This window comes from Camelus ferus, chromosome 19, assembly GCF_009834535.1.
Source record: "Camelus ferus isolate YT-003-E chromosome 19, BCGSAC_Cfer_1.0, whole genome shotgun sequence".
NCBI classification, from domain to species: domain Eukaryota; kingdom Metazoa; phylum Chordata; class Mammalia; order Artiodactyla; family Camelidae; genus Camelus; species Camelus ferus.
In genome coordinates, this window is record NC_045714.1 from 1,100,261 (window position 1) to 1,163,886 (window position 63,626).

A 63,626-nucleotide genomic window follows, 5' to 3' on the forward strand; every position below is an offset into this window, starting at 1 on the left:
GAGGGAGAAATAAAATCCTCCCCATTCTGCCCATCCTCTACCCCAGGGGTCAGTGCTTGTTTTTAAACATTTACATATAGCCTATGGGGGCTTGAGACTTACAAGGGCAGACTGGGGAAAGTGCAACAGAGACCATCTGGCCCACAAAGGCAGAGTATACACTGCCTCATCCTTTACAGAAAACATTTGTTGACATCTGGTCTACCAGGCCATGCACTGAAGATGCATCATCTTAGTTACTTCTTGACTCAACTCTAGGAGCCTCATCCTACTATTATGTCCATTTCACAGTGCTAACTAAAAATCGGCACTTGCCATCTGCCTCTACAAGGATTGGATCACATTAGCACTTGCCATCTAACTCTGCTTGGATTAAATCACGAGCCACTACAGTCGCTGACCTCCAACACACCCTGCAAGGAGTTCAGGATGGAGGTCAGGAATGAGGCACTCTGTGCTCTGAGAAAACTGGCTGAACAGGCCTTCAGATAGTTAGATATTTTCAGAAGATTTTATGAGCCCAAATTCTTGCATTTCCTCCTATCTAGAAAAACACTCAATTCATCAATAGTGACAACTGCTACTTGTGACTGGCAGCAAGTGTGTGCTTGATTGCACATACAACACCCCCTTCACTGAAATCACATATAATACTGAGTTCTCCCATGCCTCCTCGGAACAGTTTCTCAGAGCTTTCTGAGATGCTGTCTCCCGGGCTATAGTCCTCATTTTGCCCCAAATAAAACTTAACCCACAACTCTCACGTTGTGTGATTTTATTTCAGTCGACAATAGATAAGGAGTGAGACTCAGATGCATGACATGAATTGGCACACTGCGAGAAAGGTGAAAATTTGGATAATTCCAAAGCTCTCCACCCTTTCTTCCCAGGTGTCCCTTCAAGTCACATCCAAAATATTGGTGGCCAAAGTTTTGAAACACTGACATTCACTCTTGAAACAGCCTATAACCCCTACCAGGAGTGGGCCACAAGGCCAGTCCCTTGGCTCCCGCCTTCCCTACCTCCAGATACCTGCCAGGCTGGTATTAGAGCTGAAGCCTGCTTGGTCTCAAACTTTGTATCATGCTTTTCTCCAGCACGTATCAAAGGGCCTTTCATGGGGGGAGGGCATAGCTCAGTGGTAGAGTGCATGCTTAGCATGCATGAGGTCCTAGGTTCAATCCCCAGTACCTCTGTTAAACAAACAAACAAACCTAATTACGTCCTCCCAAAAAATAAAAATAATTTTTTAAAACAAAGCAAAAGGTTTTTCACATGATAAACATGTATTCATGTACTAATCCAAAATCTGAGGCCCCGAATAATTATTTCTGTTGGTTTTATTATTGACCCTTTATGGGAAGGGCACAGCGACAACCACTGGGGTTGGCATGTCAAGGAAGAGCTGATGAAGGCAGGGAAGATGATGGGGACAGGGACAGCTGGAGTGTTCTGCACGACAAACATGTCCAAAGGTCAGTTCACGAGAAGCCATACATCTCTCCATTCTTATTAGGGGAAAATGCCATGAAAACAGAATTGCAAGGGGAGGTGAATTGACATGCCCATGGCAGATCTGAACTAGCTGCTTCATCTTCTCAACATTCACCATCTACGGGCAAAGTCAGATTGCTGGGAACACTTGCCTCAGGGCTCTCTGCCCCAGGGCTTGCTTTCTGGCTGTGGGAGACACTCGGCCACTTGGGCAACCTGGGACCAGTAGGGAGTGAATGCTCCTGGAAGCAGCCCTCCTCCAACACAGCTGGCCAGTTGATGTACAGATACCCCAGCTTCCCCTCGGTTGGGAAGAGGCCATTCTCTTCGCTGGTCTGAGATGTGTTTTGCACAGACTCCCAGAGTCCCCAGGGGAATGAAGCCCCAGTTGTCCAGCATGTCATCAGCCCAGAATGCACCCTTTACTGCCTTTCTTCCCTTCCTTGTTCCATATCCTTTTTTCTCCCAGCAGTGTTTCCTAAGATCACCTCCCAAATAAACAATCCGCACTTGTATCTTGTCTTAGGGCCTGCTTCCAGAGGAATCCAAACCCAGACAAGAACAAAGAACTCCACAAGCCATCTCACCTGAACTCCTCCACAGCCCTGGAGCTGAGATCACCCCATTCTTCAGAGGTGGAGACTGAAGAACTCAGAGAGGATAAGCAATCAGAACCCCAGCCTGTCAGGGATTAGCAAAGTCCAGAGCGCTCAAAAAAGGCCAAGCATCTTGACCACAGCTTGAAACTGTCCCACACCCAGCTGAGGCCCAACCTTACAGCTTATTCTGCTCTCACCTCCCAAGTAGCCATTCTCTGGGAATCCTCCATCAGTGAAGACAGCTAGAATTGGACCGGAGGCTGCTTCTAGAGTCGGCCTGTCATAAAAGATGAAGAATCAACAGCTCTTAGCTTGCAGCAAGTCCATAAAAATGATCTCAAGGGGGAGGGTACAGCTCAGTGGTAGAGCGTGTGTTTAGCATGCACAAGGTCCTGGGTTCAATTCCCAGTACCTCCGTTTTAAAAAGAGAGAGAGATAGATCTCCATAGCTACATAGGTCAGGGAGTAGCATGGATGAAATTTGCATTTACTAAATAATAATAACCAATACTTACTTAGTGCCTACTACATGCTAGGCGCTGTTACAAATGCTTTAGAATATAACTTTAAAAAATTCTCACTCTTTGTGACAGATGCTAGTCCTTTCTTTACTTTACAGTCAAGGAAACTGAGGTAAGGGGTTAAGAAATTTGCCCAAGGTTACACCCCTAGCAGATGATAGAGCTGGAAACAGAACCCAAGCAATCTGGCTCCCAAGACTTGCTTTTAATCCTTGTTAAAAGATAACATTATAAAGAGTTTATTTGAGCAAAAATGGATTCAAATCAGGCAGCAACAAACCAGAAGGAGTTAGGAACACTACATCACAGGGTGATGGGAAAATTACATAGAGAAGGTGCTGAAGCAAAGAAAGGATACAGCTTAAAGCCAAGTTAGCTGTGATTGGTTATCCTTAGGTTTCCATTTCTTAACCTGCAGGCATCTACATCCTTCAGTTTTGGTTTGCTTACACAGGCCACCAAAACATTAGAGGCGCTTCGGCATAACAGATCCCTCCTTTAATTGATCTAACACTCTCTTTTCCATACTCTGCCTGTAGCAGAAAGCGAGCTTCTCCCAGTGGACTATCAAAATGAGACACTGCAGGAGACAGAACCCCTTTCAGGCCTGGAGGTCCATCTTTCATTTTTGGCTGGATGAGTCGGGTAATGGGAGGCTTAACCCTAGGCTCCCTGGAAACAGCAGATGGTTCAAAGCACTCGATGGTATGGTCTTGTTGGGTGTGGTTTTTATTTAAATGACTTTTATTGATTATAATTTATATACAGTAAAATTCATCTATTTTAAGCATCCACTTCAATGAGTTTTGTTAAACGTACACTTTGTGTACACACTGCCACAATCATGACACGGAACATTTTGCTCACTCCTGCCTCTCTGCTGTCAATCCTCCCCTCCAAACACCAGCCCCAACAACCACTAATCTGTTTTCTGCCCCTTTAGTTCTGTCTTTTCTAGAACACCATATAAGTGAACTCACACAGCATGGAGATTTCTGAGTCAGGCTCCTTCTACATAGTATAATGCGTTCATCCACATTGTCCCTTTTTATTGATGAGTAATACTCTATTTTGCAAATCTGTCACCTTTTGTTTATCCATTTACCTGCTGATAGACATTTGGGCTGTTTGCAGTTTGGGGCTACTATGGATAGAGCTGCTTTGAACATTTCTGGTTTTTGCAAAGATTTTCATTCACTTACTTTCATTACCAAGTAATGCATGAAAACACTCTTCCCCTTATCAAAATAATACACAAGTAGGGTCAAAAGCAAGACTCCCTTGCACTTTGCACTGGCAATGTTTCTCACACTTTTAACGTCCACACGAATTCCCCCTGGGAATCTTGTTCAAATGCCTGCTATGATTTAGTAGGTCTGGGGTGAAGCCTGAGATTCTGCATGTCTGACAAGCTCTCAGGAGATGCTGATAGGGAGTGGTCCACAGACCACACTTTGAGTAGTAAAGTCCCAGGCCAGGAGTTCCCAAAGCATCTGCTTTACATTCATGCAGGAGGATGTAAAACATGCAGATTCCTAGGCCCTGCCCCACACCCACAGACTCCAAGCCTGAGGGATGGAGCCTGCAAAGCTTTGTGCTGAAATCGTCCTCGCCAATGTCTGAGGACCACTGCTTTGGGACTACAATCTTTGGAGAGCCTGACTGGGTCTGTCTTGACCTAGGAAAGTCCCTGGACCATGCAAAATGCCTTAATAAAGACTTACTTCCCCTCCCTCTCCTAGGAGTTGGGTTTCTGTGCCCTGGACACACCCCTGGATGCTCTCCTGCATGTGGCGGTTCCACTCAGCTTCTCTGCCCTATGATGTTAGAGGGCCACCACGTGATGCAGCTTTTGCTGCCAGGATAAGGGCTGTGGTGGTAAGAATGAGCACTTAAGGCATTCAGGAATATGCTTCTGCTTAAATTTGTCCAAATAATGGCATGTGGAAGTAATGATAGGTAAAATGTCTGCAAGCCGCAGCTCAGTGCCAGGTGGAAGGACAGAAACCCACATGCACCAGCCTCAGGGAACATCTGCAAGGGGACCCAGCATCGCCTCTCATGGGACTCTGACAGGCGTGGAGCCCACAGCACTCGCTGAAGTCTGCTGTGGGTTCTGGACTAACTCTTTTCAGATTTCCTCCATGGCCTCATGCTCTTCACCCAACACGTGGCCAGCTGGGATCTTCCTCATCAGCACTTCTGCCTCCCGGCTGCCCTAGGGACTGGAGCGATGATTCTGAGTCACCTGCCCATGAGCACTGGATTTCCGTTCTGTTGCCTAGCCTACCTCCATTCCCAAGACAAACACTGCCACAGTGGGCTATTCCAGGAGAGTCTCAAACCCCGTTTGGCTCCATGCAGCAGGAGAGGTAGGGCTAAGGAATCAGACAGCAACCACAGCTCTTATGTGGCCCAGAGAACAGCATGGCCGCAGCAGCAATGGGCAGGTCCAGGCAAGCCCAGGGGAGCTAGCTCAGTCTGAGGGCCACACCTGAAGAGAGCCACAAGTGAATCTACACACAGGAGCAGTTAGCAGCCAGAATGATGAGCGGACTTGAAAGCAGTCCCCAGAAAAGACTTTGGGAAAACTGTGGACATTTCACCAAGAGAGGACATGAATAAGGAGAGGGTCTGAGTGCTGCCTCCAGACACCTGAAAGACCTGTGTAAGAAACAGGTGAGGTTACTGAACTGCCTCAGGGGCACGACCAGAAGCAGTAGGCAGACAATTCAAGGCAGAAATTTTTTATTTTTTATAAAGAATTTAATCACAGTGCAAGATGTCCAAGAATGGACTCAGACTTGGATTCCTGGTTAGGCAGTGAACTCTCCATCGGGGCAGGGAGGTGTTCAGGTAAGGGCCAGAAAACCTCTGGGTGAGTAAGGGCTTAACAATTAGAAGATTTGGATTCAGAGACCTTCAAAGACCATCTAGCACCGAGCTTCACTGAGGCATGGATGAGGCAGGTCGGGGGGGGGGGGGGGGGGGGGGCGGATTTATCTTCCATTGTAATAACAAAAAGCCACCAGATGGCGACAGAGCCACATCTTCCCAGCCAGGGAGCAATTAGCCTACAGAAACCTAATTGAAAACAAATAAACTGATTCAAATTGACATTCATGGTCAAAGACTATGGATCAAGTCCCCAGTAGACCTTTAGTCCCTAGCATGACCCAGAGGGCCCCAGGTTAAGTAAGTTATAATTTTCTTAGATTTTTTTTTCACTTTCCACTAAAGTACAACATACATACAGCAAAATGCACAAACCGTAAGCATACAGCTTAACGAATTCTTACAAACAGGGCACAGCTATGTAACCAGCATCCAGCTCAAGAAACCAAATATGGCCGGAACCCCAGAAGTTTTGTCTCTAGTCACTCCCCCGGCCCCCTAGTCCTGAATTCTAACACCATAGCCCAGTTTTGCTTGCTTTTTGGCTTTACATACGTGAAATCATTCACCAGGATTCATTTGTGTCTTTCTTGGAGGGCTACAGTGTTGTGAGAGCTACTGACGGTGCTGTGGATGGCTGTGGTTCCTCCTTGTTGCTGTGTAGTACACTGTGGTGTAAATAAACCACAGCTGATTTGTCCATTGTCCTGTTGATGGCATCTGAGTGGTTTCGTTTGGGGGCTAACGCACATCACGCCACTATGAATTTCTAGCACTTTCCCTATGGAAAGCGTATGTACACAGTTCTGTTGGGTGTGGAGTAGTTAGGTCATGGGGGAAACACTAGCAGCTTTCATCCTTAGTAGACATTATCACTCACTTTTCCAAAGTGACTTTATTAATTTGCACTCCTACTGTCAATGTATGAGAACTCAGGTGGCTCCTTAGCACCCCAGAATTCTCCCTCTGTCCAGAAGAGACTCGGTGGAGGAAATGTGAGATCTTGATGAACATCTCTGCACATGTCTTGACCCTCAGAGGGGGCGGAGGTGAGTGTCTGGGTGGGTGAGCACAAGCCAGGAGGAGGAAGATTCCATCCCGCCAGCATGTCTTCATGAGCTCCTCGGCACACCGCTATCCGCTAAGTGGAAAGCCTCACTTCCCAGGCTCAGAACAATTACGAGCACTGAGCACTTACTGTGGGCCTGGCATTTTCCTTGGTGCTTGGGGTATAACAGTGAAGAGACAGAATATATGCCACGGGATGAAAGTTTAATAAAGAAAAAGAAAACAGGGTAAGAAAGTATAGAGTGCAGGGAAGGATGCTGTTTTGAAGTGGGTGATTACAATAAGCTGTCACCTCACACCTGTCAGAATGGCTATGATCAAAAAGTGAGGATATGGGGGGAGGCGGCGTGTGGGAAGGAACCCTGGTGCACTGTTGGTGAGAGTGTAAACTGGTGCAGCCACTACGGAAAACAATACTAAGGTTCTTCAAAAAATTAAAAATTAAAGTTACTGTAGATCTAGCATTTCCACTTCTGGGTTTATAGCATATCCAAAAGAAATGAAAGCATTATCTCAGAGAGATATCTCTGGTCCCATGTTCATGCAGCATTATTCATAGTAGCCAAGACATGGAAACAAGTAAAGTGTCCATCAACAGAAGAATAGGTAAGGAAAATGTGGGGTGTGATTGTGTGTATGGAATATTATTCAAGCATAAAAAAGAAGGAAATATGACTTATGCTACAACACAAATGGACCTTGAAGGCATTATACTAAATGAAATAAATCAGACAGAGAAAGACAAATACTGTATGTTCTTACATATATGGACTCTAAAAAAGTAAAGGTCATAAAAATAGAGTAGAATGGTGGTTGCCAGGGGCTGGGGTGGGTGGTGGAGGAACTGGGAGAAGTAGGCCCAAGGGTACAAGCTCCCAACTATAAGATGAATAAATTCTGGGGATCTGATGTATATACGGTGACTATAATTAATTATTACCAATACTGTATTAACAACTTGAAAGTTTTTAAGAGAGTGGATCCTAAATGTTATCACCACACACACAAAAATAGTAATTATGTGAGGGAATGGAGGTGTTAACTAATCTTATTGTGGCAATCATTTCACAATATATATGTGTATCAAACCATCACACTGTAGACTTTAAACTTACATGTGTTATATGTCAATACTATTCCAATAAATCTGGGAAAAAATAAAATAAATAAAATTAAAAGTGGTTAGAGGGGTGATAAGGTGACTTGAAACAGAAACCAGAAGTGAGGGAACAAACCATTGGAAAGGAAAGCTCCAGATACAGGGAGACATTCAGTGCAAAGGCCCTGTGGTAGGTGGGTGCTTGGCACATTCAAGGCACAGTAAGAAGCAGATGGGAGGAGGAAGGGTAAGGAACACTGGGAGAGGGTTAGAAGGGACATGATTAGGTAGGACCCACACGGACTGATGCTCAAAGACAACCCAACCCTTACACAAATGTATATTCATATACAGGGTTGGGCTTGGGAGTTTGGGGTGGTGGTTGTTTATAAACATGGCACCATGCATATATTAAAACTGGTCTTTCTTATTTAACAACATACCATACACATCTTTACAAGTACTTAACGTGGATCTGGAGTAGGCAAACTTTTTCTGTGAAGAACCAGCTAGTAAATATTTTAGGCTTTGTGGGCAGTCTCTGTGGCAGCTATTTGATACTGCTATCATGGCTTAAGTTCAGACAATAGGTAAGTAAGTGGGTGTGGCTGTGCTCCAATAGCATTTTATTTACAAAACTTGTGGCAGGCCCTGTTTGACCTGGAGCCATAGTCTGCTGCATACATTTCACTCCAGACACCTGAGTTGCCTTGTTTTCCCAAAATCCATTCAAAATGACAGCCTCTGGAATGATCAATTTTTCAGACATAAGAAAGCAAAACCCATCAGAATCTAGCTGACAACACTTCAAATCACTTGGTGCTTGGGAAATACTTTTGGTTTCCAGCTAACATATATAAAAATAGCCATTGGATTGAAAACCACAACTGTGTGCTGCTCTAGACTGTGTTTTACAACCTGGGTAATTATGGATTTGAAGTTATTAACTCTCTTCTGGATCATACTGAGGCTACTCTGCCTCTCTTGCTGACAGAGGGAGCAAGAGCTGTATGCTGCAGTTACCCGCACAACTTTCAAATGAGCAGTGATCTTTATCTGCCACTGTGTCTAAAGACACTTCAGACACTGCCACAGCATCTAAAGAAATGAGCTCCCATGCTGTCCATCCATCATTTCTCCTTTGAGTTGTTCTTCCGAAATATCAAGAGGTGCGTGAGATCATCGGCAAGATCCACAGAATGCTGATGGCCCAACACTCCCTTCACCAATGATATTTAAGACTGTTTCCTCTTTTACTATTCAAAATTTTTAAAGAGTAACCATTTTAAGAGTAACTGAGAGAGGTGAGAGAGAGTGAAGGGCGGTGTCAGCTGCATTTTTCCTCTTTGGGCAAATTATCAGCAAGGAGAGAGGAGGCAACATCCCACTCCAGATATGCATCTTTAATAAGTACCACCTACTTACCTTCCCACAAGGGACGTTCAGTCCCACCAGTGCTACGTGAGCAGCATTTCCAGGTTCACCTCTTACCAACAGTGAATTTTAACAAACTTTATTTAACAAACAAATTGGATGAGTGGGGGAAAAAAGTTATCCCATTGTTAATTCTCCTTACCTAATTACTATATTGCACACACAAAAAAATTTAAATATCTACCTATATATTTTATTTACCTAACTTTAAGCACAGACAGTATAGCCTCTACCACTAAATGTCAGTTATCAACACTCCCCCCCGTCATGACAACCTACAGACCCCAAACTTTGCCAAATATCCCCTGGAGAGCAAAATCACTCCCCTTCCAACCAGAAGCTGTAAAACATCAAGGCTTCCCTGCTCCTGACGAGCTGGAATATGCGTAATACCTAAACAGCCAGTATTATCTCAGTGTTATCCCCTTCCTCCCTGCTTGTGTGACATCATGCTCACTGGCTCTCTTTCCCACCTCCCCAGTCACCCTTTCCCAGTCTCTTTCCTGTCTTTAAGTTTTAGAAGACTCCAGGGTCTTCTGCTCTCCACTTACATTGACTCCTCTGGAGTTTTCAGCTCTAAATGGCATCTCTAGTGGTAAACTCCCATGACGTGCGTTTCTGCCACATAGATAAGGAGCCTTCCCAACCAAAGGGGTAAGGGATCGGGTTGGGACAAGGGACCCTCCGTAAGAGGGAGAAAATGAGCGTACCTCTGTGGGAGGGCTGCCAGGTCTTGCTCAACTTTCTTGGACCAGAAGACTTGGCCCGGTTCCCCTTGTCAGCACCTACAGCGAGCGTAGGGCTGCCAGGTACACCTCAATCTACAGGTGACTCCAGGTGCCAGTGCTCCAAGAAAGACCTCTGTAAGGAGAGGTGGACATTCAGGGAGGCCGTGAAAGTGAGACCACGAGGGACAGAAGGCTGTGAGACAACGAGAGACAGAAGCCGGGAAGGCAGTGCGCTCCCGGCCGGGTCTCCACGACCTGGGAGCGCAAACCTCGGATTCTCTGGAAATGGGAGACTAACCAAGTTCGAGAGCGCCTTCCCCACCAGGCTGAGCGTGAGCCGAGCGATCCATGGATAAAATTCGCAGCCAAATTTTCAAGGGGCCAATCAGACCACGGAGGCCTATTATGACAACCTGGAGAACCAATGAACACAGGGATTCTCCTAGCCGGCCTCCCGAGCGGCAGTCCCTGACAGAACCCGCAGAGGAACAGTTTCTTTTTTAAGGTACAAATTAGAAAACTAGTCCTCGGCTGGACGACGGGAAACGACGTTTACAAATCTGGGTGGAGAAAATTCGGTAAGCGGGTAGAACCGCACTCGCCTGAAACTCGGCGGGCAGCGGACCTGCAAGTCGCCGTCTAGCCTCGCGCTCCAGCGCGGGAGGGTGCGTGCTGCGCGCTGACGTCATGCGCCGGGCCCCGCCCCTGGCCGCCCGCCCTTATAGCGTAGCCCAGGCGCGCGCGCACCATTGTGTGGCTGGACTCGGCCGCCGCTGCGGTGTGAGGCGCGTGTCCCGGCTCTAGCCGTCCCCGCACCCGCACCGCGGCTTCTGCCTTGCGGTCCGCCGTTCGACAGCCAGCCCTCGGGCCCCTCGCCCGCCACGGACATGCCGCGCGTCTACATAGGACGCCTGAGCTACAACGTCCGGGAGAAGGACATCCAGCGCTTTTTCAGTGGCTACGGCCGCCTTCTCGAAATAGACCTTAAAAATGGGTGAGTCGGGCCTAGGCGCCCGCGTCCGCCCGCAGCGCCCTGGACCTGCGGCGGCAGGGCCCGTCGGAGGGAGGAGACGGCCAAGGCCGCAGCGCCGCGTGGCAGGGCCGCCAAAATGGCGGCGGCCCGGGGCCGCGGGAGCGCGCGGGGGACTGGGCCGCGGGAGCGTGCGCGCCCCCGGCCTAACGACGCCCGCCGGCCTCCCGCCCTCGCACCGCCCCCAGGTACGGCTTCGTGGAGTTCGAGGACTCCCGCGACGCCGACGACGCCGTTTACGAGCTGAACGGCAAGGAACTCTGCGGCGAGCGCGTGATCGTGGAGCACGCCCGTGGCCCGCGCCGCGATCGCGACGGCTACAGCTACGGAAGCCGCAGTGAGTCCCACCCCCGCGCGCTCCGCGTCCTTGGGACCCCGGGGGGTGGGTGCAGGCTTAGGGTGGGCGGGGTGGGGCCTCCCCGCCGGGCAGGCGCGGTGGCCGGGCTCGTTTGACTCGGGTGTCCCCGGGGCCTGCTGCCTTCACGCCTGCCCGGGGAAGACATGGGACACCGGAGCGCGGGGATTGGGTTGTGGGTTTTGCCTAGCCAGGGTTTGGGTGTTTGGGGGCGGGGGGTTGCTAAGTTGGGAGGGGGTGGCTTGTGCTGGGCCCCTGTCAGCACTGGCGTGGGCTCTGCCTACGAAGGAAGTGAGGGATGGCTGTATTTGTTGTATCCTCCTTGCTTACCTGTCAGTGCATTAACTAGAAGTGTGAATAGCTTAGCGTAGAAGTTTGGGACAGGGTGGGGGTGGGGTGGGGGCGGGGGAAGGGGTGGGGTCTTAAGCATGGGTATTAGAGTTATTAAAATTGGCAGGGGCCAAAGAAAATACTGTTTTGAAGTAACGTGGTATTACACCACAAAGTAGATTTAAATGAGCTTTATGCTGTATTTGAACTAGTTGGGGCATGTTATTGGGAGGAGGTGGGGGGATTTTTGGTTATGTTAAATGTTTGATGTTGAAATTGTTGCATGTTGAATTCCAACTTTTTAACAAGTCCTTGATGTTTCAATTTGAAAGTGACCAATGGGGCTGAGGCTGTGTCCACTGAGGCTAAGATGACTGCCTTTCCTGATTGGCCTTGGCTTTTCCATACATTGTGTGACCCTTGCCCTATGACCCTTTGGCTGACCTTACCGGAAGCCATGACGACAGCAGCCTTTTGCCATTAGACGCAGGGTGATGGTGAGGATTCCAAGGGTTAGACAAAACTGGTTAATCTGAACTAGGTGACTGTTACCTTGCGTGTTTTGTGGCCAAACCACCACCAAAAACCTCACACTGTGATGTAAGTACTTAGTGTAACTAGTAAACATTTTTGTAAAATGTAGAAATGCATGTAATCAGTTAAGTTTTATATTTTACAATGTTCTGTAAAATAAAACTTAGCGAGGTAAATTGAATAAAGGAGCAGTCACTCTCTAACAGATTGTAGGAGAAGTTTAGTTGGATTTAGTCTATTTGACTTGCCCTTAATTTAATTTATGGCAAATCACAACTGTATCGAAGGTTTAGCAGTATAATAGCAAAGTCCTACTCCAGTAAATGAAAGTTGATATGTTTGTACTAACTTTCAAAAACATGCATCCCTATCATTACAAAGCATCTAATTGTTCTCTTCATATGATAAAGGTGGTGGAGGTGGATACAGCAGTCGGAGAACCTCTGGCAGAGACAAATATGGACCACCTGTACGCACAGAGTTCAGACTTATTGTAGAAAATCTTTCTAGTCGTTGCAGTTGGCAAGATTTAAAGGTACATATTATAATTTGAGATTAAAATGGCATGACTAATTTTAAAAAATAGACTATTTAATTGCTCTTTTATCTCTGAGAATCAAATATAGCACATAGATTTTTTTTCTTTACATACCTGGGTCTGACCAGTCTTGATGTTTTTAGGATTTCATGAGACAAGCTGGTGAGGTAACCTATGCGGATGCTCACAAAGAACGCACAAACGAAGGCGTCATTGAGTTTCGCTCCTACTCTGACATGAAGCGTGCTTTGGATAAGCTGGATGGTACAGAAATCAATGGGAGAAATATTAGACTCATTGAAGATAAACCACGAACAAGCCATAGGCGGTCTTATTCTGGAAGCAGATCAAGGTAACTTGTTTAAGGATACGGAGAGGGGAGGAAAGAGTATTTGCCATGAACAGGAAGATTCAAACAGCAGTATTTCAATTGTTGCTTAATTGAAATTGGGTCAGTTCTTAGTTTCCTTTTCGTTGTGCATCACTGGGTTCTTTTTCAGATGTTTTGATAGTGGATTTAATTTGTAGTGAGCAATTAAACATTCATGTCAAGATGTCTTGACATGAAGGTTTATCATGTTTTTTGTTGTAGGTCACGATCTAGAAGAAGGTCACGGAGTAGGAGTCGCAGGAGCAGCCGCAGTAGATCTCGAAGTATCTCAAAAAGTCGCTCACGGTAAATGTCACTGTTTTTCTGAATAACATACTTTATAGAATACTCTTATGTTCTGGCAAGGTATTTAAAAAAATCTGGCTTTTCTTGTCTAGATCCAGGTCTCGGAGCAAAGGTCGATCACGTTCTCGTTCAAAAGGCAGGAAATCTAGATCAAAAAGCAAATCTAAGCCCAAGTCTGATCGGGGCTCCCGTTCGCGCTCTCGAAGCAGGTCGAAGGATGAGTATGAGAAATCTCGAAGCAGGTCTCGTTCTCGATCTCGTTCCCCTAAAGAAAATGGAAAAGGTGATATAAAGTCAAAATCTAGATCAAGGAGCCAATCTCGTTCCAATTCACCCCTACCTGCTGCACCCTCAAAAGCCCGTTCTGTGTCCCCTCCACCAAAAAGAGCTTCAAGATCCCGTTCTAGATCTCATTCAAAGTCAAGGTCACGATCCAGATCGAGTTCCAGAGATTAACCCAGAACTCTACGTTCTTTGCACACTATTACGGAGAACACTTTCCTACTTGCTTAGGCAGTTACTCTTCCATGTTTGTACTTGGCCTCTTCTGCAAGAGGAATCTCCTGAAAACAGGGGCACACAAAAATTTGATTCGTGGCCAAATTTAATGAAAAAGATGAGGTTCTAAAGAAATAACATGAAGTCAAAGATCCTCTCCCTTCTTTGTAGAATTAAGATAACTTTGATTTTGTAGCTTTTGAGCTAAAATAACTTTTGTAAAGATTAAAGCTGATTTAGATTTTTTTTTTTTAAGTATTTCAGCAGGATCTGCTGCAGGGGTTTTGTTGTTACATTTGTTTGCTTTTAAATTAACCGTTTCAAGCTTTGAATACTTAAGGCTTTAGAGGGAGAACCCAATTTTCAATTATGTTGGCTTTTTATAAAGCTTGAGTTATGTAAGATTTCAATAAAAATTTGCTACCAAGATGATTGCCTTACTGAAAAGATCATTCTTAAATTCCTTTAAATACTGATAATCTATTAGTGGAAACTGTAAATTCTACTTAGTATAAAACAAGGCAAGTCTTAGACCAGCAATAAATTATTCAATTTGGATAACATTATTTTGTGCTGTTAATCACATCTGCCAAAGTTATATTGGCCCCTTTAACAGGTTAAGTCAAAAATAAAAGATTTTGTAGTCAATCTGTTATACAGTTTTGCCTAAATAGAGTTTAAATAATGAAACCTTATTCAAACTTGAATTTGATTGAACTCTTTAAGGAATAGTTCCTAATACTTGGATCTCATCTAGCCCGGTAATCCCACTTTCTGGAAGTGGTCCCTGTAGTTAGTGTTTTGTTAGAGTGTAGTTCCATGGTCTCATGTTTGTTACATAAAAATTGTAGTAGCTTTTCTTTGATCAGAAATTTAGTATATTCGAAATGGAAAAGTAAATGCTTCATTTTCTGTTGGAAGATCCTAAATATTTAACAGGCACTTAACAGATCACTTGGTAAATCAGTTGCTGATTAAAGTAAAATTCCACCTAACCATCAGTCCTCTTTGTAGTTAGTGGGGTTGTATGATAATTGGTTAGATCATCCTTGTAAGCTTTACAATGTGTGGTTGGCTTGGAAAAAATTTTAAGTGGGTATACCCTAAATTTTTTGTACTTAATCAGGAAGTATAATGAATACTGTGGAAACCAAGTTATAATACTGCAAATTTGTAGGAGTTACTGGGTTGCCAATCAGTCCATACATCTGCAAGCCTAATTAGTTGAAATTGCAGTTTGAGAAATTAACAACTTTATATATCTTTGTTCAGATTTTTAAAATAAGGTAATTTCATGTAAAAGCATTCATTAACTTTAGTGTGAGATGAAGATGTAGGTTATTTGGCTCAGCTTTAACATCTTCCTAGGAGCTGTCACTTTATATAAGGTGTCAAGGGCTAGGTTGTGCCAGGGCATGGTGGCATATTGCCACTGTGTCTCAGATGTGACTAGAAAGCATAATCTCGAATTGGTTTGTAGGTTCACATAATCCAGAAGGCAAACGTAATAAAGTGAGACCGCTTTTTAAAAAAAAAAAAAGTCATGAAGATCTAGGTGTCAAAATGACAGTGTAACAGAATATTTGCTAATGAGTAAGAAGACTTGTTTTTAAGAAATTTTGGGGCTTCCTGTTAGGAAATTTCAGAGCCTAATCATAGGACCATAGTGCACCGAAAGGTTGATGCATCTTCCATGACTTTATTTTCTTCTATACTTAGTCTGATTTGGGGTTTGGTTTTTTTTTTTTTTTTTTAAGGGTATTCATGAGAAGTAAGAGGGGCTTTTTTCTCAATATAAACTTAAGATTTTGAGAGAAGGACTGGTGTTTGCAATTACAGTTCATTATTTTGCCTATTTGAAAGAACAAAAGTTATGACTTTTACACAAAGAGGCAAGCCTCCACTTGCTGCCTTTCAAAATGTGTTTAAAGACAACTAACTTAAGAATTGGTTTTGACCGAAGTTCTCGTTTGCAGGGAAAGAAGAAAAGCTTTTAAAACCGTAGCCTTTTAAAATGGAGGGGTTGGGGTATTACAGTGTGAAACTGGGCTTTCTAGAAGCACGCAGCATCCTTCAGCTGGGCTTTCATGTGTTAGGATCACCTCACTTGGTAATAGGCAGGTTTGTCCGCATTGTCAGCTGACCCCTAGGTGGGTAATAATATAGGTAAATTCCTGTGCCCATAAAATTTTAATAGCAAAAACCAACTTATTAAAAATCGTTTCTATTCCACACCTGTGGACCTACATTGGACATGCTAAACCACTATATTTCTAACACTGGCCCATCTGAGAACAGAGTTGACTGATAAAATTGTTCAGTTCCTTGCTAACTTAGAGTGAGTCTCTGCAACTTGCCACATGTTCATCTGTGGCTAGATGGAGTACAAAACTGATGGCAAATCGGAAGTGAATGATGCTTTGATTCCTCCCTCCCCCCCTTTTTTTTTACATGGTAGTGTTGACATGCCATGATGCCTTTATGGCCAGTTTGAGTCCTTCCTGCTCCTGTGACTTAACATCCCCCTCTGTGTTGCAATCTTTTCTCTTGATAACTTCTTTCTCCCACCTTGTTAACATATTTTATGCTTTATTGCCTCAATAAAATGTTAACTGAGGGAAAGGCTTGTTTTGAATTTATTGTGTATTCCCACTTAGTGCCAAATATTTGGCAAATGGTTTTTTTCAATTGGAATTGCCATTGGCAAGTCATTCTTGAATATGAGAAAAGGTCTTGTTTTCAGCTCCTCAGAATCATGGGTTTAAGATAACATAGTAGATGTTTACCTTTCAGAAAGCATTGTTTTCTGAGTTCATCCAGTTTTTGTGGTTGTACCCAATTTGTCTTGTGGAATTGAAATGTTTTATTCTCTTAAGTTCTGATATGATTGTAGTTACAAGAGTAATACATACTTGGAATAATTCTCTCTCCTTTAGAGTCCATTTTACTGAGGTAGCTGCTATTAACCCAGTCTGCCCAGACTTCTCTACTCATAGAGCTTGTGCCCTTCAATAAGCTACTCACACCATGAGTAGTGTTCTGCAACTTGTTTTTATTTAAAATACGCTGGTACAGAGATCTACTTTAAATTGTGGACAGGTATAGAATGGTTAAGTGCCAACTTACTTTTATTAAAGAAGTAACCTTTCGGTTGGTGTAATACCGTGAATGAAAATGTTCACTCAAAATGAAAATACGTATTTTTATATAATTTAGCACCTAGTTCACGCTAAATTTTGAGCTGAGACAGCAAACATCTTGAAAAAGAACGCACCGTATATGCTTCTATTCACTAAAAAGGTGAGTAGATACAATTATGTAATTGGTCTTCTAGAACTATTTAGGTGGTTTAAATTTGTCTTAGAGCGGCTCCACAGATTGGCTCTTGGGATAGTACTTAATAAAAGTGATTAACTTTTTACACTTTTTGAACAGAAAGGGATCATGATTCAAAAATCAGAAGGTAAATACAAAAGGGCAATACCATACAACAAATTCTACCTTTGACCCCTTGAAGGAAGCCAGGATTACTAGTTTCTTACACATCCTCGAGGTAGAAATAGAGAAAAATCTGTTTCCCAGGTAGTTTGATCACAGCTTATTTGCATTTTACAAAGTCAAGTGATAAGCCTAAGAAACTTACTAGTAATTAAATTTATTTTCTAACTTCTATATGTTTGCACCCATTTTTGAGATAACTAAGGAAGTTACGGTTTTAACATGGTTCAGTTCGTAACAGCCCTAAAGTGTTAAAACAACGCCTACTTCAGATACTCAATTCTTTAAAGTATGAATGAGCAGGCTGCTTTTATAGTTATTTCGATAAAATTTCAAACTTAGGAGAAGCTTGCAGTATAGTACAAAAAAGTTTATACCTTTTGCCATTCACCAATAATATTGTTTGATATATAATTTTTCCCCTGAGTCCTCTGAAAAGTTAGAGACATCTTGCTGTTTTATCCCTAAAAACTTGTGTATTTCCAAGAACATTCTCATAACTATATATGTCTACTTATCAAAAACATGAAATTGGCATTGATTTAATCTTGTCTCAGCCATTGTCCATATTATATTTCATTGGTTGTCCCATAATGTCCTTTATACTTTTTTCCATTGGCCCAGATTATTTGCTGCATTTTTCTTGTCATGACTTCACAGTCTCCTTTAAACTGGAACAGGTCCTCAGCCTTCCTTGACCTTGTCATTTTTGAAGAGTAAAGGATGGTTATTTTGTAGAAATTCTCTCAATTTGGGTTTAGACTGTCCTCAGTGCATCATATCTGGTGGCACACCAACAACCTAAATCGCTTACAAAGTCATTTTTTCCCCTTTATAATCAGTGATTTGTGGAGGATAACTGGAGCCTATTAAATGCCCAGTTTCTATGAAACTGTCGCCCACTATTAACATTTATTGTTGATTTTCTAAGTTCTATTCAGCATTCTACTGTAAGGAAATGCTTTTGGAGAGGGGGTAGGCTTTTAAAAGTCAGATCAAAAGGAGAGATGTTTGGTTTTTTGGAGGGGAGAGAATTGTTAGAGTTTAAGAAAGATGCTGAAGGGAGAGCTTTGATGGCATCAGTTTGTACATTATGGAAAGTGGTTCCCCTCGCCAAGGGCCAAAAAGGGAGCTGGAGGCAACTTTTACATAGAAGAGAGGAATATGCAATAGAAAGTAAGCTGTGTTCCTAACTATAAAACAGTCTTCTGCTTATTTTACTAGTTTTTTGATACTGTGGGGAGTAAATACTATTATCAAAGCATTTAGCACAGCCGCTCATGAAATAGTAGCTGTCTTTATTATAAAACATTCTATAAATAGAATAGTCAAACCCTAATGTTCTAGCCAGTGGAGAAAAAGGCAAAGCAGAGTTGCTGAACACGGTGCCCAAGTATCGTCACTACTTTACAGTCATTCATGAACAGCCTTGAGTGTACTATTAAAATATATTGCGGTTACTTTTATGCAAAAATTTCAGCCACCAGCTAGAGAACAGTATGATGAACCCTCCTGTGTGCTCATCCAGCTTTACCACTGCGTATGCCTGTCCACTTGATAGATACTTCTGAAGGAGGTCCTAAATATTCCTCTGAAGATAGTTCAATATATATACGTCTAAAAGACACCTTAAGTTCCATTTACCTGTAGGGTCCTCTTTTTTTTTTTTTTTTTTTCTCCTTACAATATAGTTGTTGAAGGTCACCATTGAGTAGAGTTTCCCAGTCCTGATTTTGCTGATTGCATTCTCATGCCTTCAGTTTAGCATATTATCCTGTCCCTTGCATTCCTTGTGAATTAATAAACCTGGAGCAATGGTTCTGGAAGTGTGGCTCCTGCATCAGTAGCATCAGCATCATCTGGGAACTTGTTAGAAATGCAGTTTCCCAAGCCCCACACCAGGTCACTGAATCAAGCAAGGAGGGGCCCAGCCATAGCTGTTGTAACAGGCCTTCCAGGTGAGTCTTGGGCATGCTAAAATTTGAGACCCATTCTGGAGTCTTGTACCAGATTCTGATTCGGCTTTTGTTGTTCATATTGGCAGCCACTGATGATCTTTGTCAAAATTTGTTAAACCATGAACCCATGATTTAAAAAGTTTTTCAATCCATTGCAGTTCTTATTAATGTAGCCTTGTTCTTTCTTTGGTCGGTGGGAGTCAACTCAGGTTGCCTCCTAAGTTCTTTTGAAACAACCCTAGTAATCTTACCAGGTGTCTTTTGTTTTGTTTGCTTTCTTTTATAAGATTTCCAGGCTCATATTCCTATTCTCAAGCCTGGAAGCAGGCATTTCTCTGGGCCTTTGGGGTGCTCATTGCTGCTAGTTGGGTCTCCCTCAGGCCACACAGATCATGTTGCTTTTTGTGAGTGTCTCTTACAGGGTGGAGGTCACTAGCAGACCCAGCACTCCAGGTTTGCTCTAACCTACACAGAGCACAGCAGTAGTATGTGGCCTCCCTGCTGTAACAGACGCACAGCTGAATTCGGGGCCGCTTCTGGCAAAGGCAGAGGAAACTTGAATAGCCCTGCAGAATCCCTTTTTTAAAGGGTTTAGAGTAGATAATGTGTCATCTTGCTCTGGGTAACAGGAGTTGAGGAAGAAAGAAATTAAAAGCCGAAATTTCAATGTGATTCTAGAGTATACAGTAGTAGTGTAATTAGAATGAGCAAGTAAGATCTTAAATTACCACTTTCAGTCACCTCTGCTGTAGATGACATTGCCCTGCAGACCCAACAGGAACTCAAGCCTTGATAGCTGTGGCTGTGATTGTAATATAATTGATGCTCATAGGTGCTTTTCAGATGATCTGAAAGAGTGTCAACCTGAGTCACCGTGGTCCAAACTTATGTTCAATAGACACTTACTAAAGGCCTTACCCGGATGTGGGGTAGATTTGATTACTGTCAGAAATCATACTCACACTATATCCCCGTTCTCCATGAGCAGAGTACTTCCCATCCCTTGATTTGACTGTGGCTAATGGAGTTTAGCAAGCATGACGTATTTGGTAGGCTAGATACTGCCCTCATCTCCCCCAAAGGTGCTTTACCGTCTAACCCTTATAACCTGTGAATGTTACTTTACATGGTAAAAGGAACTTTGCAGGTATGATAAATTAAGGTCTGGAAATGGGGAGATTATTCTGGATTATCCAGGCAGGACCAGTGAGATCAGAAGGGTCCTTGTAAAAATAGGGAGCTGAAAGGTCAAAAATCAGAAAAAGTCAATGTGAAGACAAGCAAAAGAGATTGGAAGATGCTACAGTACTTTGAAGATGAAAGAGGCCACAAGGCAAGAAAACTAAATTCTTCCCTAGAGTCTCTGGAGAGAGCTTACCCCTGCCCACACCTTGGTCCTGACCCAGTGAAACCCATTTTGTACTTACGATCTCCAGAACTGTCAGATAATAAATTTATGTTATTTGAAACCACCAAATTTGTGGTGACTTGTTACTGCAGCTACAGGAAACATGACTAAAGGTTTTATAAGCACTTGCATAATTGGACTTGGTCTTTTCATCTCTGTCATTGCCATAAGAACAACATACCTGTCTGCCTGCTGGACCTAGGAGATGATAGACAGGTGGGGGTGAGCTGCCTGTTAGCCCCAGCCACATACAGCTTGAAGCAGCCAACCTAAATCCAGCAACCTGCAGATGTATGAAAAACAGTTGTGAGCTGCTCAATTTGGGGGTAAGCAGTAATCACTAACTGATACAGGGTGGTCAAAACTGTTATTAGGCATTTTATAGATTGTGAAACCAGTGGAATTAATCCATGTCACCCAGGTCACACATAACAGTAATTTGAAATCTGGTATGTCTTGCATTTTGCCTAAACAAGTGTGATAAATTCAAACCCAGTGTGTCTCTGTTCTGAGTCCCAGGAAGCTAACCTCTCTTGACTCCATCCACATACTCCTTTGCCCTCTTGTTTGCTGATCAGGTTCAGCCATTTGGGAGCAGCAGTAGGACAGGGAGGGAGGGAGGATATTGAGGCTGCAGTTCCCACAGCTCCCTCCCTGTAGAGTTCGGGCTGGTGGTGGCTGTCAGCTAAAGGGCACAGTGTCTGCTCTGCAGTGCACCCTTTTGTTCCAGGTCCTTAACCACTGCCTTGTCCTAGCCTCATGGTCTTATGCTAACAATTGTGATTTTCTGACATCCCACCTACCTACACATTTATAAACAGACCTGTTATTAAATTCTTTTCAAAATTACTCGGAGTGTGCCATCTTTTTCCTCCCATGACCCAGACAGATAAGTAAGTTAAGCAGTAAGTAAATATTTAGTATTTTAATAAAGTATAAAATATTATACTTACTGGATGATGTATATTAAGCACATTTACAAATGTTCACTGTTTTTTCACTTGCTGTCAAAAGCCAGGAAGAGGTTCCTGAATTAAATACACCAGGGAAATTTTTTCTTGCCTCTCAATACATTAGTCTTTCTAAGGCAGATACTACCAACTCTGCCACCCCCATACCTGACTGACACTGTCCAAATGTCTGGCTTGTACCAGAAACCACAGGAGACAGATAGGAGGGGCGAAGACATGGTACAGTCAGGAACCACGCTCCTGAGTAGGTGACTCACAAATGGGAGGATGATGACAGTTGCAGAGGTTCTCTCCAAGGAGCAAGGGGTCCAAGCCCACTGGGCTGCCCAGCCTAGGGGTCCTACACCAGGAAGATGAGGCCCCAGAATGTCTGGTTTTGAAGGCCAGTGGGTCTTCATGCCTTTTGAAGGCACGTGGGAGAGCCAGAGGATGGTAGGAAAAAGAGACTCTGCTCAGAGGGCACATGCAAAGTCTCACACGCTCTGAGTCCTGGTACAGAGGCAGTAACTTCAAAGGAGCCTGAGTCAGACCCACTTGCTGACCTTGGGGAGCCTCCCAGTGAGGCAAGAGGCAAGTGGGACTTCCCCCTGGGGACACAGACATGAGTGGCAGCCATGTCAGGGAGCTCATTCTACCATGAGGTCACGGGTGCTGGCAAGTGTCATTTTGGAGTCCTCCCTGTGGCGTATGAGCACTGGGTGCTAACTCACTAACCATGCCCCAGCTCCACAGCCAACTGGGCCAGGGGTCAGCCTCACCTACCAGTGCACCCACGGTAATCAGCCCCACCACAACAGAAGGGCCATGTAGCCCACACAGGGGGCACTCCTACAGCATATAGGTGCCCAGAGGGGAATGTGCTACTGGGCCCCATGGGACATCTACATACAGCCACATCTTCAAGATGAGGAAATGTAAGCAACCTACCTAATCCATAGAAATAAAAGCAGAGAATAAGGCAAAATTAGGAGACAAAGGAATATGTTTCAAACAAAGGAAGAAGACAAAACTCTAAAAGAAATAAGCAAGGTGGAAATAAGCAATCTACCCAATAAAGAGTTCAAGGAAATGATCATAAAGATGCTCAACCAACTCAGAAGAAGAATGGATGAACACGGTGAGAAGTTTCACAGAGTTAGGAAATACAAAGAAGAACCAAACAGCTGAAGAATGCAATACTGAAATAGAAACGCACTAGAAGGAATCAACAGTAGATTAGATGATACAGAGGAACAGATCAGTGAATTGGAAGAGTAGTGGAAATCACCCAAGCTGAACAGAAAAGGAATTTTAAAAAATGAGGATAGTTCAAGAGACCTCTGGGTCAACACTAGGTGTGCTAACATTCACGGTTTAGGGGAAGGAGAAGAGAAAGGGGCAGAGAATCTTCTTGAAGAGATAATAGCTGAAAACTACACTAACCTGGGGAAAAACACAGAACTCCAGGTCCAGAAAGCACAGACAATCCCAAACCAGATTAACCCAAAGAGGTTCACGCCAAGACACACTGTAATTAAAATAGCAAAAATTTGGATACAAAGAGAGAGTCTCAAAAGCAGCAAGGGAAATACAATGGAACACCCATAAGGCCCTCAGCTGATTTTACAGCAGAAACTCTGCAGGTCAGAAGGGAGTGGCGTGATATGTTTAAAGTGATGAAAAGAAAAAAAAGCTTCTGCCCAGCAAGGCTATCATTCAAATTTGAAGGAGAGATAAAAAAGAGTTTTATGGACAAGCAAAAGACAAAATTAAACCTGCCTTAAAGAAATGCATACGAGGGGGGAGGGTACAGCTTAAGCAGTAGAAAGCATGCTTAGCATGCACAAGGTTCTACGTTCAATCCCCAGTACCTCCTCTAAAAATAAATAAATAAACCTAATTACCTCCCTGCGCCAAAAAAAAAAAAAAAAAAAAAGCATAAGAGACTTCTCTAAGTGGAAAAGACCACAGCAAGAAATATAAAAATTACAAAAGGAAAGATCTCATTGGTAAAGGCAAACATACAATAAAGGCAGATTGACGAAAATAATACAGTAAGAGAAGGGGACTTTAACAACCCATTAACATCAATGGACAGATCATCCAGACAGGGATCACTGGCCTTAAATTACGCTTTATACTAGGTGGACCTTACAGGTACATATAGGGAGCATTCCATCCAAAAGTAGCAGAATACCCATTCTTTTCAAGTGCACATATCAAGTATCTTTTCTGAGCACAATGCTAGGAGAGTAGAAATCAACAAGAAAAAAACTGCAAAAAACACACGTGTGGAGACTAAACATGGTACTACTAAGCAACCGACTGGTCACTAAGAAATCAAAAAGGAAATCAAAAAATACCTGGAGACAAATTAAAATGGAAACCTAATGATCCAAAGTCTATGGGACACACACAGCAAAAGCAGTTCTAAGAGGGAAGTAATGTCAATCTAACAATCTAATATGAACAGACCAATTACCAGTAAATTACCAGAAATGACATTGAATCAGTAATTAAAACAAAACAAAACTCCCAACAAACCAAAGCCTAGGACCGAATGGCTTCACAGGTGAACTCTACCAAACATTTATAAAGAGTCAACACCTCTCCTACTCAAACTTTCCAAAAAAAATTGAAGAGTAATAAATCTAACCAATGAGGTGAAAAACCTATACTAAAAAACTGTAGGTCACTGATGAAAGAAACTGAAGATAACACAAATGGAAAGATACACCATGTACACAAATTGGAAGAATTAGCATTGTTAAAATGACCATATTACCCTCAGTGAAGGTGATTATGAATGCGGGCACTTTGTAAGAGGCTCAGTTATTTGACCAACTTTATTGTTTATGTGGTAGGCAGAAAAATGGTCCCCTAAAGATGTCCACATCTTAATTCTCAGAACTTAGAAATATGTTATATGACAAGGGGGAATTAAGGCTACTGATCAGCTGACCTAAAATAGGGAGACTCCTGGATTATTTGGGTGGGCCCAATATATTCAAAAAGGTCCTTAAAAGATGGAAAATGAAGGCAAGAGAGTCATGGTCACAGTGACGTGACATGAGAAAAACTTGACGGGACATTGCTGGCTTTGACGATGCAGGGAGGAGCCTCAAGTCAAAGAACGTGGATGGCCTCTAGAAACTGGAAAAAAGACAAGGAAATGAATTCTCCCCTAGAGCCTCCAGAAAGGAATGCAGCTCTGCTGACATCTTGGGACCCAGTGAGACCCATTTTGGTCTTCTGACATCCAGAACTACAAGATAATAAATTTGTGTTGTTTTGCACCACTAACTTTGTGGTAATTTGTTCATGAGAGACTAATAAGCTTAATCCACTGGTTCTTCTCATTGAGTTCCTCAGTACTATCATAAGACATGAATTCTATCGGCGTATCGAGAACAAGATTCAGATATTTAGCAAAGTTAGGAAAATGGAGCTAGCTGATGTTCTGGCCCTCACTGAGACAAATTTTCCTACTGGTTGCAAATATAAGCTTCAATTCCCAAAGTCAAACATAAATTTCATCAGTCTGACGCTTTGGAAAACATACACCCCTACCCAGGAGGAAAGCAGGACCTGAAGCTAATCATATCTGGAAACTTATGTCTCCCCTGCTTTTTTCACCATGGGCCACCCAGGTAGATAGTATCCAGTCAGAGGGGTCCAGTCTTCATGCAGGGAATTCAGTTCCAACTCCCAGTACCAAGTGGACCCCAGATCCCATCATTGTGTCATTGTGTGTGATGACACACAAGTCTCTAGCAGCTGGTTCCTATCTCTATCCAGTAACCACCTCCAGGACAAGAGAGACCTGAGGCCACCCCCTGGTTGCTCTATTTCTGTCTTTGTTTCTGGCTCCTGCTACTTTCCCCTTCTTGCAAGTTCAGCCGTGAATTTACTCTCCTTCCTTCTTGGCTTGCCTGCTTCCTTCCTCCCTTTCTTGTAATATTTTATCCAGGATTTGGGGGTGTTTAGGCTAGAAAGGGCTCCCTATTAGCAAAATGTGCCATATCGCTGGAACTAGAAGTGTTTTCCCACTTACAAAAAGGGCACACCCTGATGATTTTCCTAAAATACATAGACTGTCCCAATGGTGAATGAGAATCTCCTCTAGGAACAGAAAGGTGTGAGCTGCTGTGAACAACAGTTTTCTCCATGCTTCTATTCATCAACATTTCAAAAAACTTGGGGTCCACCCTTGGATAGGGGGTTAACTTGGAGAAGACACTGGGGGCTATTAACTTGTAGAGAAGGGGGCTGTCACTTGAGGGAAGAATTGGACTTAATCACTTGCTTCTGAGGGCAGCCTGGACCAGCAGAGCAAACTCTGGCTATATTAGAGGCAGAGCCTTCCCCAAATCACATCCACTTGGTAGAAGCTCCCCATCCCTGAAGGTGTTCAAGCAAGAAGGCCAACAAAGGGATCAAGGCCACCAAAATACTGTTCATGAGCAGAAAAATAACGTCTCAGGAACTCAGATCCACATTAGTTGTTCATTCCTGCATCCCACTAGCTTAGGTTACACTAGTCTGTCTTAACCCCTGTCTAAAAGATGCATTCGTTATTGAAAAGCTGCGTTTGTGTAGTTTCACCACTTTCTTTTAATCTTCTGAGTACCTAAAATAAACCTTTTGGAATCTAGAGCAAGCATAGTCTGGACAGAGATGAGAGAAAAATGAGTGGATGGTGTGTGTGTATTGGTGTGTATAAAGAGACTTCCATTGTTATGGCAACCAGCATCCTCAACTGATGCAATCCTGTTCCCAATAATACGGGTTGTGATTAAAAACTGACACTGCAGCAAGGAAGAACACATGTAATGCGTTGGTGTGGCAACCAGAATAAAGTCTGCATAAATTTAAACCTGATGATCACAACAATTCGGGGAGTTCGCCTACAATTAATTAGGAACCCCTTTTTCATCTGGACTGGAAGTCAGGAGGCTGGAGGTCAGGCCTGTGGCCATGACCTTAGGCCAGATGGACCTCAATATCCTGTTCTGTAAAAGAAGGGATTAGATTAAATCATTGGTGTGGGTGTGGGGCACAACTCTGGGCTGTTCCAAGAACTGCCCTGTTTTCATCACCATGCAGTACATGATTAATCAGTCAACAAACATTTATTGAGCGCCCAGCTGTGCTAGGTGCTAGGGATACAAAAACTAATGTGTTTACTTCCTTCTTGGAGCTTGCAGTCTCAACCTCTCCAATTACACAAATCTATATGAAGTTACAGCTGCCTTGTGTGTAAGAAAGTTGTTTTGTGCTACGAGAACAGGGAGATTTGACTAGTTTGATGAACCAAGGAAATCGAAGCACAGAGAAGCAATGACTTGCTCAAGGCCACACCACCCCAGGAACCGTTATTGAAAAAAAAGAGAAAAAAAAAATTCTATGCCATGAAGTAGGCGATAGTCTTTACAAACGGAAAAATGGAGAATCAGGAGGATACAGGTCACACCACCAGCCAATGGCAAAAGGGTCACCCAAACGCAGGTGCGTCTGCCCACCAGGGACAGGATCGAAACCCACGCCCCGCGGGGCTTCCTTTCCTCTGGTCGCGCGGCCCTTCACCCGCCCTGAGGTCGTTTTCTAACGCTTCTTGGCTCCCCTTCTCAGGTAGGGAGCAGGCGCTGTGGGAAGGCACTGGACAGTGCAGCTACCCGGCAGGGGTGCGTGCGGGAGGGCAGCCTCATCTTTTGTCACTGACCACTCAGCTCGGGGGCCCACGAGGCTCTCTCTTCCGGCTCCGTGGTCCCCGCGCCCCGCTGCGCGCTGCTGGCTGTGATGCTGGGGGTGGAGGACAGGGAGAATCTCGAACCGCCTCGCCTGCGCAGCAATCCGTCCGGGGGCTAGAGGACATTAGGCTCACGAGGGCCGGGCCTGGCAAGAGGGCCTTCGGCCTGCGCCCCAAAATCTGCTCCGCGCGCTGTCCGAGCCCCGCGTCCTGCGAGGAGGCGAGCCCCCTACCCCACCCCCCACCCACCCTGTGCGCGCAGGCGCGCGCGGCGCGGCGCTCGGACCGCAGCTTGGCGCTGGGCGGCCGCACGCGGGCCTTGCAGGTAGGGACCTCGGGGTGCGGGCGCCGCGCCGCCCGGCTCGGCCCGGCACGGCGAGTGCTCGAGTCTGCGGCCCCGAGACTTCATTCCTCACCAGCGCCTCCGGCGAAGGGCACTGGCCGGGGAGGAGGTTCGGGAGAACCAGATTGCAAGGGGTCTGGGCGGGTGCGGGGCTCGAGGGCGAGACGAGGCGTCCGCCGTGCTGCTGCTGGCGGCTATCAGCAGGGTGGGAGAGAGGCGGCTTGGCTTTTAGAGAAATGCAATCAATTAAGAGTTTTTCATGAATAGAAGAGAAGGTACAGAGGGCGGGGTTTGGGTTCTCTTAGGAAATGGGTCATTTGGCAAACTTTCTCCATACCGTTAATTTCCGATTTTTTATAACGGAAAATTGAATTATTGTTATTATTTTGGCATAAAGGGAAAGAATAAAAAGAATTCCGCCATTTTGGCGCTTTAAAAAGTAACCGTTCTGCGGGGCGAACCGATCAGTGACCGCCCCGCCTGCCGCTGTCTACACTAGACCCGGGAGGACTCGAAAGGCAGGCGGCGGTCCTGACCCTGGAACCATTCCTCCCGCGTTCCCGCCGCAGCTGCGGCGGGGGGCGGGGCCGACGCCCCAAGTTTGCGACGCTCACTTGGGGGCGTGGAGCGTGTATTGGGGGTGTTGGGAGTTATCTGTCTGGGGTGGTAGCTCCCCACCCCGACACCTAGAGCGAGGGCATTTATTGAGCCTCTGTTGTATGCGAGGCCTTGACGGGCAAGGGGTGGGGGGAAGCCTTGGCAGACAGACCAAGAGAAAATAAACACGGACCCATTGGCTCAGTAAATATTTATTGAGCATCTGCTATGTGCCAGACACGAATCTGGGCTGGGGATTCAACGGTTGTTTTAGGTCGGGTTCCCTGGAAACAGACTCTGAGGAGGTTTGAGTATAGGTTTATCAGGGTGCCTTTGGGAATATCACCTGTAGGGGAGTGAAGACAGCAGCGTTGTTGGGCAGAGAAAGAAGTTAAACTGCTGATGTAGTCTCAGCAGAGGCCTCCGCCTATCCCAAGAGAAGTAGGGACGTTCTGGAAATGAGATGGCCCTGCAGAGAAGTCCCAAATTGAGGCAAGAGGGCGGGGCCTTTATACCCCATATAAACTAGTCAGCGGATAGCTGCTTCCAGGAGAGGGCACTTGGGCGAGGCAGCTCTCCTGGCTGAGGGCAATTCAGAGAGGAGCTGATAGCTGAGGGCTGCCAGTGACAACCTGCACAGTAGTCGGGACCTCCCACTTTATCTCCTCTTCTTCCAGCCTGTGAGTGACACAGAAGGAGGAAACAGTATTCTAGCCCCTAAGGCAAGAATGGCTAATCCATTTATGGATTTCTTCTGTTATTGACCACTCTTTACTCCCAGCTCTCTTTCCTTCATTCATTTACTGACTATTTGTGGATGCCATCTCTGGATCAGGTTCTTTGGTGCTTTGTTCTGTCTCCAGGGAAGACAGACAAGTTAATGCATAGTTAGATTGTGGTGGAGTGGAGAACAGTAGAGGGAGTGATTAACTTTGTTTTGGGGGTGGATTCTGGGAAGGCTACAGAGAAAAGGTATCACTCAAGCTGGGTTTTGAAGGATGATCAGGAATTTTCCAGATGTGTGGGATGTGGAAAAGTACAAAGCAGAAGGAACAGCATGCGCAGAGGCCGCAGAAGTGGCATTCTGAAGATGTGACCAGGCTGCAGTGGGGGAGTGGATGGATTCCTGGTATCAGACTCAGGCCTGGGAGCTATGTCAGACTGGTTGTGCTGCTATGTGGACCCAGTGGGACAAAGCTTATGAAAATTCTGTGTGAGCTACAAATTTGGGGGGTGGTAGTGGTAGAGGTGAATTTAAATCACAGAGAAGGTAGTTCCTAGTCTCAGAAAAGTTAATGGTCAAGCTGAGGGGAAACAGAAACAGTAGGTGCTGCTAACCAGGAGCTTACAGCCACATGTGATGGGTCCAAACAACACAGGTGCCCTGGGTTCTCTCCTCTCCTGCACTGTCAAGGACTTGTCTTCTAGAATTTTCTTTTTCCCTTGCTCTGTCAATTTCTTCTTTTACAGGCTCATTTTCATCAGCTACAAACATGCTGTGGCATCTTCTATTTAAAAAACAAAACAACAAACACCCCTTCCTTCCTTGAAACCTCACTGCTGTGCAAATACCAACCCCCACATCCATGTTCTCCTTCACATCAAGACTTCTTCAAAGAGTTGTTAGTCCCACTGTTTCCACTTCCTTTTCTTCCATCCCCCTACAAGGACCAATTCTTAGTGTCAGTTTCCTCACTAGAATGCAGACTCTATAAAGAGATTTTTGTCTGTTTAGTTTACTACAAATCTGCATTGCCTAGCATAATACCTGGCACATAGTAGGTGCTCAGTAAATTGAACTAATCTATGATTTCTCTCTAGAACCCACTCTGATCAGATTCTTGTGTCCACAGCCCCTTTTGAAATGGCTTCTGTCAACATTTCTGATGACTTCCGTATTGTTAAAATAGTCAGCTCTTAGCTCTCATCTAACTTGATCTCTCAGTGGCATTTAACACCATTGAGCAGTCCCACTTTCTAGAAACTTTCTTCCCAAGAGTCTTCCAGAAGCCCAGATGCTTCAGGATGCCCTTTCATCTCACTATAGGCTCCTTCTCAGTTTCTTCTGTTAGATCTTTTTCCTCTTCCCAACCAATAAATCTTGATGAGCTCCAAGGTTCCCACTTTTTCCTTTATACTCAGTTCTATGGTTTTCACTGCTATCTGTACCCAGTGGTTTTAAAATTTATATCTCCAGCCTCAACCTTATCCCTTATTTCTAGAATATAGGCTTCATGAGAGCACTTTCTCTTGTTTGAGACCATTCCCAGGGCACAAAAGGATGCTGACACCTAGTTGGCTCTCCAATGTCTGCTGAACAAAGGGCAGAAACCTGAACAGAAGGGCATTTCTCTCAGCCACCCTCCCTTGACAAACCCGAAGTATAGGATAGGTTTTGAGACAGAATGGAATTCTTTCAGGAGTAACCACATTCACTCCTAATGACTGACAATGTTTTGAATAAAAAGATTAACTCCATTTAAAAGAACTTAAAGGGGTACAACTATGTCAGCTGTGCAAAGCAAAATAATTGGAATTGAATTTCAAGGAATGCTATTTTGTAATTTTTTCAAAGGGGGACAATAAATCTTGGTTTGAATGTTGCCTTCATTAATTAGGTTATATATCTAAGACTTTGCCTACCTGATTACACATTCTGTATTTAGAGGGTGTGCTCTGTATTTTAGGGAAGAAAAGCTAGAAGATAAATGAATGCACAGGAACAGCAGGAAGGAGGAATGGAGGGTGGGAAAGACAGCAACCATTGTAAGCTCATTTTGCCAGCAAGCAGCTTGTATGTTACTGGGGCTACCAAGCTCCTCAAAATTTCTGTTAAAAGGGAGCGAATTGGTATTTGTTGAAGGTCTGTTGGTATCAAGACTTTACTATTTTTTCTGCTTAATTTTCATCTGAGCCCTTTGAGATAGATACCATTACCACCTTCATTTTACACGTGAGGAAACTGAGGCTCAGGAAGGGTAAGCTGTTCACTCAGAATGACAGGTATTAAGAATGGGAGCTGAGATTCAAACAGACTTAAGTCTGTCTTAAGCCTCCATCTATGTTCTTTCCTTTAACCTGTATGCCAGAAGCCATTGTCAAGCACTGCTAACAACTGAAAGCAACCAAGTATCATTCATGCACTGCTTTTTATTAACCAGTTCCAATGACTGAAATCCAACACAGCACCTACTGTATGCCAGAGACTATGCTAAGTGCTAGGGATGTAGCAGTGGACAGGACGGATAAAGCCTTTGCCCTTGAGGAACTTACATTTACATGGGGAAGACTGATCAAACAGAAATAAGTAAATGAAGATCATTACTGATTATAGTGATGGACGTAAAGGAAATCTACACAGTAATGAGATAAGTGGTAGTGAGATGGGATGAGGGGTGCGCTACTTTAAACTGAGTGGTCAGGAGAGACCTCTTCTGGGAGTGGTGACTGCTGAGCTGAAGCCTGGTGAATGGGGAAGGAGGCAGCCAAATAGAGAGCTTGGGAAGAGCATTCCAGTTGGAAGGAACAGCGAGGGCAAAGGCTCTGAAGTGGGAACGTTTGTCAAGCAATAGAAGGAAACCAGAGTCTGTCGAGGGTAGAGAACAAGGTGAAGAGTGGTGGAGGATGAGGTCAGAGAGGAAGACAGAGGTCGAATTCTATGAGGTAAAGCACTTTGATTTTTTTCTAAGGGCAATTGAGAGCCACTGGGGAATTTTAGATAGGGGAATTACATGATTTGGTTTACATTTTTAAAGCTTTCTCTTACTGGAGAATAGACTGTAGCAGGGGCAGGAGAGGAAGCAGAGAGACGGATTAGGAGGCAATTTCAGAGTCCAAGGAGAGCTTTCTGTCGTTGGGACCAGCACGGTGGCAGTGAAATGTAAAATCATACACTGCCTGGGTTCTCATACAAAGATGCTCTTCATATGCATACATTTGTTCAACAGATGTCTGAGTGCCCACTCTGTGCTTGGGATGGAGGAAGTGGTGGGTAGGTAGTATAAAAGCTCACCTCCTAGGAAAATGAACCTGTATGAGTGATGGAGAATCTGGTACTTGAGGGCTCTGAATCCCCAGAGAAAGAATGGAATGATTCTAGTGGGGATGGAGTTGCAGATTGAGAAAGACGGAAGTTTGGACTTGGCCTGGGCTGTATCGTGAGACAGCTGTCCAGACAGAATCTTGGCCTGAGACACACTCCTAGAGTCAGTCATAGTTTACAAAGCACCGTCACACACGTTCGTTCGTATTACAGAGTCCGGGGGAGGTGCAGGGCCTGGCCAGAGCCTGGTTGACCAGGTGAGAGCCAGGAGCCACACTTGATGCTGGGCTCCTAATACACCCGACGTCCCTCAGGGCTGAGGATTTTCACTGTGGGTGGGTAGTTCCTCCTCAAAGAGGCCCCTCCCCTCCCTGATCGCCCTGGGGGCTATGTTCCAATTGTAGGCCTACCAGGATGGAGGGGCATGCTGAAATGGAGATGCTGAGGACACTGAAGGGGCCCTCCACAGGGGAGGTCAGCGTGCACCTCGTGGCCAGAGACAGCCCAGGTTCCGGTTCTCACCTGCCGGCTACTGCCTTCATCATTCCAGGTGGGCCATGCAAGAGGTCTTGGGAGGAGAGCATCCCCATACCTGCCCAAACTGATGTGGGTCCTGGCGAGATGATACTTTTCACCAGTCTGCACACATGCATGGCAGGATTGCAGGGCCATCCGGCTCACCTACGTCGTGTCTGCCCGTGTATTTGTTCGCAGCCAGCTCGACCACCCTTGGCCTGCCCAGCAGTGCCTTGGATGTGTCCTGCTTTCCGCGGGAACCGATCCGTATGGGCGCCCCGGAGCAAGTGGCTGCCAGCGTACCTATCACGGCCACCGTTCTGCCGCAGTTAAGCGCGGGGCCAGCGGCCAGCTCCAGCACCAGCACCAGCACAGTGAGGCTCCTAGAGTGGACTGAGGCCGCGGCCCCGCCTTCTGGGAGTGGCGTGCGGGTCAGTGTCTGTGGGGATTGGTGAGACCCAGCAGCTGTGGGGCGGGGCCTGTGGGCCCAGGGGCGGGGCCTGAAGCGGAAGGTGGGGAAGCTAGCCGAGAGGGAGGATTCTAGAGGTGGGGCTTGAAGTGAGGGACTCTGGGGGCGTGGCTTGGAGTGCGGCGCTTCCAGGACATTTGGGGGTCTTAGGGGCGTGGCTTGTGGGGGAATGGGTTCTGGGGGCGTGGCTTGGAGTGAGGTGGCGGGAGGGGTACCGTGCTGACTAGGGTGGGTCAAGGGCCAGTACAGGAGTCCCGGTACTCAGACCCTTCCGCGCTCCAGTTCCGGATAAGCGAGTACGCGCCGCCGAACATGGTGGGAGCGGAGCAGCCCCCGAGCCCCGAACTGCGGCAGGAAGGCGTGGCCGAGTGCGAAGATGGCGAGGCCCCGGCGGGAGGTGGCGATGCGGGGCCCCAACAGCCGGGTACGAGCCCCAGGCCCGGAGCTGGGCCACTGCGTGGGTGAGGGGAACCCTGAGCTCCCTGAGGAGCTAAGGCCAGGGGCGTGGCCCGAGGGGGCGTGACCTGGGTTCCTGCAGGTGCACCCACATCCACAGGTTGGTCCTCTGGCGAAGAAGAGGGTGCTGTCCAGTAGTGGATCCCGAGGGGGGCGGGACCAAGGAGGAAGCCAGGCCTGAGGGGGCGTGGGCCCCTAAGTGGGCGGAGCCGGAATGTGGAAGTGATGGGCGGGAGGCCTGAGGCTCCTTTGGCTCCCCCTCCCCCCGCAGCGGACCTCCCCCAGAACCCTCCAGAAGATCCCCCTCAGGACCCACCAGAGGATGATGGCACCTGCCAGTGCCAGGCGTGTGGGCCTCAGCAAGGCGCCGGTCCAGATCCTGGTTCTTCCAATGATGGCTGTCCCCAGCTGTTCCAGGAGCGGTGAGGGTTGGGGGTGAGGGGAATTGCAGCCCTACTTCTCTGTCTTTGGAGCCCTTAGGGCCCCACTCTTGCAGGGGGCTTAGGAGAAGGGGTGGGTGGTGCAGGGTGGGTGGTTCTTCCTTCAGGCTGCCCCTCCCTCAGGTCAGTCATAGTGGAGAACTCAGGCCAGAACAACTCCTGCACCAACGCTTCTGAGCTCCTGAAACCAATGAAGAAGAGGAAGCGCAAGGAATATCAGAGCCCATGCGAGGAGGAGTCGGAACCAGAGGCCATGGTAGGAAGAGGGCAGTGGGAAGGGACGGGGAAGGCTAGAGGCTGTACCTCAATCCCCACTGTTCCCTCCATTAACCCAGGTCATGGGACTGGGCCAAAGAACACACATAATGACTCATTCATCATCTTTTGGGGTCCCAGCCTGTGTCAGGTCCTGTACTTGGTTACAGGGAAATGAATAAATCACTCTCCTGTTTTTCTAGAGCTCACATCTCGGTCTAGTGGCAGGGCTAAGTCATATGCACATGAACAAGCACCCAAGTAGATGTGCAGGCAGGTGGAAAGCTTCATCACTAGAACCAAGTCACCAGGCCAGAGGCCAGGGAGCACGGGGCTCTAGTTGCAGAGAATCTGGAAGAGACAGAGCATGAAAGTTCCACTGGGCAGGTAAAATCAGCACAGAGCAGGTATTTATGTCCTCAGTTTCCCCACCTGAGAATAAGGAGAATTGTAGTCAGGCTGTGAAACCAGGGGGTGTGTGCTCAAGTGACTGTGCCCAAGTAGCAGGGGGTTGTCTGCTGGAGCTGTGTTCCTGCTGGTAGCCTAGAAGAAATTCCACTTGTTTGGGGCAGAACACCATGTGGTCCAAGAGCTAGGCAGGGGCCATGCTGACCCATGAGAACAGGAAGCTTGGATCAGGCTTGCCTTTCACAGGAGAAGCAAGAAGAAGAAAAGGATCCAGAGGAACAACCCACCGCTAGCACCCCAGAAAGTGAGGAGTGGAACAGCAGCCAGCCTGGTATGGTGGCCTGTGTATATATATTCGTGTGATGTATGTATACACTTTTGGAGGTGTAAGGCTGGGAGTGTGGGTTACTGTTGTGATAGTGTGTTGTACATACAGATAAGCATGAGTCAGCATGTGTGGATGAGAGAGTGTTTCTGGTTTATGCATTAGTATATGTGTGTTCATAGGGATTATACCGTGTGTTTGTCTATTATCCAGTTGTGAGTAGGTCCTACTGCCAGGCTTAGTATCCGAAGACTTGAGCAGCCTTTAATGGCACCACGTGGTGTTGCTTCCCCTTGATGGTTTGAGCAGGTCCATTCTGGTCATTGGTCCGACCCTGCTATTTGGGCCTCCAGTCTGACTCTTTGGTTCTAAGAAAAATGGAAAAAGGTCATTTGTAGTCAGCTCTGGCCCTGAGGTCTTCTCCATTACCACCTCCACATTCCCATGTGACAACGGCCAACTGGAGCCAAGTAGCATTTATCACACTAATAATCACCTAGACACTTTGTAGCAATGTTTGTCTTCCTCCCTCAAAACTGAATCTATTTTATTAATCACTGTATCCCTGGTAAATATCCCAGAGGCTAGTGTGAAGTAGATTCTCAGTAAGTGTTCAGTAGAGAGAGGAATGGATGAGTTATATGTTGGTGGTTCCTCTCAGAACATGGCTCGGTGGCATGAGTCACTGTCTTTCCTGTCCCAGAGAGAGCCAGAGGGTGAGGTCAGTCCAAGGACATCATTCTGCCTTGATGGCAATGCCAGCCCAAGGAGTCCATTCTGCGTCCAGGGCTCCAAACTCTATAGTGCCTATTCCATATTCTGCCAAACCAGATTTTCACTGCTCTCTCTCACCCAAGGCTATCACATCAGAAGCCAAGTCTTAGCTCTCATTGGTTTATGGCTTCTTAAGTCTTAAACAGAAGAAGGAGTTAGTATTTAACTACTATTGGCTCGACTGCTCTATCTTACTTAAGGAAATACATTCATAAACCAGCATTCTTTTAGCTGGGTCCTCTTGACCAGTCCAAAGTTATATTTTGATTTACACATCTCACCATCTCAACTGTGAACATTAATGTGGTATTGATTCTGGATATTTTCCCTCTTCTGCCTTTTTTTTCAAGAGAAGAAATTTTATCAGTAGACAAATTTGCACTTATGACTGAAATCTTTTTCCACTCATTTTTGGGGTCTTTTGGCAGAAGAGTCTGGGGGCAGGGGAGAGGGTGGCAGGGCTGCTTGAATGTCCTGTATATGTGGAGAATCTACGTTTCGTCTACACTCTTTTTGGCATTTGATGGCTACTCTATTGGATTCATGTTCTGCAGACCTGACGCATCTAGTCCTGATGGAATGTTCCGATAGTTTAAGAGTTAGAACCCTGTAACATGTACAAATGCAGGCCTTCTCTCTCATCTATCTCCTTCACCTTTTCAACCGTTCTGTGTGAAGGATCGTCTTCTAACATACCATTGCAAAAGTCTTTACAGCTCATGTAGTCATTAATAGCTGTTTTGATCATTTTAAGAGTTAGTTATATTCTCATGTCAGCTCTCATTCTGCCCACGTCCAGATCTGCAGTGGCATGCTTCAGGATCAACTTGTTATATATAGCCTTTTCAGATTCAGAGCAATGCTACAAGCATCCTGGTGTTCCTTATAGTTTTTTTGCCCACTTTTAATTGCATTATCATCTTACTGTTAATTCTTTATGTATTCTGGCTACAAGTTCTTTGTCAGATGTATATATTACAAATATTTTCTCCCAGTCTGTGACTAGCTTTTCTTTTCCCTTCTGAATGATGTCTTTTGAGAAGCTGATAGTTTTCATTTTGACAATGTCTAATTTATCCATTTTTTAAGCTAGTGCTTTATATGTATTTTTATAAGAAACAGCTTTTTAATAGCTTTATTGAAATGTAATTCACATACCATACAATTCACCCATTCAGTGGTTTTTAGTCTACTCATAGAATTGTATAACCATCACCACAATCAACTTTAAAACATTTTCATCACTCCAAAAAGAAACCCTGTACCCATTAGCCGTCATTTTCCCCAAACCACCAATTCCCATCCAGCCCTTAGCAACCACCAGTCTACTTTCTGTACATATGGATTTGCCTATTCTGGACATCTCATATAAATGGGATCATATAACATGTAGTCCTTTGTGACTGGCTCTTTTCACTTAGCACAGTGTTTTTCAAGGTTTATCTATGATGTAGCATGCATCAGTACTTCATCCCTTTTTATTGCTGGATAATATTCCACACATGTCACACTTTATTTATCAATTGATGAATATACAGGTTGTTTCTACTTTGGGGCTGTTATGAATGATGCTTCTTGCAACATCTGTGTACAAGTTTTATGTGGACATAAGTGTTCATTTCTCTTGAGTATATACCTAGGAGTGAAATTTTTGGGTCATATAGTAACTCTATGCTTAGCCTTTTAAGGAACTGCTAGACTGTTCTGCAAAGTGGCTGTACCATTTTAGATTCCTACCAGTAGTGAGGATTCCAGTTTATCTACATTCTCACCAACACTTATTCTTATCTGTCTTTTTTTTATTGTGGCCATCCTAGTGGGTATGAAGTGGTATCTTATTGTGGTTTTGATTTGCATTTCCCTGATTGCTAATGATGTTGAGCATCTTTTCATATGCTTATTAACCATTTATATATTTTCCTTGGAGAAATATTTATTCAGATCCTTGCCATTTTCAAATTAGTTGTAACAAACACATTTTCTATCAAAATACAAGGAGTGCCATGGGGAGTTGGGGAACATGTTGAAAATATGAGTGTGTGATTCAGTACAGGACATTGATCAGTATGCCTCTTACAGCAGTGCCTTCTTAACTGAGGTCCCTAATCTAAATTTCCATTCAAAATTCTGTGAATTGGTCACTTTTTCTAGGGATGGTCCAGGGCTTTTATTAGATTTTTAAGAGTGTCCAGACTCCCTAGAAACTGAAGGCCTGGTAAATAGTAGATCATAGCATTACGGGGCCCAGCCTCTTGAGTTTGGTGCTCTGAGACATAGATCCCTTGTACTCGTTGCACACAGGTACCAGGCTCTTGATTAAGCATTCAGTCTTAAAATGAATTGAGTATGAATTGGCTAGCTACACTCTGTAAGAGGCAGGTAAATACAGAGATGTATCTGTAACAATTTAAAACAAAAAGACACAACACACAGTGGCACCTTGATGACTGCTTGTCATTGGTTGTTCTTGAACCATGGTGTTCTGTCCTTCTCTTTACACTCTCTGTCTTTCCTATGGACCTTGTAGTGAAAGGTCTGGCTAGGACCATTAATGTGTAAATTATCTCTACTGAAACAACAGAAGCCATGCTGAGGAAGCTTCTAGAGATAAGATGGGAGGGAAATACTGAATTGATTTCTAGGGATCCATCCTTAAGTGAGCAGGTTGGGGTGGGAGAAAGAAGAACCAGTAATGGAAACAGAAGAGGTGGAAGATACAGCCGAGAAAGTGCAGCAAGAAGGAAATACTGAGATAGAACAGGTGGTTGATAGCACAAGGAGATCAAGAGAGTTGAGGAATAAGAAATGGTTATTGGATTGTGTCCCTGGTGACTCAGGAGAGCAATTTCACTAGCGTGTAGAGGTAGGCTTAACACTGGGTGATTAACAAGAGAATTCATCAATGTCACATTGTTCATAATATCCCCTTATCCCCATAAAATCCCCTTTTTGAAGTCTGCAGTGTATATAATGATCTCCCTTTAAAAATTTCTTATTATTATTTGTGCCTTTTCTCTTCTTTTTTTCCAACTTTATTGAGATCTAATTGTCATAAACCATTGTGTAAGTTTAAGGTGCACAACATGTTGATTTGATATGCTTATACATTGCAAAATGATTACCACCATAGTGTTACCTGTATCATGCTACATAATTAGCTTTTTTTTTTATGGTAAGAATATTTAAGATCTACTCCCTTAGCAACTTTCAAGTACAGAATACAGTATTATTAACTGGAATCACTAGGCTGTACATAGATCCCCAGGACGTATTCACCTTATAACTGGAAGTTTGTACCCTTTGACCAACGTCTCCCCTTTTCCCTTAGCCACTCTCCCTGTTTCTTAATCAGTCTTGTTAGAGCCTTATTAATTTTATTGCCTTTTCTTTTTAATTTCCTTTCTTCAGTTTTCTTTGGACTTATTTAACCTTTCTTTTTCTAACTTCATGAGACAGATTAATTTTTCAGATTTAATTAATTCAGTCTTCTTTCTTTTCTAACATGTTCATTTAAAGCTGTCATTTCCCTCTAAGTACTCCTTTAGCTGCATGTCACAGAGGTTTTTGTTTTTGTTTTTGTTTTTTGAGATGTAATTGACATTAACATTATGTTAGTTTCAGATGTGCAACATAATGATTCAACATTTGTATATGTTGTGAAATGATCACCACAATAAATCTGGTTCACATCCATCACCACACATAGGTACAGTTTTTTTTCTTGTGATGAGAACTTTTGAGATCTACTCTCTTAACAACTTTCAAATATACAATACAGTGTTATTAACTATAATCACCATACTGCACATTATATTCCCACACAGTTTTTGATATGTCATATTTCCATGATTGCCCTTTTATTTAACAGATACTAAGTACCTGTTTTGTATCAGATACTGAACCAGATGCTAAGAGTTCCAAGTAGGCAAAAAGCATACTAGCCCTTAAAGAGCTCACAATCTCATTGCAGAGAGAGCTATGTAAACAGGTAGTTATGTTGTAATAGTGTAATTAGTGTTATATTTGAGGTATATAGATACAAAGGACTGTCACAGAACAAACTCCTCCTCATGTAGTTAAGGAAGGCTCCTTGGGGTAGGTGGAATGCGTTCAGTCCATCCATCCATGCATCCATCCATCCATCCCTCCATCCCTCTAGTCATTCATTTATCAAACATTTGATGAGCATCTATTCTCTGTAAAACCTTATGCTAGGTGCCAGAGATATGGCTGGGTCTTGATGAATGACAGAAAGATAAGAGGATGGGACAGGGTTGGGGCAAAATCTTTGAGGCAGGGAGATCAGCATGTGCAAAGGCACAGAAGTACACAGAGGCATGCAGATACTCAGAATTAAAGAGCCAAGGCGGAGCCCAGGTACCTGATATGAGAAATCTGACAAATGGTCAGCTCCTTGGCTTGCTATAGTTTGGGAAGAGTGAGGCAAAAAGAAAAATGATATCTATAGAGATAGAAACGGGCGTTGTAAAGGGATTGGTGATAGTAGTGGTGATTTGGAGAAAGTAAAGAGGTATTCTGCAGGATGATGTGGAATTCCAGTGGCCAGAAACAGCAAGGTAATGCTAAGCTGGTGTTCTGAAGCCTCCTCTGTTCCCCTGCCCTTACTCAGTCTGGATAAGGAGGGTTTCTTGAGGGATGATAGTGGGTGATATTGTCTAAGGGCCAACCCACGTTTCACTCAGGACAGAGAGGAGCAGGAAGAGGGCTGCTCTAGGCTGCTGTGTCGGTGCAGGTCTCTGAGAGAGTTTCCTGTCTCGGTCCATCTGTTGGTGAAGACAGTACTGGCTTTGGCCCAACTGGGTCAGATGGTTGGGATCTTGAGGTTCAGTAGAGTGACTGGGGAATTTAGGCAGCTCCTGGGAGTCACAGAGGTTCCAGCTCAGGAAACAAGGTTCGTCCTGAGTGACAAACCACTCCACACCTGAATGACCTGGAGCAGAAGCCAAGTGAGCCAGGGCGAGGCAGAGCTGGAATCCAGGTCAGACTCAGTGGAGACTTAGGAGGGACCAAGTATTTCATGAAGATTTTTACTCACAACAGCTCACCTAAGAGTTCCAAGTAGGCAAAACACGGTACTAGCCCTTAGTCTCCCTAACGACCCTCTGGGGTAGATGGAGTGATTTGCATTTGACAGATGACAAAATTGAAGCATGGAAGTTTCTAGAAGAAGCTGGAGCTATTTAGTCAAGCCGATTTTTGTGAATTTTTTCAGACTTACCTTGGGAGCCTTCCTTACATGGTGCCAGCTCTTCCCATCTTTAAAGGATGTTACTCCTCTGTGCTGGAGGCCAGGACTCCCTCTCAGGCTAAACTGAAGGTCCTCCAGGGGAATTCATCTCCCCCTCCCCAGGCCCTGACCATAGTGTGTGCTTGTGAGTGTGTGTTTGTGTGCACAGCGTGTGTGTGTCGGTGGTGGGATTGTGGATTCAGTCTCTGTGGGCACGCCAAGCACACGTACACACACCTATGTCCCTGTGTGTGCCTGTCCATGTTCAGGGGAAGAAGAATAGGATAAAGGGAGTTTCTCATTTCTGTGTGATCTTCTCTGTTTCTTCCTCTTTCTACATTTCCCTCTGATTTCTCTTTTCCCTCTTCTTTCCCAGTGAGCCTGGGTGACACTATGATTAAGTCCTCTGACTCAACACTTGTCACTCAGCTTTGTCATTAAACAGGGTCCCTTGTGGCTGAGACTGTAACCTCAGTTAGTTGCTGTATGTGCTTTTGCTGACAGTGGCCTGGGGGTAGGGGCGGGTGGGCAGAATTTTGTGTGGCCTCACCTGAGATAACTCTCACCTGGGCCCCCTGGGCCTGGCATCATCATGTCTGCAAGGGACCAGAGGGCAGCCTGTGATCACAGACAAGGTCTGTTTTGGAGGTTCAGGTCGAGGTGGGTCAAGGGAACTTAGGAAAGTGGTACTCGCGGAGCAGCCCGGGGGTCAGCCTGTCCATCTCCTGTCCACAGCCCCCGGGGAGAAGAAGGAAGGCTGGTCATGGGACTCCTACCTTGAGGAGCAGAAGGCCATCACTGCCCCTGTCAGCCTCTTCAAGGACGTGAGTTGGACAGTTTCCACCTGGGAAGAACTTACCTTCCCAGTCCAGGGACTCACCACCAAACTCAGGCCTTCTGGTCTTTTCCATGCCTGATGTCCCTCAGAGGACTGGCATAAGGGAAGCGGGGGAAACTGGTCAGGGGCCCAGAGTAGAAAAGGGCTCACTGTCAGGGGTTTCCAGGGTGGGAAGAAATAGGGAAGTAGGACCCAGGCTCACCCATCCCTGGGCTTGCAAACTTTTGAATTCTGGTGCTTTCTACTCAATTCCATACACTGGTCTTTCCATGACTTGGGTAAGAGGGAGCCCTGAAGTCCGTTCTTTGAGGGATCTGGGAGCTAGTCTATCCTGTTTTAGATCCCTGCATGAAAGCTCCCCAGATAAATTATCCCTTTGATAGTACCAGGCAGGTGGGGCCCAAAGGCAGTTCCTTCACCCCAAGCCCACCGGGCGAGGATAAGGCCTGAGGGAAGCTGGGTCTTCTCCCATCTGTGCGTTGACAGTATCAGGCAGTCACTCATAACAAGAATGGCTTCAGACTGGGCATGAAGTTGGAAGGCATCGACCCTCAGCATCCGTCCATGTACTTCATCCTCACTGTGGCTGAGGTGAGCTGAGGCTTGGATGGAAGGGGCCAGCCGGGGGTGGGGGGGGGCACAGAGGGCCTGGGCTCAAGTGAGGGAGACACTGCCCTGCCCTCCAAAGCACACAGTGTAATAGGGGATTGAGGTGGAACACACAGAAAGCTAATAAATGGACCCAAAACAGGCGACGTGTTGGGGTGGTGATGTTCCTGAGGAAGAACGTTCCCCAGGGCAGAGATGGTGGCATGAGTCCAGCAAGGTCCTTGTCCTCCTAGGAGCTCACAGCTCTTGTGGAAATCAGCCATATAAACAGTGATGCAGCATCGGGGTGATGACAGTGGAGCGCTGAGCGGGTAGGGGTGGCTTCACAGAGGGAGGGTCTCCTTTGCTGAGTCTTGAGAGATGAGCTGTGAATGAGTAGGGCATTCCAGACATGAGAGGCATTGAGCACAAGCCCCGTGGCACGGAACAGGGCACTATGTTCAAAGATCCACTGTCAGTTCCCCGAGGTCCTAGCCATGAGAAAAGCAGCAGAAGGAAAGGTCCTGAGGGCCCCCCATGTAGGCCTGAGCCTTGATTGGTACCCTCGGGGTTCTGTCCAGGGCTCAGAGGAAGCAGGAGGATGTCACAGGATCTGCCTGTCTTGTGCCCAGAGCTCAGGGCTAATGAGTACATGGACTCATTACTCATTAATGAGTATGAGTAATGAGGGGATTGTGGGGCAGAGTTCAGGATGCAGGGAAACCTGAGTGTGAGGAGGGGTGGGGTGGGGAACCTGCTTGCACCAGCGCCCCTCCGACCACCAGGCTGGGCCAGGAGAGGTGAGGGAAGGGTAGTGGCAAGTCTGCTGGCATCAGCGGCCCTGTGATTCCCCCTTACGGGGCCAGGTGTGTGGCTATCGCCTGCGTCTGCACTTTGATGGGTATTCTGAGTGCCACAACTTCTGGATCAATGCCAACTCTCCTGACATTCATCCCGCTGGCTGGTTCGAGAAGACGGGGCACAAGCTGCAGCCCCCCAAAGGTAAGGCCTAGCCGGGTTGGTCCCAGTGAGGCAGTGAGCCCACAGACCCGTTCCTTCTCCCCTGAGGTGCCCCCTTCCCTGTTCCCGCTGCACAGCCAGCCTCTCTGCATCTCATCCTTCTATGACTTGGCCCCCGGGGCTTCCACTCCACCCTGGCTCTTTGAGCATCCACCCACGTTGTGTCCTGCTTTGGCAGGGGGTCCCTTGGCAGGTTCTTGAGGGTTGTGGGGTCCTCAGGCCTGCCTGATCCTGCTGCTTCAGTGTGGGGTGCCCTCGCCACAGTCCAGCCTCTATCTGCACAGTGCTCTGTTCATCCCCCCGAGGGGCCTAGGTTACAAGGAGGAGGAGTTCAGCTGGAGCCAGTACCTGCGCAGCACAAGAGCTCAGGCTGCCCCCAAGCACCTGTTTGTGAGCCAGAGCCACGTGAGTGCCCCCAGCAAGTGGACATGCCCCTAGGACAGAGTCCCTGCAGCCGCCAGGGAACCTGACTCAGCAGAGAGCGCTCACCCCTCTGGTGCTCTCAGCTGGGCTCCGGTCTTAGACCAGAGGGGAGGGGCCCACTGGGCAGGCCATGGGCCTGAAGGGGAAGCTGGTTTCCCCAGTGCCCTCCCTCCTCCCTACTACTGAAATCCTCTCCTCCGCGTATCCTCTTGGAGCCTAGGTGCTGGGATATCATTGTTCTTTCTTGCGTGGATCTCTCTGCAGCTCTTGGTGTCAGGTACAAGCCTCTGTTCTGGGAGCAGCTTTTTCCTTCCTTTTGACCAACATTGAAGCTCTCCCATCCGGTCCCAACACTCACTCTCTGTTTAAGGCAGCCAGCCGAAGATACTTTACTCACAGTTAAAGTATCTCCGAATCTCAAGCCAAAGGTCTGAGAGATATAGGGAGCTCCCAGTAAAACTGTCACCATATGAAAAGTCCAGGGTCCTTGTGGGCAGGGGCTGCACCATGATGTTCAGGCAGGGGCAATTACTCCCCGGCCCCAGTCTGGCTCCAGTACCATGCTTAAAGGTTCCCAGGTGATTGGTAGGGTTCTACCAGCTTATGTGACAGGGGATGCAGATTTTAAACTGTTTAAGTCCTGGCCCCACCATTGACCAGCTCTGTGGTTGTGGGCAAGTCACTTACAAAATGGGGTGATGCACTCCTCTCCCTAGGGTAGTTATAAAGATCAAGGGAAGTGATGGCTTTTGAAGCTTCTACCTGACCCGTGGCAGGTGCCTCCCTGCACTCCCTCCCTGCTCCCTGCCTCACTTCAGCTCCCTTTCTCACTACCCCACTGCTGACCCAACTGCCTCAGCCCAAGTTGGGCCAAGCTTGTCTGGGGAGGGGAGGCTTGTGCCCAGCCTGGCAGACTCTTGGGGTGAGTGCGTAGCCTCCTGCCCTGTCACTCATCTTCTACCACAGGGAGGCTTCCTCCAAGAGTACCTTGGAGGCCAGAAGTTTCTGAGCGGCTCAGGGCTGGGGGTTATGATTCTGCCCTGGAGGGACCCTCTTTCTCAATCTGTTTCTCCTGCCCTCCCTCCGCCCACCCACCAGGCATGACCCCCGGGGAACCTGCTCCTCTTCCTTTGCCAGTGGGTCCTGGGCCAGCCCTAGCTGGCCTGGGCCTGGCCGTGGCAGCCGTGCTTCTTGCCCCCAGAGTCCCCCACCCCTGGGCTTCCAGGTGGGCATGAAGCTGGAGGCTGTGGACCGCATGAACCCATCCCTCATCTGTGTGGCCAGTGTGACCGACGTGGTGGACGGCCGCTTCCTGGTGCACTTTGACAACTGGGACGACACTTATGACTACTGGTAGTGGGAGGGCCCAGACTTGGCCTGAGGGGCGGGGGACAGGGCGTGGAGGGGATGGAAGGCGCCATGTGGCTCTGGCCCAGCCCCGACATATTGCTCAAAGGGGTAATTGACTGTCCTGTGGATTTGATCCAGAGCATGAGAAACACAATGGCAATGAATGTTTCACCTAAAAAATACCAAGGTTAAGATAAGCAAACCCCTGTGATCCATGATTTTCCCTGAGATATTAAGGTGATGTTACAGTTTTTAGTTACTGTTGGAATTTTCTGACTCTCTCTCTAGTCATCTGTCTGACCCTCACTCAGAAGTAAAACAAGGGTGGGCCCTACAGACATGATGTCCTAGGACAGCAGGCCCAGGGCCTCAAAGTTTCACCTGGGACAGTGAAGCATTCTTGGGTTTCAGGTGTGATCCCAGCAGCCCCTACATCCACCCGGTGGGCTGGTGCCAGAAGCAAGGAAAGCCCCTCACCCCTCCACAAGGTGACGCTGCAGCCCGAGCCCACACCCTTTCCCGGGCCTGGCCCACACCCCTCTCCCCTGGTCCCTTACCAGCACCTCATTAGCTGGGGCAGGGTGAGGGGACAGATGTGTCCTGGAGCCTTAGCTTATTTGCCTGGGAGTTGAAAACCCTTTGATCTTAGGAGAGTGCAGTCAAACTCTGGCTCTGTTGAGGTTGAAGGGAAGAAGGTTAGCTGACTCCCCTCAGGAAGGGAGCAGGACTCCAGAGCAAAGAAAGTGTGTCCTTCCCACATACCACAGGCGTTCAGATGGGGCCAGGGCTGGAGCGGGAGCGACACAGCCAAGGAGAGGGGTGGGAGCCAGGGTTCCCAGACAGCTCTGTGACTGTGTGGTCATGAGCACCCTTGTGCCTCAGGAGCCCCCTTTGAGGAGCAGGCTGTGGTGATGCAGAGGGATTTCTCTCCACCAGCCTCTGTCCTTCCTGGGCTCCTGGTCCTGCTGGGAGGGGAGAGCTCCCTCAGTTTAGGTGCCTAGACTTTGCTGCCATCCTCTCCTCCAGACTACCCAGACCCTGATAGCTTCTGTTGGGAGAAATATCTGGAAGAAACCGGGGCCTCTGCTGTGCCCACCTGGGCCTTCAAGGTGGTGAGTCAGCTCTTCCTGCCCCCAGAGCCCAGCTCAGGAAGGTGTGGAGCGCTCAGCCAGCCAGGATGGGGCCCTGGGTGCCCACTATGGTTGCGGTTTCCCTGGGCACAGCACCTGGGCTTCCTCCTTGGGGCCTCGGCTCTGCTGAGCTGGGTCTGGGCCTGAAGACTGCTGTCCCCCTGCAGAGACCCCCGCACGGCTTCCTGGTCAACATGAAGCTGGAGGCCGTGGACCGCAGAAACCCAGCTTTAATTCGAGTGGCCAGTGTGGAGGATGTGGAGGACCATCGGATAAAGGTGGCTCTGGGACTGTTGGGCTAGGGGAGTGAACAGGGCAGAACTTCTGTAGACTGGTCAGAGGTCAAGGGCATGGCGTGAACCAGACATGAGGGAGGCTGTGTGTTGTGGGGAAGAGAGTTCTAAACCCAAGGCCATAGATCTTGGATCTCATTCTGGCCTCTTCTGTGACTTAACCTTTATGAATTTAGAAAAGTCACTTCACTTCTCTGAGCCCATAAAATGGGCCTAATAATGCTTATTCTTCCAAAGATTGATAGGAGATGCCAGTAACTTAATGAATGAAACCCTTGGAAAATGTGGTGGCCGAGACGGATTATTGTGGGGTTGGCCCCTTGGTTCTTCCAATCCAGAATCTTGCTTCTGACAGGCCCCAGGGATGGGGAGAGCCTCCTGGAGCCTGGAGAACCTCCTGGCTGAGCTGGGCTCCACGAGGAACACCTGACTTCCAAGGGCCTTTCCTCCCTAGCTCCATTTGGATGGCTGGAATCATGCCTATGACTTCTGGATCGACGCTGACCACCCCGACATCCACCCCGCGGGCTGGTGCTCCAAGACAGGGCATCCCCTGCAGCCTCCTCTCCGTGTGTACCCCCAGGGCACTCTGACCCATTCCTCCTGCTGTCCGACCCTACCCCCTGAGCTCTGGCACCCCCCCATAACATGCCCACAGTGAACTCTGGGGTCCCCCATCCTCTCCACCCCAGGGGTCTCTGCTACACTTAGCAGTGCTTCTGGTCTTCACAGTTGCTGGGTTTGGGGTCTGGAGGTGTAAAGGGCCAAGCTCACTTGGGAGCATAAGCTCCGGAGGTGCTGTACGCCTGGGGAGCTCTCTCGGCATCTAGCAGAGCGACTCAGAGGCTGCGCTGTGTTCGCTGAATCAGTGCGGCTCTCTAAATCAAATCCTGGTCCCCTCTGCAGGCTGGGGTTAGAGGTCACCCCCATCTGTTTCACAGGGGGTGTTGATCCTTCTTGTTGTTTTCCAAGTATGAGCAGAGCTTTGAAAAAGCCACCAAAGCCTTGGGGAAGAAACAGGGTAACAGTCAGAATAACATGAATCTGCCTGACGTGATTTCTGATATTGCAGGTTTCCACAAAGTACATGGGAACCAAGCCCTCATTCCCCTCATTCCCCAAAGAGGGGCTGCTATCCACTGACAGGAAATGGTGTCCCTGCCTAGCTCAGGGCCCCTGTGCCTGGGGAACTAGTTCCTAGTGCTGACCTTCCCTGTGGAAACTTCCTTCCCTGCCCTCCACCGCCCCTGCCCCATCCCCACCCCCAGGGTCCAGAGCTGACCTCCTCTTCCTCCCCTTCCAGGACCGAGAGAACCCAGCTCTGCCTCCCCTGGGGGCTGTCCCCTTCTCAGCTATCGGAGCCTGCCGCACACTAGGACCTCCAAGTACAGCTTTCACCACCGGTGAGTGAGGGGCTCCTGCTAAGAGACCCCCAGGCACTGCTCAGAGAGGGCCTATTTTACACCCATGTGTGGCCGACCAGGGCTCACAAGACTGATCTCCGACGCGGCCAGGAGTGGGAAGAGCTATGCAGGAACAAGTAGATTTAGCCCATCTTAAGCCTTCTTCTTCTCCAGGAAGTGCCCCACTCCTGGTTGTGACGGCTCTGGCCACGTCACAGGCAAGTTCACAGCTCACCATTGCCTCTCAGGCTGCCCCCTGGCCGAGAGGAACCAGAGCCGGCTGAAGGCAGAGCTGTTGGACACGGAGGCCTCGGCCCGTAAGAGGAACCTCTCCAGCTTCTCCCTAAGGAAGAAGCCGCGCCATCACGGCCAGTGCGGAGGGCAGGGGTGCAGGGCCTCGTGTCCTCTTGGGCCGGGCCAGGCACAGACTCCCTGCGACGGATCTGGTCCCTCTCTCTCCAGGATCGGACGCCCTTCAAAGTATCAGAAGGTCCCGAAGGAAGATTTCCCAAGTGAGTCCTGGGTCCTCTACTCCCCTGTCCCCACCCCCACCCCTGTTCACAGTGAGTGCTTAGTAATTGGTGGGCGGAGTCACCAGGGGTGTTTCAAGAGGGGAAGCTAGAAGGGAGCCTCCTCTTCATTCAAGATGCTTGGGGATACAGAGCAGTGGCGAGAGCACAGGGTGGGGCCTTGAGGGGCCTCAGATTCTGGCCCCTTTTCACCTGTGGCCTTGCTGTGAGTCTGCAGGAAAGGCACAGAGCCTCTCTGGGCTTCTGATTCTGCACTGTGAGGCAGGAGGATGCCCCCACCACCACCCGGCTCTGCTTTTCTCAATTCTGGGCTTCTTGGGAGGGGGGCCATGGCTGTCACTTTCTAGCTGTATTACCTTGAACAAGCCACTTAACATCGCTGAGCCTCAGTTTCCTTATTTGAAAACATGAATAATACCTGCTTTTCAGACGTCAACTACCTGGGAGAATAGTGGCTATGACTACTGTTTATAGAGCACCTACTGTGGGCCTGTTTCAGGTGCTTGACCTCTACCACCCCTGACTCCCACAAGCCATCTAGATGTTTTTGCCCCAAGAGGAGAGGAGTGGGAGGTTGGGAGAGTGAAGTCATTTTGCCCAAGGTCATTTGCCTTGTAAGGGGCCGAGCTGGGCTTCAAACTCCCGTCTGACTTCACCTGTCACTTGCTGCTGGTATAGCAGACAGAAAGCACCTGACCCGAATGTCGGTTCACTTTTCCACCCACTTTGTCTTAGTCAGCTTGGCTGCCATGACCAGGTACCAAAGACTGAGTGGCTTCAACAACAGAAATGTAGTTTCTCACACTGCTGGAGGCTAGAAGTTCAAGATCAAAGTATCGACAGGTTTGCTTTTTCTGAGGCCTCTCTCCTCAGCTTAGACAGCCACTTTCTGGCTTGTGTCTACATGATCTTTGCTCTATGCCTGTGTGCCCCCGGGGTGTTTCCAAAATTCCTTTTCTTGTAAGGATACCAGTCAGATTGGATTAAGGTCCACCCTAATTGCCTCATTTTAACATAATCACCTCTTTAAAGGCCCTATCTCCAACTACAGTCACATTTTTGAGATACTGGAGGATAGGGCTTTGACATATTAGTTTGGGGCGGGGCTGGGGGTGGGACACAACTCAGCCCATAACATGCTCCAAGGGAAGGGACAGAGTGTCCTCACTGCATTACGAATTCATCTCACATCTTCAGCCTGATACACTGCAGGGACACTGGGCATCTTGCCTCAGTCGAGTTGAATGCACATCATTTTAAGGCAAGAAGAGACCTTGAGAAATCACCTGTTCATTGCCTAATTTCTGAGCAGGACCCAGGCTATTCCAATTCCTCAGAAACAGGCTCTGTAACCTGGGCTCTGTATACAGCACAGTGATTAAAAATACAGCCCTCAAGTCAGACTGCCTTTTATGTCCGGTGAGACCTCAGACAGGTGACGCCACCTGTCTGAGCCTCAGCTTCCTCATCTGTAAAATGCTCATAATAACAGTGCCAATCCTAAAAGGCGGTGGGAGGCTTCAATGAGATGGTTCACATGAAGTGTTTAATAACCTGCTGGAATTATTATTTAGTCCTAATAATTGGCCCTGACTCCCTCTTGCTGCTGTCCCTACTGTTTCCTCTTGAGGGAAACAGAAGGCAGTTCCTACAGCCTTGGGCCTGAGTGAGGAGGGTCTTAGCCTGTTTCTGGCCCTCGGAGTGAGGACTTTGGGGATGGGACCTAAGTGGGCACCTCTTCTCTCCACGCCTGGTGTACCTGGTGCGCTTCCATTGCAGGGCCATGTTCTGCCCGCCAGAGGGCTCTTGCCTGCTGTGTGCATTTCCAGAATGATCCTGAGGACTCGGGAGGTCTTTCCAGAGACAGGCTGTGGCCCAGAGAGGACCAGGAAGGACTCACTTAAATCCTGAGGCACTTCAGGGACAGAGCACGGGACAAAGCCCAGGTCTCTGAGCTCTGTTCAGGGCTCCCGTTTTACCAACTGGCTCTCGTATAGAGGGGACACTGGTTACTCTGGGTTTTGTTCCAGAGGAGGCTTCTCACACATCCGTGGATAGACCCCTCAGTGTGGGTTTACTGGTGAACAGCTCCCAGGGGAGGGCTTCCAGGAGAGGACAGTACTCAGCTGTGTTCACCCTGCTCACAGGGCCATTTGAACCCCATGAGTATCAGCTGTTTGAAAGAACAAGAGGAAACTGCAGAGATTTCCTTACCCAACTAGTTCATTTAAAGATGGGGAAACTGAGGCCCATGTTAAGTGATGTGCCCAAGATCAAAAAGCAAGTTGGTAAGGAGCTAACCCCATTTCCTGATTCTGAGCCCAGTTTGTGTTTTCTGTTACACTGCATCCTCCCCTCCCACCCTCCATGCTTCCCCTTGCCTTTCCGCAGCACCTAGTCAGCACATGGTTATTAAGTTCCAATAATAGTGTTATAGACAAAGAATGTTTGTGTCCCTGCCCAAATTCATATGTTGAAATCTAATCCCCAATGTCATGGTATTAGGAGGAGGGGACTTTGGGAGGTGACTAGATCATGAGGGTGGAGCCCTCACCAATGAGATTAGTACCCTTATCAGAGACCCCCCACCCCCCGAGAGCTCCCTTGCCACTTCTGCCAAGGAGGACACAGTGGAAGATGGCAGCCTGAGTCAGGAAGTGGGTCTTCACCAGATACCAAATCTGCTGGTACCTTGGTTTTGGCTTCCAACCTCCAGAACTGTGAGGAATAAATTTCTGTTGTTTGATAGCGCCCCACCCCCTGGAAAAAAAAAAGAGAGAGAGAACAAGAGGAGCTGTTTCTGACCCACAGCTGGATGTTCTGCAGTTAGATAAGACACCAGGGCAGCCTGTGCAAGCTCCCGTCCTGTGCTCCGGGGAAGACAAGGGGCTCAGCTCCCAGACTCCTCACTATGGTACATGGAGCACCAGACACAGGGCTGCAAGAGGGGCACCTGGGTGGGCAGGAGGCCAAACCCATGGCCAGGTAGAGGAAGTGCTAGTGGTGGAACTGTCACAGGAGTTCCAGGCTGTCCTGGGACGGCTGGCTGGGCTGTGCCATGGTTGCAGGCTCCCTGGTTGTCCTGAGGGTGGGGCTCTTCTGGGTGTGGACAGGAGCTTGGCTTTGAGCTGATGAGCAGAGAGGCAGCAGGCAGGCAGTTACAGAACAGTCAGTGGGGCTGGAAACGAGATCCTAGAGGCTCTGAGGCTGATTGTGAGGTGCAGGGGAGTCAAGGCAAAAGACTGAAGCAAGGGGGAGAGACGGAAGGACAGTGTAATGTGCAGGGTGGGCCTGCGGGAAGAGGGTGGTGAAAGGTCACGTTCATGAGAGTCTAGAATTAGCACCAAGTGAACAGGAAAGAGCCAGCTCTCTTGGCCTCTGGGCAGAAGCAGGGCAAGCCCTATGGGAAAGTGGCCACATGGCCCAAGGCCAGTCAAGGCAGGTAAGGTGGGCAGGGGCTACATTTGTCAGAGTCACCAAAAGTAGATGAACTCCAAGCAGACAGGCCCCAGGCCTGGCCAAGGAGGAAGCCAGGTCTCAGGGTCCCTCATCAAATCATGGAGCCGCTTTGAGGCTGGAGGTCAGGGGCCAGGGATTGAAGGACCAGATCAGGAAGCAGAGTGACAAATAATGTGGAGCTGGCGAGTGGGTCAGGGATCATCCTACAGGTGCCAGAGTAGCCCAGGGGCTGGCACGCAGGCAAGGAACCAGACTGGGCTGGGATGCGGAGGTGGGGAAAGAAGGGAACTTGAGGCAAGTGTCAGTGTCTTGGGGGTGCACCTCAGACTGGACAGGCTGATTCTGATTCTCAAACAGAATCCCCCTGACGCTGCAGGAATTGGCTGGGGCCCAAAAGGACTTAGGAAAAGGAGGGCAAACAGAATGGACTTTTGATGTCAGAGCTGAGGTTGCCTGGAGGTTGGAGGCCGTTTTGATGCAGGGTATCTAGACAGCAGTGTTTCCAGGATGCTGCAGCCGCACCAGGAGAGAAGAGCATCCTTGTAGCTCCTAGGGTGATGCAGCCTCAAAGGGATGCGGGTAGGGTCATTCTACTCAGTCTATAACGTGAGGAACCTACTTTGCCACAAGGGAGTCAGGAGATCTGCACTGGCCTGTTGGCTCTGCAGGGCTGTCAGAGGGAGCTGTGATCCTGTCCACTCTGCCAGCCAGGCTCCCAGGTGGCCTGGGTATGAGTGGGCTTTGGGGACCAAGTTAGTCCTCTGCCTCGGCCTGCCAGCCTCTGCCTCTGCCTTCCAGCACTGACCACCGACATCATGCACCAGTCCCTCTTCATGTCGGCCCTGTCGGCCCACCCTGACCGATCACTGTCAGTATGCTGGGAGCAGCACTGCAAGCTGCTGCCGGGCGTGGCGGGCATCTCAGCCTCAACAGTCGCCAAGTGGACCATCGATGAGGTGAGGGGCGAGGGCCCCTCCCTCTCCCTCTGCCTCTGCTTTGCCCCACCACACCCTGGCGGGAGGGCTGAGGAAAGGTCCCTGTCAGACAGAGCACACCCTGCTCCTGACACAACCTCTAACCTCCTGCTCATCTCTCCGGTCCACAGTCCCCTCCCCGCTGCCCTGCGGGGTTTGATAGGCCCATCCTGGTGGATGGGGCAGGGGGCATGCTGCTGGTCCAGCTGGAAGTCCAGCAGGAGAGACAGGTTCAGCCCTGGGCCTTGGGAGCAAAGGGCCTCACCTCACATACCCAGCAGCACAGAGTCGTAGGATCCTGTCAGGCTGATAAGAAAAAGCAACAGTGTCACAGCCCAGAAGGCACCAAGGCCTCCTGGGCTCTCCTCTTCCCTACACTCTTGAGCCCTGTCCCCTTGGCAACATGTCTTCTTTGGTTTCCAAGGTCTTCGGCTTCGTTCAGACCCTGACAGGTTGTGAGGACCAAGCACGGCTCTTCAAAGATGAGGTAAGGTACAGAGTGGGGACAGAGGAGGGTCACCGTGACTGAGGCGGCAGGAGGCAGGTGCCCTCCCCAGCACCACCCCCAGCTGGGGAGGGCTCTCATTGGTCCCACCTGATGGGGACCAGTCATAGTGACCCATGTCTTTGAGAAAAATCCGGTACTGACCATGGCCCAGCTTGCAAACGGAACCCTCTGTGTTCAGACCATCCTCAGGAAGTGAAAACAGTCCTGAAACAGGATTCCATTCACTCCTTTGCTCAGACTTTTGTTTTCCAAATTTAGCTTCCCCAGTAACAGCCAGTTAAGGTGTATTTTGAATGGCACAGGTGTTGCCATTTACCGCAAGATCCTAACACACTTAAAATCAAGACCCAAATGCTTACCGAAGATGAGAAGCAGTGAGTTTTAGGGAAAAGAACACTAGCTTTGTAGACATTTGGGTTTGAATCTTAGTTCTGCTGATTAGAATTTAAATTTTGAGTCTATGTCTTCTCATCTGTAAAATGGAGATAAAGTGGGTATAATGATGACTATCTTGCAGGGCCATGTGAGCAATGGAAATGATGAGTGGATCGTGTACCAGAATGTCTAGTGTAACCGTATTACCAGCATATCTATTACTATATAGCAATACGGTACAGTAATACGTAAATCACATCACTGTACCCACATACAGCTAGGGCTCCGCCAGTGGTAGTTCTGACTTCCAGTGTGTAGTTGTCCTTAAAGAAAGAACTTTACCTTGACTCTCCTAATCTGTAGTGTTTGAAACTGGAAGGGACCTTTTGAGTTTGTTTAGATCTTCCTTCCAAAGAGTACGTGCACCTGCTTCACACAGGGGAGTGTGGCCTCAGCCTCCCACAGACGCCACCTACAGGCCAGGTGCCCAAGAGAAAGACGTCTGCTCCCCCTTCCCTGGAATAGTCTCTTTATCCAGGCCCAGTGCATCCAATGTCTTCGTCAGATCCTTGTGTGCTGGAGCGCCCAAAGGCCTCCCCAAACTGGGTGCTTGCTGTCTGGGTTGGTGATCTTCTTATTGGAAAGGGTGTGTCCAGAGCTGCGCCCCATGTTTCAGATGCCCTCTAACCCACACAGAGCACCCTGGGCTGCTGCTCCCCTAGGTGTTTCTTGCTTTTGTTTTTAAAAAGACTTATTTTTTGAAGAGCAGTTTTAGGTTCACAACAAAACTAAGAAAGCAAGGTACAGAGAGTTCCCATATATACCCCCAGCCCCACTACACATGCACAGCCTCCCCTGCTATCAGCATTTCCCACCAGAGGGGCACCTTTGTTACAACTGACGAACCGACACCTAGATGTTTTTCAATGGAGGTAAAATATTCATGGAGTGAAATGCACGCATCTTAAAAGTACAATTCTGCAAGTTTTGTGAAATGTATACACCCTGAACCCAATATGTCAATCAAGATATAAAACATTTCCGTCATACCAGAGAGTTCTTTCTTGGCCCTTTTTGTCAGTCTCCGCTCTCACAGGCAACCATATAAATTAGTTTTACCTATTCTTGAAACTTCATATACATGGAGTCATACAGCACATACTCTTGTGTCTGTCTTTCTTCAGTGTAATGTTTTTGAGGTTCATCCATGTTACTTTGTACACCAGCAGTTAGTTTCTTTTTACTTCTGAGCAGTGCTGCATTTTATGACTATCCCACAGTTCTCCTGTTAATGGGCATTTGGGTGGTTTTCTTCTCTATATTTGAACTCTGTATGTTTATTAGCAAACCTTTAGTTTGCACTAGCTTTATCATAGCCACATCACGCCAGTTTGGAGTTCCTCAAAGTCCGCAAATACCTTTTATATCAATTATCTATTATATTCCAACCAAATTTTCCAGTGTGTTACCTGTACCACTGGTTTTTTTAATCACTCTAATGTAAAATTTTACACTTATCCCTATTAAATATTATCTTGTTGGTTTCATAGTCTCATTGTTTTAAATCTTGATTCTGTCATCTCTGATATTAATAAGGCTTTCCAGCCTCATACAGCTTGTACTTTTGATAAATAAGCCTTCAGTGTCTTCAAGCAAATCTTCACTGTACATGTTTAATGAGACAGAGCAGAGCCACGTGGCACCCATTAGAGATCTTCCTTTAGGTGACAACAGGTTGTAAATCAATGCTCTTCAAGTGCAATGATTTAGCCAGCTGCACAGCCACCCCAGAATTCGATCCTTTTTTAGGAGAAGGTCTATCTCTCCCGGGAACATCTGCTATGTATCTCGGTACATCTGATCTGTGATACAAAAAAGCAATGGCAAAAGCTGGGAAGGTGTGCTGGTGGACCACCAGCATCAAATAGAATCTCAGGGTGGAGGAGGACCTTTGCAGGGTCTGAGGATTGCCTTTTCCAGGATCTGGTCCACATCATCAATTTCCCCAGGGAGGACCACGCTTGAGGGAGGAGGCTTTCTCTGGCTGAGCTGATGCTTTCAGGGACATGAGTCAGGATACTTTCCAGCTGGGGCATAGATCAGTCATTAGAGGGATGTTTTGTGAATGAGAAACTAGAGCATATCAGAGAGATGGTCTTATGGGCAGTCTGTACAGTCTGGTAGTCATCACTGATGGTGCTAAGGAAAGTGCCTAGTTCCCTCTTCATCACCTTTATTGTAGCTCTTGTGTATTCATTTAATTTATTCAGCAAATAATTATTGGCATCTATTGTGTTCATGGCCCAGCATAACATGATGAGAGCAAACTCCTTAGCCTTTCTGCCTCAGTTTCCTCATCTGTAAAATGGGGGTAATACTGGTACTGCTTCAGAGGGCTGTTGTGAGGATTAAATCAGTTAATATATGAAACGTGTTTAGGAACAGTGCTGAGCACATAAGAAACAGCATAGAAGTGTTTCATTTGCCATGATTCTTAAGGAAGGAGCATAGAAAGGATGCCTCTTCGAAAAAGGGGTCCCAGTACCCAGAGGAGGGGGTTCTTCAAGCTCAATGGTGGGACCAGGAGCTGCATGGACCTCCTGCCCAGAGGCTCTCCAGCCCAGCCAACCCATCCCCAGAGAGGCAGTGCCCTGCGTGCTCACCACCCCACCCCCACCCCATCCCTAGCCCCACCTCCTCCCTCCCTGGCTCTCTTCATCTCATTGCCTCCTCCGTGGCTGCTTTCTCCCCTCCTTTCCCCTACTCCTATACCTCTCCTGTAGAATTAACAATTATCAGCAGTTTCCATATTTGCTTCACCTGTTTTTAGATGAAGTCGTTTTAGGTAAATAATGGCCATCCTGACATTTCATCGGGTACTTCAGCATGCATCTGAAAACAAGTCTTTCTCTCCATAACCACAAACTTGTTATCCCACCAAACAAATTGACAGTAACTCGTTTATATCACCCGAGACCCAGTGTGTATTCAAATTTCCCTGCTTGTGCCCAGAATATCTTTTTCAGTTGGTGTTTTTGAGCCAGGACCCAAACAAGGTCCACATAATTGATTTGGGTTGTGATGTCTCTTAAATATCTTCTATTCTAGAGTGGTTTTTTCCTCCTTTTTTTTTTTTCTTTCTCTTTTTTCATGACATTGGAAAAAGTCTTGGAGAATGTGTCCTGGATCCGTCTCATTGCTTCCTCATGGTGTCATTTAACTAGCTTCACTCTCCCCTGTGTTTCCTATAAACTGACGTCAGATGCAGAGGCTTAGTTGGATTCAGATTAAATCTCTGTCTTTCCCTCTTCCTCTCTTCCCCACCTCTTCTCAAGAATAGCTCATAGGTAACATGGTAGAGCTCAGCCTGCATGGTGTTGGAATGCCCACAGTATCTGCCTGTTTACCATAGCAGCACTGAGAGTGAGCAGTGGGTTGGGTGGGGACAGTCACAGCAGGTTTTTTGAAGCCACTGTCAGTGAGGACTCAGAAGACGTTATGCAAATACACACTGAAATCCAGACCAGTCAGCAGAAAGAGGAGTGTGTGTGTGTGTGTGTGTGTGAACGTGGGGAACCAGTGGATATCTTTCTCTCCTTCTCTGTCCCCATTGCTGTCTTCCTTTTTTCCTTTCTCCCTCCCTTGTCCTTTCTCCTTTTCCTTCTTCTCCCCCTCCCTCCTCCTTCCTTTCCCCCATTGGTCCTTGACTCCAATTTTCTTTCTCCCCTCCCCACTCCCCACACATATCCCTGCCCTCCTCCTTCCCTGTGACCCTCTCCACCTTCTCCGCTTTCCACCGCCCTCCCGCAACCCCTCAGATGATTGACGGCGAGGCCTTCCTTTTGCTGACACAGGCTGACATTGTGAAGATCATGAGCGTCAAGCTGGGCCCCGCCTTGAAGATCTATAACGCCATTCTCATGTTCAAAAACGCGGATGACTCCTTAAAGTGACTGGCTCAGCGCTGGCCCTCTCTCTGCAGCTGATGCCTCCTTCCCGCCTTGAGTCCCTCATACCCCATCTATGCCCCACTGCCCTTGGTACCTTACCAGGGGTGGTCCCTCTCTCCGGGTCTGCCTCTGCAGGAGAGCAGAGGAACCCTGGGGAGAATGGAGTCCTAGCCCCCCCCTCAAGTCCTGGAGATCATCTGCCACCAGGCACACCGGTGAGGCTGTGACCGGGCAAGGGGAGCATTACTGACGGAGCAGGTCGGAGGTGCCCCACCTATGGCCGCCCCACATCTCCAGCCAACTTGTTTCATCCCCAAGGGTTGTTCTGTCAGCAGTCAAGAAGTCTAGTAGAACGGGAGTCCTCCAGTCTGAGGCCCTTTTCTTCTCGGCATCTCTCTGTGCTTTTCTTGCCTTGTCTCCTTTCCTCCTACCAGGAAGCGACCCTGCCCCGTATGTATTTACTCAAAAACACCTCCCTACTTTCTGTCTGCTGGTTTTGCTCCCCTTGTTCTGTTGCCTGGTTCTCCAGGCAGCGCCCCCAGCCACAGCCCAGCCAGACCCTACCGGCTCTTCCCCCCTCGCTGGGTGGGTGAGCCCCAGAGACATATCTTCATAGGGTCGATCGGGAAGGTATGTCCGCCTTTCTCCCTTTTGTCCAGAAGTGGAGGATTCGGAGCCAGGATGCCTTCTTTAACATGCCCAGTTCTGGGCCACGTGGCATTTCAGTGTTTCATGCCCAGTCCTGTTTCCAGCAGAGCAGGTGGTTAGAGCCTGTTTAATGTCTGTAGCAGAGGTTAAGTTTCCACGGATGTTCCCCATGCACCCCTCCTGTGTCAAGTGTGGAGAGGAGGCAGCCTGGCCGGCTAGGTAGCCAGCCCCAGGGTACATCAGATAATCTCAGGCCTTTGCCCAGTGGGGCAGCTCCGGCAGGCATGGCGGCCCTCAAAACTGCACGTAGCATCCTTCTCTGCAGCCATGGGGCTCAGCTGAGGTGTTTCCCTGGGGGTCAGGACCCCATGCCTGCCAGGCCTCCTGCCCTGGGAATGTAGCAGTCTGCCTAGCACACCCCTCAACAAAACATCATATTCAATCTGTCCCTTGAATGTCTTGGGGAGTGTTACAAAGACCCCTCGAAGTTGGGAGCTGGGAAGGTGAATTCTTCTGTCCTTGAATTCTCTGTGTCCCTTATGCCTTTCCATCTGCTTTGCACTGCCAGCTGGGTACCTGTTGGGGCTCTGGGACTTTGACCTTTCTGTCCAAGCAGGGGCCTCGCCTCCAGTGAGCCACTGCCAAACCTGGTGGGGGCAGAGGCCCCAGCAAGAGCTGGCCTCACACACTGAGGCGAGGAGTCACCACCAAGCTCCTGCGGCCCCGGGTGCTGAGATGGGCCTGCAGGATATGCAGCTGGGCCTTCCCCAGGCACCTTCTCTCCAGCGCCTGATGTGTGTGTATGTGTGTGTGTGTGTGCACGCGCGCACTCAGGGCAGGCGCTCTCAGGAGTGTTTGTCGGTGCAGACGTGAGGCTCGGCGTGGGGAAAATGTCAAGGGCTATTCTTGTTCAAACAGGAAGCTTTACGTTTCCTGCAGAAGTGGGAAACCCAAAGTTCTATTAAGTTCCTGCCCCAGCCCAGGAGGGGACCCTCTCTCGAAGAGGCCGGGGCAGCCACTCAGCCCCCAGCTGAACTGCCGCAGGGCTTCAGACGGTCCTTAGAGGCAACGCTGTCCTGGGAGGGCTGGCCAGGCCCTGCCTCGCGGGGGTTGGGTTTACAGAGACTGCACGGCGGGGGTGGGGGGGGGTCCTTTGGCCAAGAGTAAGGAGGAGCAAGTCTGAGCCTCTCTATCTTGGTTGCTTGGGTGGTGGTGAAACCCAGCAGCTCCGTGGCCTTGGGTGCTTGTCTGTGAAACTGAGGAGGGATGCTCTTTGACTGCGTTGTGGAGAGAAGACAGCAAGTTCGCTCAGCCGTGCTGTGGGGCCTCACCTCTTCTAAGGAGAGCAGCTGGGGTGACTTTGCCACGTGGGTCTGCCCACCGCCGTCCCAATGCTTGTCTATGGAAAAGGCAGGATGGACCAGGGGCCTTGAAGAAAAGAGCCCCCAGGCCTCCGAACTGTGAAGCCTCATCACTTTCTGTATCACTGTCAACTCTCGAAGGAAACCAAATCATAAAAAATAGAGAAAGAACTCTGCCTGCTGACCACCCCACTGCCCCTTCACCCCCATTCCTTCCCAAAGTGAGATCATTGCACCTTGACCTGGGAGCGCAGTGAGGGGAGGGAGTGGGCACCACTGCCCTGTGCCCTCCACCCTGCTCTCCAGCAGCAGGAACTGCCTACACTTTGGCCCCTGGCAAGCTTCTCCCATCCCCTGCCCTGTTCCGCCCAAGGGCAGTAAGAAGCATTCTGTTTAATTTCTGGAGCAGAGAGAATGATCTCAGAGTTCAAAAATGAAGCCTGTTTGCACTTTCATTCATATGCACTTTGGTGGAGTTTTTTGTACTTGCCTCTTGAGTGTGTGTGTGCACACACATGTGCGTGTTCTTTAAGAGAATCTTCTGGTTTAAGATAAAGTGACTCTTGACTCTTGCAGGAGAAAACAAAATGTGGTGTATTTTGTCAGTGTAATGAAACAACATAAATAAACTTGAAGAATTAAATGATTTGCCATCAGAGTCTGTTTCTGTTTGGTGATAAAACATCCAGAAGAACACAGAATGAGTATCAGTGTCATTACTGAAGAGAATAAAGCATGCTCTTTGCTGTTGGAGGTCCTAAAGAATTTGATTTTTTTCAATTTTAAAGACAAGAAATAGAGGATAAAGATAAATGGGTATATTTGTCAACCTAGAGAAATATAAACAACAGAACCCCCTAAGAACAGCATGAAAGCAGCCTGATCCTTGACAATTTATAAATGGTCAAGGGCAGAAAATTCAGTGAAGCCTCTGGTTTTTAAAATAATCTCAAATTTTCAGGTGGGGAAATGTCACACTGAATAGGTGGAGTTTATTAAGTTTCCCAGAGATGCTGTGAGCAGATGGGAAGGTGGCAGAAATGTTCAATCACATCAGCCCCTTGCTGTTAACATACTTAATTCCTTTGCCCTGCTCTCTTCCAGAATACCAACCATAGTGCTGTTCAGGAGCCCATCTTCTCTACACCTGACGAAGAACTTACCTGAGTGAGCAGTTTGGTGCCATGGTTGACTAATGGTCTCTGGCTTCAGGGTAAACCCTTAGGGCTGCCCCTGGAGTTTTGGGGTAGGGGGTAGGGAATTAGCTTTGACTTCCCTTTTCAGTGCTCCTCAAACCTCCTCCTACCCTATTACCTTCCCTGTTGTCTCAATAGTTGTCCTCACCATCTATGTCACAGAGCAAATGGAAGTCATAAGAATGAACACCCCTCCTTCCTGCCACCTCACCTGACAGTCTCCCCTACCTACATCCATCCTTCCTTCTTCGCCACCTATCACAGTGAAAGAATTGATCCTTCCACTTGTCGGAAGCTAATCCTCTACTGGCCATGGCTGCTATAAAAGGAAAAGAGACATTGAGAGACAAGTAAGGACTTTTGGAAATTTAAATTGTGATGGCAGAGATAAAATCATTCAACACAAGAATTGAAAGATAAAGTTGATATTGCCTGGAAAGTAGAATAAAAGAAGAGATGAAAATGGGAAAGAATAAAAAAAATTATGGGACTAACTGGAAGTCCAATATACAGCTAATAAGAATCCCAACAAAAGAGAACAGAGAAAACAAATTATATAAAATGAAAACAAACTTAAAAAAAAGAGGAAATTTCAGGCTTGAGGGACAAATCAAAAGTTCCCTCTGAATGCCCAGCACAATGGACGTAAAAGGAACGACACCAACCTACATTATTGTGAGATGTCAGAAAAATAAGAACAAAGAAAAGATCTGAAAGCTTCCAGAGAGGATAAAACAGGTCACATCCAAAGGAACATGAATCACAGTAGCACTGACCTTCTCAATAGCTATGCTGGAAGCAAGAGAAAGGAGGAGTGTCTCTACAATTCCAAAGGAAAGTTATCTCTACCCTAGAATTCGTACCCAGCCACACTGTCAATCAAATATGAAGGCAGAACATTTTTGAACATACAAGGTTTCAAACTTTTACCTTCTGTGCTCCTTTCCTCAGGAAGCCACTGGAGGATGTGTTCCATCAACATGAGAGAGTAAATCAAAAAAGCAAGATCCCAGGAATGCGAGGCTATGTCTTTTCAACATAAGAAAATCAATCTGTATCATATGCCACATTACTAGAATGAAGGGGGAAAACATGATCATTTCGATTGACGTAGAAAAGGCAGTTGACAAAACCCCAACATCTTTTCACCATAAAGACATTCAGAAAACTAGGAATAGAAAGGAACTTCCTCCACATGACAAAGGGCATCTACCAAAAAAATCCTCAGCTAATGTACTCAACAGTAAATGACTGAAAGCTTTCCCCCTAAGATCAGAAACAAGACAAGGAAGCCCACTCTCACAACTGCTATTCAGTATTGTACCAGTAGCTCTAGCCAGGGCAATTTCATAAGAAAAATAGAGTCCAAACTGGAAAGGAAGAAGTAAAACTACCTCTATTCATAGATGACAGATAACAACACATACAAAGAATCTGCAAGAAAGCAGCTAGGGCTAATAAAGTAGCAGGGCATAAAATCAACAGGCAAAAATTATTTGTATTTCTACATACCTATGACAAACAATCCAAAAAGGAGATTAAGAAAGCAGTTCCATTTACACTGGCATCTAAAAGAATAAAATGCCCAGGAATGAATTTAAATAAGGAGGTGAAAGATTTACATACTGAAAAGTACAAAACATTGCTGAAAGAAATGAAAGAAGACCTAAATAAATGGAAAGGCAATATTCATGGGTAGGAAGACAATATTGTTAAGATGTCAACACTGCCCAAAGTGATCTATAGATTCAGTGCAAATCCTATCAAAATTCCAATGGCCTTTTTTGCAGGAATGTAAAAGCTGGTTCTCATATTCGTATGGAATTGTAAAGAAGGCCCCAAAGCCAAACAGTCTTGAAAAAGAACAAAGTTGGAGGACTCAGACTTCCGGATTTCAAAACTTAGTGCAAAAATAATGTAATCAAAATGTATGGTACTGGCGTAAGAACAGACAGAAAGACCACTTGGCTATAACTGAGAGTCCACAAACAAAACCAAACATCTATGGCCAGTTGATTTTTCATAAGTGCCAAGTCCATTCAGTGGGGAAAGAATAGTCTCTTCAACAAATGGCACTGAGACAACTGGATTTCCACGTGTTAAAAAAAGTCAAGTTGGATGCCTACCTTACCCTATATAAAAAATGAACTCAAAATGGATCAATGACCCAAATATAAGAGCCAAAACCATAAATTCCTTAGAAGAAAGCATAGAGGTAAATCTTTATGACCTTGCAATTGACAACAGATTCTAGATGTGACACCAAAAGCACAAGCAACAGAAGGAAAAAGTAGGCAAGTAGAACTTCATCAAAACTAAACGCTTTTGTACATTGAAGGACATTC

The 63,626-nt window shown here is 47.2% G+C and overlaps 2 protein-coding genes across 4 annotated transcripts; both read left to right on the forward strand.

The window, feature by feature from the left end:
* The first annotated feature begins 10,576 nt into the window (after window positions 1-10,576).
* SRSF6 (serine and arginine rich splicing factor 6) lies at window positions 10,577-16,416 on the forward strand. Its single transcript, XM_032461201.1, has 6 exons — window positions 10,577-10,832; window positions 11,057-11,205; window positions 12,498-12,622; window positions 12,769-12,977; window positions 13,218-13,301; window positions 13,394-16,416. Exons 1-6 carry the CDS (start codon window positions 10,726-10,728, stop codon window positions 13,755-13,757), a joined length of 1,038 nt encoding a protein of 345 aa, XP_032317092.1. The 5' UTR covers window positions 10,577-10,725; the 3' UTR covers window positions 13,758-16,416.
* Window positions 16,417-27,005: 10,589 nt separating this feature from the next.
* L3MBTL1 (L3MBTL histone methyl-lysine binding protein 1) lies at window positions 27,006-60,731 on the forward strand. Of its 3 annotated transcripts, XM_032461199.1 has the most exons (22): window positions 27,006-27,121; window positions 32,749-32,894; window positions 33,059-33,291; window positions 33,612-33,753; window positions 34,057-34,207; window positions 34,349-34,481; window positions 35,135-35,219; window positions 41,971-42,059; window positions 42,560-42,664; window positions 43,528-43,663; window positions 43,995-44,086; window positions 45,306-45,457; window positions 45,866-45,942; window positions 46,481-46,566; window positions 46,752-46,862; window positions 47,332-47,446; window positions 48,181-48,280; window positions 48,529-48,597; window positions 48,743-48,792; window positions 53,068-53,225; window positions 53,668-53,730; window positions 57,945-60,731. In XM_032461199.1, the coding sequence occupies exons 1-22, from the start codon at window positions 27,096-27,098 to the stop codon at window positions 58,077-58,079; spliced, it is 2,454 nt and encodes an 817-aa protein (XP_032317090.1). In that variant the 5' UTR covers window positions 27,006-27,095; the 3' UTR covers window positions 58,080-60,731. The 3 variants fall into 3 exon arrangements, with proteins under 3 accessions (XP_032317090.1, XP_032317089.1, XP_032317091.1); XM_032461198.1 differs by lacking the exon at window positions 27,006-27,121 and adding an exon at window positions 27,569-27,687 and having other exon boundaries at window positions 48,455-48,792; XM_032461200.1 differs by lacking the exons at window positions 27,006-27,121; window positions 32,749-32,894; window positions 33,059-33,291 and adding an exon at window positions 33,337-33,406 and having other exon boundaries at window positions 48,455-48,792.
* Window positions 60,732-63,626: the final 2,895 nt, after the last annotated feature.

Coding starts and splice junctions, on each gene's coding strand:
- L3MBTL1 (XM_032461198.1), top strand. CDS start 32,759: ATGGAGGGGCATGCTGAAATGGAGATGCTGAGGACACTGAAGGGGCCC. Junction 34,482..35,134: donor AGTCGGAACCAGAGGCCATG/GTAGGAAGAGGG, acceptor TGCCTTTCACAG/GAGAAGCAAGAAGAAGAAAA. Junction 48,793..53,067: donor CCCGAAGGAAGATTTCCCAA/GTGAGTCCTGGG, acceptor TCTGCCTTCCAG/CACTGACCACCGACATCATG.
- SRSF6 (XM_032461201.1), top strand. CDS start 10,726: ATGCCGCGCGTCTACATAGGACGCCTGAGCTACAACGTCCGGGAGAAG. Junction 12,978..13,217: donor TATTCTGGAAGCAGATCAAG/GTAACTTGTTTA, acceptor TTTTTGTTGTAG/GTCACGATCTAGAAGAAGGT. Junction 13,302..13,393: donor ATCTCAAAAAGTCGCTCACG/GTAAATGTCACT, acceptor TTTCTTGTCTAG/ATCCAGGTCTCGGAGCAAAG.